The sequence below is a fragment of the Convolutriloba macropyga genome, chromosome 10 (genome assembly GCF_964194025.1).
Source record: "Convolutriloba macropyga chromosome 10, txConMacr16.3, whole genome shotgun sequence".
Lineage (NCBI taxonomy): Eukaryota > Metazoa > Xenacoelomorpha > Acoela > Convolutidae > Convolutriloba > Convolutriloba macropyga.
In genome coordinates, this window is record NC_134477.1 from 54,157,447 (window position 1) to 54,229,535 (window position 72,089).

A 72,089-nucleotide genomic window follows, 5' to 3' on the forward strand; every position below is an offset into this window, starting at 1 on the left:
CAGACTTTCGTGCGTTCAAAATTGCCTATGTCCAGATTTTCGTGCGTTCCAAAGGAAAATTCGTGCGCTCCAAAATTGATAATTTGTGCGTTTATGTCCAGACTATCGTGCGTTCGAAAGACTTTATGTCCAGACTTTCGTACGTTCAAAACTGCCTATGTCCAAACTTTCGTGCGTTCCAAAGGAAAATTAGTGCGCTCCAAAAATGATAATTTGTGCGTTCATGCCCAGAATATTGTGCGTTCGAAAGACCTTATGTCCAGACTTTCGTGCGTTCAAAATTGCCTGTGTCCAAACTTTCGTGCGTTCCACAGGAAAGTTAGTGCGTTCCAAAGTTGGTAATTTGTGCGTTTATGTCCAGACTATCGTGCGTTCAAGAGACCTTATATGCAGACTTTCGTGCGTTCAAAATTGCCTATGTCCAGATTTTCATGCGTTCCAAAGGAAAATTCGTGCGCTCCAAAATTGATATTTTGTGCGTTCATGTCCAGACTATCGTGCGTTCGAATGACCTTATATGCAGACTTTTGTGCGTTCAAAACTGCCTATGTCCAAACTTTCGTGCGTTCCAAGGGAAAATTAGTGAGCTTCAAAACTGATAATTTGTGCGTTTATGTCCAGACTATCGTGCGTTCAAGAGACCTTATATGCAGACATTCGTGCGTTCAAAATTGCCTATGTCCAGATTTTCATGCGTTCCAAAGGAAAATTCGTGCGCTCCAAAATTGATATTTTGTGCGTTCATGTCCAGACTATCGTGCGTTCGAATGACCTTATATGCAGACTTTTGTGCGTTCAAAACTGCCTATGTCCAAACTTTCGTGCGTTCCAAAGGAAAATTAGTGAGCTTCAAAACTGATAATTTGTGCGTTTATGTCCAGACTATTGTGCGTTCAAGAGACCTTATATGCAGACTTTCGTGCGTTCAAAATTGCCTATGTCCAGATTTTCGTGCGTTCCAAAGGAAAATTCGTGCGCTCCAAAATTGATAATTTGTGCGTTTATGTCCAGACTATCGTGCGTTCGAAAGACTTTATGTCCAGACTTTCGTACGTTCAAAACTGCCTATGTCCAAACTTTCGTGCGTTCCAAAGGAAAATTAGTGCGCTCCAAAAATGATAATTTGTGCGTTCATGCCCAGAATATTGTGCGTTCGAAAGACCTTATGTCCAGACTTTCGTGCGTTCAAAATTGCCTGTGTCCAAACTTTCGTGCGTTCCACAGGAAAGTTAGTGCGCTCCAAAGTTGGTAATTTGTGCGTTTATGTCCAGACTATCGTGCGTTCAAAAGTCCTCATGTCAAGACTTTCGTGCGTTCAAAATTGCCTATGTCCACATTTTCATGCGTTCCAAAGGAAAATTCGTGCGCTCCGAAATTGATATTTTGTGCGTTCATGTCCAGACTATCGTGCGTTCGAATGACCTTATATGCAGACTTTTGTGCGTTCAAAACTGCCTATGTCCAAACTTTCGTGCGTTCCAAAGGAAAATTAGTGAGCTTCAAAACTGATAATTTGTGCGTTTATGTCCAGACTATCGTGCGTTCAAGAGACCTTATATGCAGACTTTCGTGCGTTCAAAATTGCCTATGTCCAGATTTTCGTGCGTTCCAAAGGAAAATTCGTGCGCTCCAAAATTGATAATTTGTGCGTTTATGTCCAGACTATCGTGCGTTCGAAAGACTTTATGTCCAGACTTTCGAACGTTCAAAACTGCCTATGTCCAAACTTTCGTGCGTTCCAAAGGAAAATTAGTGCGCTCCAAAAATGATAATTTGTGCGTTCATGCCCAGAATATTGTGCGTTCGAAAGACCTTATGTCCAGACTTTCGTGCGTTCAAAATTGGCTGTGTCCAAACTTTCGTGCGTTCCACAGGAAAGTTAGTGCGCTCCAAAGTTGGTAATTTGTGCGTTTATATCCAGACTATTGCGCGTTCAAAAGTCCTCATGTCAAGACTTTCGTGCGTTCAAAGTTGCCTATGTCCAGATTTTAATGCGTTCCAAAGGAAAATTCGTGCGCTCCAAAACTGATATTTTGTGCGTTCATGTCCGACTATCGTGCGTTCGAATGACCTTATATGCAGACATTCGTGCGTTCAAATGTGCCTATGTCCAAACTCGTGCGTTCCAAAGGAAAATTAGTGCTCTCCAAAACTGATAATTTGTGCGTTCATGTCCAGACTATCGTGCGTTCGAATGACCTTATATGCAGACTTTCGTGCGTTCAAAACTGCCTATGTCCAAACTTTAGTGCGTTCCAAAGGAGAATTAGTGCGCTCCAAAACTGATAATTTGTGCGTTTATGTCCAGACTATCGTGCGTTCAAGAGACCTTATATGCAGACTTTCGTGCGTTCAAAATTGCCTATGTCCAGATTTTCGTGCGTTCCAAAGGAAAATTCGTGCGCTCCAAAATTGATAATTTGTGCGTTTATGTCCAGACTATCGTGCGTTCGAAAGACTTTATGTCCAGACTTTCGTACGTTCAAAACTGCCTATGTCCAAACTTTCGTGCGTTCCAAAGGAAAATTAGTGCGCTCCAAAAATGATAATTTGTGCGTTCATGCCCAGAATATTGTGCGTTCGAAAGACCTTATGTCCAGACTTTCGTGCGTTCAAAATTGGCTGTGTCCAAACTTTCGTGCGTTCCACAGGAAAGTTAGTGCGCTCCAAAGTTGGTAATTTGTGCGTTTATATCCAGACTATCGCGCGTTCAAAAGTCCTCATGTCAAGACTTTCGTGCGTTCAAAGTTGCCTATGTCCAGATTTTAATGCGTTCCAAAGGAAAATTCGTGCGCTCCAAAACTGATATTTTGTGCGTTCATGTCCGACTATCGTGCGTTCGAATGACCTTATATGCAGACATTCGTGCGTTCAAATGTGCCTATGTCCAAACTCGTGCGTTCCAAAGGAAAATTAGTGCTCTCCAAAACTGATAATTTGTGCGTTCATGTCCAGACTATCGTGCGTTCGAATGACCTTATATGCAGACTTTCGTGCGTTCAAAACTGCCTATGTCCAAACTTTAGTGCGTTCCAAAGGAGAATTAGTGCGCTCCAAAACTGATAATTTGTGCGTTTATGTCCAGACTATCGTGCGTTCAAAAGACCTTATATGCAGACTTTCGTGCGTTCAAAACTGCCTATGTCCAAACTTTCGTGCGTTCCAAAGGAAAATTAGTGAGCTTCAAAACTGATAATTTGTGCGTTTATGTCCAGACTATCGTGCGTTCAAGAGACCTTATATGCAGACTTTCGTGCGTTCAAAATTGCCTATGTCCAGATTTTCGTGCGTTCCAAAGGAAAATTCGTGCGCTCCAAAATTGATAATTTGTGCGTTTATGTCCAGACTATCGTGCGTTCGAAAGACTTTATGTCCAGACTTTCGTACGTTCAAAACTGCCTATGTCCAAACTTTCGTGCGTTCCAAAGGAAAATTAGTGCGCTCCAAAAATGATAATTTGTGCGTTCATGCCCAGAATATTGTGCGTTCGAAAGACCTTATGTCCAGACTTTCGTGCGTTCAAAATTGCCTGTGTCCAAACTTTCGTGCGTTCCACAGGAAAGTTAGTGCGCTCCAAAGTTGGTAATTTGTGCGTTTATATCCAGACTATCGTGCGTTCAAAAGTCCTCATGTCAAGACTTTCGTGCGTTCAAAGTTGCCTATGTCCAGATTTTAATGCGATCCAAAGGAAAATTCGTGCGCTCCAAAATTGATATTTTGTGCGTTCATGTCCAGACTATCGTGCGTTCGAATGACCTTATATGCAGACATTCGTGCGTTCAAATGTGCCTATGTCAAAACTCGTGCGTTCCAAAGGAAAATTAGTGCGCTCCAAAACTGATAATTTGTGCGTTCATGTCCAGACTATTGTGCGTTCGAATGACCTTATATGCAGACTTTCGTGCGTTCAAAATTGCCTATGTCCAGATTTTCATGCGTTCCAAAGGAAAATTCGTGCGCTCCAAAATTGATATTTTGTGCGTTCATGTCCAGACTATTGTGCGTTCGAATGACCTTATATGCAGAATTTTGTGCGTTCAAAACTGCCTATGTCCAAACTTTAGTGCGTTCCAAAGGAGAATTAGTGCGCTCCAAAACTGATAATTTGTGCGTTTATGTCCAGACTATCGTGCGTTCGAATGACCTTATATGCAGACTTTCGTGCGTTCAAAACTGCCTATGTCCAAACTTTAGTGCGTTCCAAAGGAGAATTAGTGCGCTCCAAAACTGATAATTTGTGCGTTTATGTCCAGACTATCGTGCGTTCAAAAGACCTTATATGCAGACTTTCGTGCGTTCAAAATTGCCTATGTCCAGATTTTCATGCGTTCCAAAGGAAAATTCGTGCGCTCCAAAATTGATATTTTGTGCGTTCATGTCCAGACTATCGTGCGTTCGAATGACCTTATATGCAGACATTCGTGCGTTCAAATGTGCCTATGTCAAAACTCGTGCGTTCCAAAGGAACATTAGTGCGCTCCAAAACTGATAATTTGTGCGTTCATGTCCAGACTATCGTGCGTTCGAATGACCTTATATGCAGACTTTCGTGCGTTCAAAACTGCCTATGTCCAAACTTTAGTGCGTTCCAAAGGAGAATTAGTGCGCTCCAAAACTGATAATTTGTGCGTTTATGTCCAGACTATCGTGCGTTCAAAAGACCTTATATGCAGACTTTCGTGCGTTCAAAATTGCCTATGTCCAGATTTTCATGCGTTCCAAAGGAAAATTCGTGCGCTCCAAAATTGATATTTTGTGCGTTCATGTCCAGACTATCGTGCGTTCGAATGACCTTATATGCAGACATTCGTGCGTTCAAATGTGCCTATGTCAAAACTCGTGCGTTCCAAAGGAAAATTAGTGCGCTCCAAAACTGATAATTTGTGCGTTCATGTCCAGACTATCGTGCGTTCGAATGACCTTATATGCAGACTTTCGTGCGTTCAAAACTGCCTATGTCCAAACTTTCGTGCGTTCCAAAGGAAAAATAGTGAGCTCCAAAACTGATAATTTGTGCGTTTATGTTCAGACTATCGTGCGTTCAAGAGACCTTATATGCAGACTTTCGTGCATTCAAAATTGCCTATGTCCAGATTTTCGTGCGTTCCAAAGGAAAATTCGTGCGCTCCAAAATTGATAATTTGTGCGTTTATGTCCAGACTATCGTGCGTTCGAAAGACTTTATGTCCAGACTTTCGTACGTTCAAAACTGCCTATGTCCAAACTTTCGTGCGTTCCAAAGGAAAATTAGTGCGCTCCAAAAATGATAATTTGTGCGTTCATGCCCAGAATATTGTGCGTTCGAAAGACCTTATGTCCAGACTTTCGTGCGTTCAAAATTGCCTGTGTCCAAACTTTCGTGCGTTCCACAGGAAAGTTAGTGCGCTCCAAAGTTGGTAATTTGTGCGTTTATGTCCAGACTATCGTGCGTTCAAAAGTCCTCATAACAAGACTTTCGTGCGTTCAAAGTTGCCTATGTCCAGATTTTCATGCGTTCCAAAGGAAAATTCGTGCGCTCCAAAATTGATATTTTGTGCGTTCATGTCCAGACTATCGTGCGTTCGAATGACCTTATGTGCAGACATTCGTGCGTTCAAATGTGCCTATGTCCAAACTCTCGTGCGTTCCAAAGGAAAATTAGTGCGCCCCAAAATTGATAATTTGTGCGTTTATGTCCAGACTATCGTGCGTTCAAAAGACCTTATATGCAGACTTTCGTGCGTTCAAAATTGCCTATGTCCAGATTTTCATGCGTTCCAAAGGAAAATTCGTGCGCTCCAAAATTGATATTTTGTGCTTTCATGCCCAGAATATCGTGCGTTCAAAAGATCTTATGTCCAGACTTTCGTGCGTTCAAAATTGCCTATGTCCAAACTTTCGTGCGTTCCACAGGAAAATTAGTGCGCTCCAAAACTGATAATTTGTGCGTTTATGTCCAGACTATCGTGCGTTCAAAAGACCTTATATGCAGACTTTCGTGCGTTCAAAATTGCCTATGTCTAGATTTTCGTGCGTTCCAAAGGAAAATTCGTGCGCTCCAAAATTGATAATTTGTGCTTTCATGCCCAGAATATCGTGCGTTCGAAAGATCTTATGTCCAGACTTTCGTGCGTTCAAAATTGCCTATGTCCAAACTTTCGTGCGTTCCACAGGAAAGTTAGTGCGCTCCAAAGTTGGTAGTATGTGCGTTTATGTCCAGACTATCGTGCGTTCAAAAGTCCTCATGTCCAGACTTTCGTGCGTTCAGAGTTGCCTATGTCCAGATTTTCATGCGATCCAAAGGAAAATTCTTGCGCTCCAAAATTGATATTTTGTGCGTTCATGTCCAGGCTATCGTGCGTTCGAATGACCTTATATGCAGACATTCGTGCGTTCAAATGTGCCTATCTCCAAACTTTCGTGCGTTCCAAAGGAAAATTAGTGCGCTCCAAAACTGATAATTTGTGCGTTTATGTCCAGACTATCGTGCGTCCAAAAGATCTTATATGCAGACTTTCGTGCGTTCAAAATTGCCTATGTCCAGATTTTCATGCGTTCCAAAGGAAAATTCGTGCGCTCCAAAATTGATATTTTGTGCTTTCATGCCCAGAATATCGTGCGTTCGAAAGATCTTATGTCCAGACTTTCTTGCGTTCAAAATTGCCTATGTCCAAACTTTCGTGCGTTCCACAGGAAAATTAGTGCGCTCCAAAACTGATAATTTGTGCGTTTATGTCCAGACTATCGTGCGTTCAAAAGACCTTATATGCAGACTTTCGTGCGTTCAAAATTGCCTATGTCCAGATTTTCGTGCGTTCCAAAGGAAAATTCGTGCGCTCCAAAATTGATAATTTGTGCTTTCATGCCCAGAATATCGTGCGTTCGAAAGATCTTATGTCCAGACTTTCGTGCGTTCAAAATTGCCTATGTCCAAATTTTCGTGCGTTCCACAGGAAAGTTAGTGCGCTCCAAAATTGGTAGTATGTGCGTTTATGTCCAGACTATCGTGCGTTCAAAAGTCCTCATGTCCAGACTTTCTTGCGTTCAGAGTTGCCTATGTACAGATTTTCATGCGATCCAAAGGAAAATTCTTGCGCTCCAAAACTGATATTTTGTGCGTTCATAGCCAGACTATCGTGCATTCGAATGATCTTATATGCAGACATTCGTGCGTTCAAATGTCCCTATGTCCAAACTTTCGTGAGTTCCAAAGGAAAATTAGTGCGCTCCAAAACTGATAATTTGTGCGTTTATGTCCAGACTATCGTGCGTTCAAAAGACCTTATATGCAGACTATCGTGCGTTCAAAATTGCCTATGTCCAGATTTTCATGCGTTCCAAAAAAAATTTCGTGCGCTCCAAAATTGATATTTTGTGCGTTCATGTCCAGACTATCGTGCGTTCGAATGACCTTATATGCAGACTTTCGTGCGTTCAAAACTGCCTATATCCAAACTTTTGTGCGTTCCAAAGGAAAATTAGTGCGCTCCAAAACTGATAATTTGTGCGTTTATGTCCAGACTGTCGTGCGTTCAAAAGACCTTATATGCAGACTTTCGTGCGTTCAAAATTGCCTATGTCCAGATTTTCGTGCGTTCCAAAGGAAAATTCGTGCGCTCCAAAATTGATAATTTGTGCTTTCATGTCCAGAATATCGTGCGTTCGAAAGACCTTATGTCCAGACTTTCGTGCGTTCAAAATTGCCTATGTCCAAACTTTCGTGCGTTCCACAGTAAAGTTAGTGCGCACCAAAGTTGGTAATATGTGCGTTTATGTCCAGACTATCGTGCGTTCAAAAGTCCTCATGTCCAGACTTTCGTGCGTTCAGAGTTGCCTATGTCCAGATTTTCATGCGTTCCAAAGAAAAATTCGTGCGCTCCAAAATTGACATTTTGTGCGTTCATGTACAGACAATCATGCGTTCGAATGACCTTATATGCAGACTTTCGTGCGTTCAAAACTGCCTATGTCCAAAATTTTGTGCGTTCCAAATGAAAATTAGTGCGCTCCAAAATTGATAATTTGTGCTTTCATGCCCAGAATATCGTGCGTTCGAAAGATCTTATGTCCAGACTTTCGTGCGTTCAAAATTGCCTATGTCCAAACTTTCGTGCGTTCCACAGGAAAGTTAGTGCGCTCCAAAGTTGGTAGTATGTGCGTTTATGTCCAGACTATCGTGCGTTCAAAAGACCTTATATGCAGACTTTCGTGCGTTCAAAATTGCCTATGTCTAGATTTTCGTGCGTTCCAAAGGAAAATTCGTGCGCTCCAAAATTGATAATTTGTGCTTTCATGCCCAGAATATCGTGCGTTCGAAAGATCTTATGTCCAGACTTTCGTGCGTTCAAAATTGCCTATGTCCAAACTTTTGTGCGTTCCACAGGAAAGTTAGTGCGCTCCAAAGTTGGTAGTATGTGCGTTTATGTCCAGACTATCGTGCGTTCAAAAGTCCTCATGTCCAGACTTTCGTGCGTTCAGAGTTGCCTATGTCCAGATTTTCATGCGATCCAAAGGAAAATTCTTGCGCTCCAAAATTGATATTTTGTGCGTTCATGTCCAGACTATCGTGCGTTCGAATGACCTTATATGCAGACTTTCGTGCGTTCAAAATTGCCTATGTCCAGATTTTCATGCGTTCCAAAGGAAAATTCGTGCGCTCCAAAATTGATATTTTGTGCTTTCATGCCCAGAATATCGTGCGTTCGAAAGATCTTATGGCCAGACTTTCGTGCGTTCAAAATTGCCTATGTCCAAACTTTCGTGCGTTCCACAGGAAAATTAGTGCGCTCCAAAACTGATAATTTGTGCGTTTATGTCCAGACTATCGTGCGTTCAAAAGACCTTATATGCAGACTTTCGTGCGTTCAAAATTGCCTATGTCCAGATTTTCGTGCGTTCCAAAGGAAAATTCGTGCGCTCCAAAATTGATAATTTGTGCTTTTATGCCCAGAATATCGTGCCTTCGAAAGATCTTATGTCCAGACTTTCGTGCGTTCAAAATTGCCTATGTCCAAACTTTCGTGCGTTCCACAGGAAAGTTAGTGCGCTCCAAAGTTGGTAGTATGTGCGTTTATGTCCAGACTATCGTGCGTTCAAAAGTCCTCATGTCCAGACTTTCGTGCGTTCAGAGTTGCCTATGTCCAGATTTTCATGCGATCCAAAGGAAAATTCTTGCGCTCCAAAATTGAAATTTTGTGCGTTCATAGCCAGACTATCGTGCGTTCGAATGACCTTATATGCAGACATTCGTGCGTTCAAATGTCCCTATGTCCAAACTTTCGTGCGTTCCAAAGGAAAATTAGTGCGCTCCAAAACTGATAATTTGTGCGTTTATGTCCAGACTATCGTGCGTTCAAAAGACCTTATATGCAGACTATCGTGCGTTCAAAATTGCCTATGTCCAGATTTTCATGCGTTCCAAAAGAAATTTCGTGCGCTCCAAAATTGATATTTTGTGCGTTCATGTCCAGACTATCGTGCGTTCGAATGACCTTATATGCAGACTTTCGTGCGTTCAAAACTGCCTATGTCCAAACTTTTGTGCGTTCCAAAGGAAAATTAGTGCGCTCCAAAACTGATAATTTGTGCGTTTATGTCCAGACTATCGTGCGTTCAAAAGACATTATATGCAGACTTTCGTGCGTTCAAAATTGCCTATGTCCAGATTTTCGTGCGTTCCAAAGGAAAATTCGTGCGCTCCAAAATTGATAATTTGTGCTTTCATGTCCAGAATATCGTGCGTTCGAAAGACCTTATGTCCAGACTTTCGTGCGTTCAAAATTGCCTATGTTCAAACTTTCGTGCGTTCCACAGGAAAGTTAGTGCGCACCAAAGTTGGTAATATGTGCGTTTATGTCCAGACTATCGTGCGTTCAAAAGTCCTCATGTCCAGACTTTCGTGCGTTCAGAGTTGCCCATGTCCAGATTTTCATGCGTTCCAAAGAAAAATTCGTGCGCTCCAAAATTGATATTTTGTGCGTTCATGTCCAGACTATCGTGCGTTCGAATGACCTTATATGCAGACTTTCGTGCGTTCAAAACTGCCTATGTCCAAAATTTTGTGCGTTCCAAATGAAAATTAGTGCGCTCCAAAACTGATAATCTGTGCGTTCATGTCCAGACTATTGTGCGTTCAAAAGACCTTATATGCAGACTTTCGTGCGTTCAAAATTGCCTATGTCCAGATTTTCGTGCGTTCCAAAGGAAAATTTGTGCGCTCCAAATTTGATATTTTATGCGTTCATGTCCAGACTATCGTGCGTTCAAAAGTCCTCAAGTCCAGACTTTCGTGCGTTCAAAATTGCCTATGTCCAGATTTTCATGCGTTCCAAAGGAAAATTCGTGCGCTCCAAAATTGATAATCTGTGCGTTTATGTCCAGACTATCGTGCGTTCGAAAGACTTTATATCCAGACTTTCGTGCGTTCAAAACTGCCTATGTCCAAACTTTCGTGCGTTCCAAAGGAAAATTAATGCGCTCCAAAAATGATAATTTGTGCGTTCATGCCCAGAATATCGTGCGTTCGAAAGACCTTATGTCCAGACTTTCGTGCGTTCAAAATTGCCTATGTTCAAACTTTCGTGCGTTCCAAAGGAAAGTTAGTGCGCTCCAAAGTTGGTATTTGTGCGTTTATATCCAGACTATCGTGCGATCAAAAGTCCTCATGTCCAGACTTTCGTGCGTTCAAAGTTGCCTATGTCGAGATTTTCATGCGTTCCAAAGGAAAATTCGTGCGCTCCAAAATTGATATTTTGTGCGTTCATGTCCAGACTATCGTGCGTTCGAATGACCTTATATGCAGACTTTCGTGCGTTCAAAACTGCCTATGTCCAAACTTTCGTGCGTTCCAAAGGAAAATTAGTGCGCTCTAAAACTGATAATTTGTGCGTTTATGTCCAGACTATGGTGCGTTCAAAAGACCTTATATGCAGACTTTCGTGCGTTTAAAATTGCCTATGTCCAGATTTTCGTGCGTTCCAAAGGAAAATTCGTGCGCTCCAAAATTGATATTTTGTGCGTTCATGTCCAGACTATCGTGCGTTCGAATGACCTTATATCCAGACTTTCGTACGTTCAAAACTGCATATGTCCAAACTTTCGTGCGTTCCAAAGGAAAATTAGTGCGCTCCAAAACTGATAAATTGTGCGTTCATGTCCAGACTATTGTGCGTTCGAAAGACCTTATGTCCAGAATTTCGGGCGGTCAAAACTGCCTATGTCCAAACTTTCGTGCGTTCCAAAGGAAAATTAGTGCGCTCCAAAATTGATAATTTGTGCGTTCATGTCCAGACTATTGTGCGTTCGAATGACCTTACATCCAGACTTTCATGCGTTCAAAACTGCCTATGTCGAAACTTTCGTGCGTTCCAAAGGAAAATTAGTGGGCTCCAAAATTGACAATTTGTGCGTTTATGTCCAGACTATCGTGCGTTCAAAAGTCCTCAAGTCCAGACTTTCGTTCGTTCAAAATTGCCTATGTCCAGATTTTCGTGCGTTCCAAAGGAAAAATTGTGCGCTCCAAAATTGATATTTTGTGCGTTCATGTCCAGACTATCGTGCGTTCGAATGACCTTATATCCAGACTTTCGTGCGTTCAAAACTGCATATGTCCAAACTTTCGTGCGTTCCAAAGGAGAATTAGTGCGCTCCAAAACTGATAATTTGTGCGTTCATGTCCAGACTATCGTGCGTTCGAAAGACCTTATGTCCAGAAATTCGTGCGTTCAAAACTGCCTATGTCCAAACTTTGGTGCGTTCCAAAGGAAAATTTGTGCGCTCCAAAATTGATAATTTGTGCGTTTATGTCCAGACTATCGTGCGTTCAAAAGACCTTATGTCCAGACTTTCGTGCGTTCAAAATTGCCTATGTCTAGACTTTTGTGTGTTCCGAACCAAAAATCGTCCGCTGCAAAATTGATATTCTGTGCGTTTTTATCGAGGCTATCCTGCTTTCAAAAGTCCTTATGTCCAGAATTTTGCGCGTTCAAAACCGCATAGGTCCAAACTTTCGTGCGTTCCAAAGGAAAATTAGTGCGCTCCAAAACTGATAGTTTGTGCGTTCATGTCCAGACTATCGTGCGTTCGAAAGACCTTATGTCCAGAATTTTGTGCGTTCAAAACTGCCAATGTCCAAACTTTCGTGCATTCCAAAGGAAAATTAGTGCGCTCCAAAATTTATAAATTGTGCGTTTATGTCCAGACTATCGTGCGTTCAAAAGACCTTATGTCCAGAATTTCGTGCGTTCAAAATTGCCTATGTCCAGACTTTTGTGTGTTCCAAACCAAAAATCGTCCGCTGCAAAATTGATATTCTGTGCGTTTTTGTCGAGGCTATCCTGCTTTCAAAAGACCTTATGTTGGGATTTTAGTGCATTCAAATTTGCCTATGTCCGGACTTTTGTGTGTTCCAAACCAAAAATCGTCCGATGCAAAATTGATATTCTGTGCGTTTTTGTCGAGGCTATTCTGCTTTCAAAAGTCCTCATGTCCAGACTTTTGTACGTTCAAAAATGCCTATATCCAGACTTTTGTGCGTTCCAAAGGAAAATTAGTGCGCTCCAAAATTGATAATTTGTGCGTTCATGTCCAGACTATCGTGCGTTCGAAAGACCTTATGTCCAGACTTTTGTGCATTCAAAACTGACTATGTCCAAACTTTCGTGCGTTCGAAAGGAAAGTTAGTGCGCTCCAAAATTGATAATTTGTGCGTTTATGTCCAGACTATCATGCGTTCAAAAGACCTTATGTCCAGACTTTCGTGCTTCCAAAATTGCCTATGTCCAGACTTTTGTGTGTTCCAAACTAAAAATCGTCCGCTGCAAAATTGATATTCTGTGCGTTTTTGTCAAGGCGATCCTGCTTTCAAAAGTCCTCATGTCAAGACTTTCGTGAGTTCAAAACTGCATATGTCCAAACTTTCGTGCGTTCCAAAGGAAAATTAGTGCGCTCCAAAACTGATAATTTGTGCGTTCATGTCCAGACTATCGTGCGTTCGAAAGACTTTATGTCCAGAAATTCGTGCGTTCAAAACTGCCTATGTCCAAACTTTGGTGCGTTCCAAAGGAAAATTAGTGCGCTCCAAAATTGATAATTTGTGCGTTTATGTCCAGACTATCGTGCGTTCAAAAGACCTTATGTCCAGACTTTCGTGCGTTCAAAATTGCCTATGTCTAGACTTTTGTGTGTTCCGAACCAAAAATCGTCCGCTACAAAATTGATATTCTGTGCGTTTTTGTCGAGGCTATCCTGCTTTCAAAAGTCCTTATGTCCAGAATTTCGCGCTTTCAAAACCGCATAGGTCCAAACTTTCGTGCGTTCCAAAGGAAAATTAGTGCGCTCCAAAACTGATAGTTTGTGCGTTCATGTCCAGACTATCGTGCGTTCGAAAGACCTTATGTCCAGAATTTTGTGCGTTCAAAACTGCCAATGTCCAAACTTTTGTGCATTCCAAAGGAAAATTAGTGCGCTCCAAAATTTATAAATTGTGCGTTTATGTCCAGACTATCGTGCGTTCGAAAGACCTTATGTCCAGACTTTTGTGCATTCAAAACTGACTATGTCCAAACTTTTGTGCGTTCGAAAGGAAAGTTAGTGCGCTCCAAAATTGATAATTTGTGCGTTTATGTCCAGACTATCATGCGTTCAAAAGACCTTATGTCCAATCTTTCGTGCTTCCAAAATTGCCTATGTCCAGACTTTTGTGTGTTCCAAACTAAAAATCGTCCGCTGCAAAATTGATATTCTGTGCGTTTTTGTCGAGGCGATCCTGCCTTCAAAAGTCCTCATGTCCAGACTTTCGTGCGTTCAAAATTGCCTATGTCCAGACTTTCGTGCGTTCCAAAGGAAAATTCGTGCGCTCCAAAATTGATATTTCGTGCGTTCATGTCCAGACTTTCGTGCGTTCAAAGTTGCATTTGTCCAAACTTTCGTGTGTTCCAAAGGAAAATTAGTGCGCTCCAAAACTGATAATTTGTGCGTTCATTTCCAGACTATCGTGCGTTCGAAAGACTTTATGTCCAGAATTTTGTGCGTTCAAAACTGCCAATGTCCAAACTTTCGTGCGTTCCAAAGGAAAATTAGTGCGCTCCAAAACTTATAATTTGTGCGTTTATGTCCAGACTATCGTGCGTTCAAAAGAATTTATTTCCAGAATTTCGTGCGTTCAAAATTGCCTATGTCCAGACTTTTGTGTGTTCCAAACCAAAAATCGTCCGCTGCAAAATTGATATTCTGTGCGTTTTTGTCGAGGCTATCCTGCTTTCAAAAGACCTTATGTCGGGATTTAATTGCATTCAAATTTGCCTATGTCCAGACTTTTGTGTGTTCCAAAGGAAAATTAGTGCGCTCCAAAATTGATAATTTGTGCGTTCATGTCCAGACTATCGTGCGTTCGAAAGACCTTATGTCCAGACTTTTGTGCATTCAAAACTGACTATGTCCAAATTTTCGTGCGTTCGAAAGGAAAGTTAGTGCGCTCCAAAATTGATAATTTGTGCGTTTATGTCCAGACTATCATGCGTTCAAAAGACCTTATGTCCAGACTTTCGTGCTTCCAAAATTGCCTATGTCCAGACTTTTGTGTGTTCCAAACTAAAAATCGTCCGCTGCAAAATTGATATTCTGTGCGTTTTTGTCGAGGCGATCCTGCTTTCAAAAGTCCTCATGTCCAGACTTTCGTGCGTTCAAAATTGCCTATGTCCAGACTTTCGTGCGTTCCAAAGAAAAATTCGTGCGCTCCAAAATTGATAATTTGTGCGTTCATGTCCAGACTATCGTGCGTTCGAAAGACCTTATGTCCAGACTTTCGTGCGTTCAAAACTGCCTATGTCCAAACTTTCGTGCGTTCTAAAGGAAAACTAGTGCGCTCCAAAATTGATAATTTTTGCGTTTATGTCCAGACTATCGTGGTGCGTTCAAAAGTCCTCATGTCCAGACTTTCGTGCGTTCAAAATTGCCTATGTCCAGACTTTCGTGCGTTCCGAAGGGAAAATCATGCGCTCCAAAACTGATAATTTGTGCGTTCATGTCCAGACTATCGGGCGTTCGAAAGAGTTTATGTCCAGAGTTTTTTGTGGGTTCAAAACTGCCTATGTCCAAACTTTCGTGCGTTCCAAAGGAAAATTAGTGCGCTCCAAAAATGATAATTTGTGCGTTTATGTCCAGAATATCGTGCGTTCGAAAGACCTTATGTCCAGACTTTCGTGCGTTCAAAACTGCCTATGTCCAAACTTTCGTGCGTTCTAAAGGAAAACTAGTGCGCTCCAAAATTGATAATTTTTGCGTTTATGTCCAGACTATCGTGGTGCGTTCAAAAGTCCTCATGTCCAGACTTTCGTGCTTTCAAAATTGCCTATGTCCAGACTTTCGTGCGTTCCGAAGGAAAAATCATGCCCTCCAAAACTGATATTTTGTGCGTTCATGTCCAGACTATCGGGCGTTCGAAAGACCTTATGTCCAGACTTTCGTGCGTTCAAAACTGCCTATGTCCAAACTTTCGTGCGTTCCAAAGGAAAATTAGTACGCTCCAAAAATTATAATTTGTGCGTTTAGGTCCAAAATATCGTGCGTTCGAAAGAGCTAATGTCCAGAATTTTGTGCGTTCAAAACTGCCTATGTCCAAACTTTCGTGCGTTCGAAAGAAAAATTAGTGCGCTCCAAAAATGATAATTTGTGCGTTTATGTCCAGACTATCGTGCGTTCAAAAGACTTTATGTCCAGACTTTCGTGCGTTCAAAATTGCCTATGTCCAGTCTTTTGTGTGTTCCAAACCAAAAATCGTCCGCTGCAAAATTGATATTCTGTGCGTTTTTGTCGAGGCGATCCTGCTTTCAAAAGTCCTCATGTCCAGAGTTTCCTGCGTTTAAAATTGCCTATGTCCAGACTTTCGTGCGTTCCAAAGGAAAATTCGTGCGCTCCAAAATTGACAATTTGTGCGTTCAAGTCCAGACTATCGTGCATTCGAAAGACCTTATGTCCAGAATTTCGTGCGTTCAAAACTGCCTATGTCCAAACTTTCGTGCGTTCCAAAGGAAAATTAGTGCGCTCCAAAATTGATAATTTGTGCGTTTATGTCCAGACTATCGTGCGTTCAAAAGACCTTATGTCCAGACTTTCGTGCGTTCAAAATTGCCTATGTCCAGACTTTTGTGTGTTCCAAACCAAAAATCGTCCGCGGCAAAATTGATATTCTGTGCGTTTTTTTCGAGGCTATCCTGCTTTCAAAAGACCTTATGTCGAGACTTTAGTGCGTTCAAAATTGCCTATGTCCTGATTTATGAGTGTTCCAAACCAAAAATTACTGTAAGATTTGACGTGTTTAGTTGCTCTTGATCAAAATTTGGATCTCGTATGTCCCGGCCCCCGTTGTTTTTATGACCTTCAATCACAAATCATTTGATGTTATATAGCATCTTACTATGTAACAAAGGTGTCATGACGTTTTACCCAATGCCATTATACCCAATGCCAATATACCCAATGCCATTATACTCAGGGTAGTTTGATATTTTCGTTCAATTATGCGACTACAAATTAGCAGTCGCTATTACCCGTATGTTTTGACATACTTAATGGCCATGGCCATGCCTCAGTGGCCCGTGGGACTTGATATGAAACTATCACAACCGAACATGGGATTAAATTATCCGCTTTTTTAATCATACGTGTAAGAGCTATTTTCTACTAATTAGTACTCGGATTATGGAACGAAAATATCAATGTGAATTGAGTATAATGGCATTGGATATTTTGGCATTGGGTATAATGGCATTGGGTATATTGGCATTGGGTATAATGGCATTGGGTAAATTGTAATGTAACCGTAACAAATAGCACGTTCGCCTTGAGGGCGTAAAAAGTATGACCAAAAAGCACAGCAGATTTGATCCTGAAGATTGAAGATTTTATTGTAAACGTGTGTTTTTTTTTCTGCAAGACTAGCATTGGTATTCTACGGGTTTTAATATTCATAGAGGAGTATCTGAGGAGTATTCCTACTCCCCTAAACCTACCTAACTACCCCTGCACCTAGATACTTACGTACTTCCCCATCCACACCGACCTACACCCCTCATGCCTATCCCCCCTCCTAGTTAACCCTCCCACTAATTCCATCTCTAACCCGCACCACTTCCCACCTGCCCCCATAAAATAAAAACTATGTTTGCATCTTTAAAAGCCCTTTTTAGTGCCCTAAATTTTCCTCTCATTCACAATTTTAAGTATTAGAAGTTATTTGCAGGTAGTTGAATACTGAAAGTCAACTGCGCTCAAATGGCGTTTTTTTTCGAATTTAATTTCCTAATAGTGATATACAATAACGTCTTATAACGTTCTGAACAACCACCTCCGCCCCCTACCCCCGAAAATTTTAGATTGTAACAAATTAAAGTTCTCACTAGATATCCCGGAGCATTACTTCCGATGTTAGTCGGCTATTTTAAAGGATTGCGTGACGCTCTAAGGGGGCATCACTCAATCGCAGAAAAACCGCAAACTTAGATTGACAGCAGCATACAAAAGTAATTTATAAGCTGATGTTTGCTCCCAGTTGAAAAAATACATAATGTATTTGTTGATTAAAAATGAAAACACACAATTTCTTTTGGCGCTGTTTGTAAAATTGGGCGCAAGACAATTTAGATTTCAAGAGCGAAAATCGATTTCGAAGGAATATTGTTTTTTAGAGCTGAGCATTTAATCCAACCATAGTCAAATGTATGAACAAATTATGGGAAGAGAAACCATTATCAAAAATGGAGTTTCAACTGCTCGGAATGGTAACTGTGCCTAGAATTCTGCCTTACTGTTTATTATTAGAGATTTGTTTGCCTAATTTTGGACATTCTGTCATTAGCAGAGTAATTTGATTAAAATTTGAAACCTTCTTAAACGACTACTCTAGTTAATACCAGGTTTTCACCTCCTCTTATAGAAAAACCCTTTTGACCAAGAAACGGATTGAAAGACCATGATCGCCTCAAATAGTCAAGAAAATGACTTAAGCTCAACTTTAGTGGTCACATCGACTTGAGGATGATCCAGGTTCTTGGAGCTTGACTTCAGTTGGACCCAAGTTTTTGTTGGTGCACTTCAGCTCGACCCAAATATTTTATGCTGGAACTAATAATTTTTCATGCGCTACAAGAGGCCGTGATTGCAACTTAGTAAACGGGCATAACCTTTCAAACTCTTCTGCAAACTTATTTCTGCGCGTGATGTAGATTCAGTTGGCTTTTTTTTTCATATCATTGACAGCTCTGGCCTTAAATGTAAGACGATTTATGATAAATTTAAATTTTGATACACTACTATGATATGATGGAATTGTACAATTATCTAAAGGAGATTGAAGGACTAATATTGAGTGTCAGCAATTTATTACTGAATAGAGAATACTGATTCTCTGAATGATGACTTTATTTAATTCATGGTACGCGTACCAAACTCTCAGCCACATTCAGTACCAAGTCGGAGTCTAATTCAGGTCAAATTTTGATCTGAATTTGTCTGATTCAGAGCTAATTCTGTGATTCATTCTGAATTATCTTCTGATTCAAGAGAGTACAGAATGCTTTCCCTGAATTTTGCTCTGATTCAGAGAACTTCAGATATCACTTCACAGTTGGTTCTGAAATCCGTCTGAATCAGTACTGAACTTAATCAGAACTGATTGTCACTGAACTTTAGGTACGGGTATAGATTTTTGTCTGCTGCGTTAATGTTTGCCAGTGAAGACAATCTTTTCAAAGTGCCCGGGTCGAGGTTTTTGGGTAAATTTATGTAAGAAATGCGCTGAATGCGGTGAATGCGCTGGCAATAAATATTTCACCGCATTTCTTACAAAAGTTCAACGCATTTCTTACAAAAATTCACCGCATCGACTGTTGTGGCAAATTAATGTAAGAAATGTGGTGAAAGCGCTGAATGCGATGAAAAAATAATTCACCGCATTTCACCGCATTTCTTACAAAAATTCACTGCAAAATTCACCGCATTTCTTACAAAAACTCACCGCATTGGCTTTCCAACCTTTATTCAATCTGATTTAAATTCACAAGAAAAACCGACGAAAGGCGCAGTAGAATAAGCAGTTGCAGAAAAGCAGAAGGGCAGATGTTCTAAACCGTGTCAGGAAGATTCCTTTTTGTAAGAATACCGAGATCGCGGTGAACATAAATAATTCACCACGATTCACCGCAAAAAGATGTAAGGAATACGTAGTGAAAATTATTTTTTTGTACCGCATTTCTTACGTAAACTCACCGCCATACATCGACCCGGGTGGGATAATGGGCAAACACTTTGGACTCATTTGGATAAGCGGTCCTGGAAAAAACTGATACCCTTCTAATGTTGTTTCAGTATTCGATTCCTTCTTGCCCTCGAAAACCATACTATCTTGTCCAAGAGTTAACTTCATATGCATTTCAAACAAGAAACGTTTACTTTTCAGTGAATATAAATATTTTCAGACAAATAATCTTTGGTAAGATTTGTTTTTGTTCAAATATTATCATATGGAAACTTTACCATTTTATGTTTATTTGTCATAAATCTACAGCAAAGAATCATGATGACATTATTGTTCTGGAGTTCACCATATTTCATTTTGTTCTGCTTCCAGCTTACAAACTTCGGTAAGTAATTAGCCTAACTTATTGCTCACTTTTCGAAGTTTTTTTATCCAATTTTGTTTAATAAGCGGTGAAATTACATATTTTGGCGGTGAATTTTGGTGAATTTTTGTAAGATCATTGCTCACTCTAGCGGCGAACTTACATAATTTCACCGCATTCACTGCATTTCACCGCAAAATTATGTAGGAAATTTGCGGTGAAAAAACTAACTTTTCACCGCTTATCTTACATACTTTTCCGATTTTTTCTAATAATAATAATAATAATAATAATAATTATTATTATTATTATTATTATTATTTTTGTCTATTTTGAGGTGCCGTTTTTTTTTTAAAAAATTGTTCGCTCTGTTTCTGCTTCTTATAACTTAAATTGTATCTCTCTACGTTAAAAAACCCACAATCTGGTTGGTAGCACAAAAATCTCGGACTTTCACAGTTTCTCTTCAATTTTTTTTAATCAAATTGTACTCAATATTTTTAATTTTTTAATACTATTTTAAGCCATTGAGAGTATTTTTTCTATTTTTGCTGATCTCTTCAATAGAGTTTATTTATTCTGATTTTAAAAAACAGTTTTAGTTTTGCATTTTTTCTTTGAACAGTTGAACAGCGATTACTCTCAATATTTTGACTTGCTTGTCAGGATCATATTTCATTTTTATTTTCGATTTTCATTTTTTTCGAATTTCATTATAACTCATTAGGAAAGCTGTAAGCGCAAGTTTTTATTGACGCAGCATCACAGATGAAAAATCAACGAAGAAAATGATTATTTTAATTGGTTCCGAGGAAATACAAATAATGACGCTTACAGGAGAAAAACTGCAACCTTTGGTAGTCGGCATTTTTTAGAAAGAAATCACCATCCATAACTAGGTTTTCTAAAACATTGTTTAAACATTAGCCGCTTCTATTAGAAAGTTGATACCATTTGTTTAATAAACCCACTAAGCTTGTGGGGGGGTGCACCAGCGGAAAAGATCCACAATTTATGAGTTTTGAGCTGCAAAAAGTCCCCCATTGCAAAGCCTCAATTTTCCACAATTTTGAGCTTGAAATTTTGACCCAGATCCATTTTAGAAGTGTTGGTTGCGTCAGCCGGGGACGATAGAGAATCGTTGGATTTCATTGTACCCTTCGACCTCGATAACGTGGGCAGGAAATGTCTGAGATACAGGTAAAGTTAAATCTATCCTACCAAGTTCCCGTGTACTTAACACAATAAATCAAGTTCTTCCCCTTTATAGCCCCCCCAACAAAATTATAGCCCCCCGTTACGGTATAATTACCATGATGGGGGGAGGGTTTATAGGTTATATGAACACCAAACTGGGGTCGGGGGGGGGGGGGGGGTGGGGGTATAATGGGAAATACCCATAAATCAGAACGTTTTTGATAATAGCATTGACAAAAAAATTTAAATCTTTAGAAGAAGTGCATGTCCACAATTTAAAAAAAAATAATTTTTTTGAATTCCAAGATTTGTCTTGAGGCCAGTGATTCAGAGTAAATCGGCGCTAGTGATGCTGTCAAACGAATCACAATATAGATTTTTCAGATTAGCCAATCAAATTTTGGGAACTATAATTTTTGTTTCTGATTGGCTGAATAGTTTGCTCACCATATATTTCATATTTTAAGATACGATTCGAAAATTACCTCAAAATCAATTCCAACCAGAAAACATCACCTTGAGATGTGTTCTAATCCCAAGTTTGGTTTTGATATAACCATGTGATGTCCCTTGGGCCACTGAATTATGGCCGCGGCCAGCATGGCAAATTATAACATTTGTTCTTACAAAAAAATTAAAACATATTGTGCGCCGGCTACATGGGCTCATAAAAAGTGCTGAAAATTCATCAGGCAACCAGATTGGTTCGCATTCTGCAGAGCCTGCATGCACATTTGGCACTTCTTCTTTTTGACACGACAACTGGATATAAAGACCTGAATAAACTCAGACTCTCTTTATTTTTTTTTCACAATGTTCAGTCCTTACTTACTCCGAATGTTAATAGTGTTGCTAATAAACGGCATCAGAGTTGGTATCGGGTGAAAATTTTCACTGATAAAGATATCAATCTTCCCTAGAGAAAACTAACACTTTGGATAAAAAGCAGTTCAAATTGTTTTTTCAAAAAGTCAAACAACGATTCGAGGGTAAAGTCAATTAGTGAAGAAACAAATAACGGTTTTTCTCTTTTAAAATTGTTACCTAGGCAGGAAAAGAAGTTTTTAGCAGAAAAAAATTTAATCAGATAAAAAATGTGCGCAAGAGTTATTGAGCAAAGTACCCAACAAATTTCACGTTTGCACAAAATTTTAAATGAACTGAACGCAATACTAACACCATACAATTAATTGTGATCATGTACTTGCATTAAGACAAAATCGATTTAAGAAGCTGTGATTTATTGACTTGTTGTCGGTTTCATCAGTAAATTATGTGAGAAAGGCTGATTATCATCAATTTTGTCGATTTCGTTGTTATTTTTGTAAGGAGCGTCTGTTCTCTTCGGTTTTGTTGATATTGGGCATTTTTCTTCCCTGGCTGCCACGACCTAATAAAAATACTAATTGATTTGTTTGAAACCCATTTCAAATCGCCGTACAATCATCGTACTGACAATCAAAAACTATATGATCTGGCAAAAAAAACAATCATTCATAAGCTGAAACATAACCTTTCTGCTTTGCATGTTTTTTCGGACGAAGTTTATGCAGAAACTAGTTAAGAAAAATGTGTATCCTCCAATACTTTTTCATTGTTGGAGCCGAGCTTGCAAAAATAGCAAATGCAAGCAAGGGCAAAATGATATAATCCATGAAAACCCAACAAATTTGCAAATAATTTGTCTACACAATTAGTTACTAATTTTGTGGTAGGTGAATAACATACTTGAATAGAAAAACAAGCCCGAACTACCACACGATCATCAAATCCATAATACCATGATTGCGCAATTTACAAAGTTATTCTCAGTTTTGCATCAGACTTTTTATGATTAGCTAGCCGCAATTTCTGTTGTTGATATAGAATATTCGAGAAAAGTTTCATGTGGTTAACATTTCTCCATGGACATTTCTAAAGTTTACACTGAAAAGACCACTCCTTGGAAAACCATTCTAGTTGAATTTTAGGTCTTAAAACAATCAAAATTGCGGTTTTGAAATGTGAAACCACGTGACTAACAGTATCAACAGAACTTAAAATGCTTAACAAGTTCAGTTGATTTTTGCATTTTGTTCCTTAAGATGACGCACGGTGTGCATGAAAAAGCAACTTCTAGATAGTTTAACATTATGTTAATGGGCAACGTGTCTGTAAATCATCTTACTGATTTTGCAATTTAACGTATCTTTGCTTGTTCAAAAAGAGTACATAATTAAAATTTCGCAATCCTGTCCTCTGAGAAATAAAGAATGAGAATAATTATGTACGAAACAGATTCTCCCACTGGCTTTGAAGAAGCATAGTCCAATTTCATATCGATATTAAAATCTATTTGAAGACGAGAACCCAGCCACTGAAACGAAATTAGAAATTCATTAAAAAATTCAATAAGGCCGGGCAATTTGGCTGCTCAATTAGTCTGGGCGAATAAAGTTGCAAATGACTGAAAAATGAAGAAATATCTTGAAAACATATTGAACTCTTGTTTTGTTTTCTGAGTCGATTGTTTGGACTTAAAAATTTGCTTTTTGATTTGTTATTTTGATTTCTGAACGCTTGGTCATTAGGACTTATTGTGAATCAAGTACGGTAAAAATTAGTTTCCAATAAAGCTAATACTACTGTTAACTGCACAAATGAAATATCAGTTGAAGTTTCAAAATGACATGAAAGCGCTAAAGCGAACTGAGCGGGGTAATGAATTCCGTGTCACTAATAAGAGTCGCCTTTTTGATCCAATTGCCGTGCAATTGCCAGTAAATTTGCTAGAAGGCTACAATATTATAGAGAACAAAGAACGGCCGAGCAAAATTGAAACAACTTTATCAAAAGAATCGAAAAGTTAAGCAAAATTCATAAAATTTATAAGCGAAATTCATAATCTTAAAATTTATATCGCAATCTTACAAGCAAATGGTGCTGTTAGCAGCCATCAAATAGAACAGAATTGGAGCAATTTGTTACAATACGTCCACAAAAAAAGCTAATATGCCTAATGAAAAAATGCAGTCTGCTGTACTGAAAAAAAAACAGACCTGGTTGGAAACGTTTCCAACCCTTAGAAGAAAGTACCCGCATTTCAATTTAAAAAGGGAATCGGAGCAAAGAGAAAGACTGAAACACCGAGGAAACTGAGCGGCTTGCTGTTTTAAAAAAGAACTTTTAACCAGTCTTCGGTTGAAGAAACTAGAGTTCAAATTTATTTTAAAGGAACCAGATATGGAGGTGCAGAGATCCCAGAGATCTGATGAGCAAAGTACAGGAGTAGCATTCCAGTGCCGTGATAAAATTGACATCTTTCAAAGATAACCGTCCTGAATGGCTAGAGTGGTCAAGCATGTTTGATGCTACCCTAAGTTCACGTTATGCAGCCGACTGAAAATACCCAGTTGAAAACGCTGTTGCCTGAAAAGCAAAATCAGTTATACAAAGAATGGTGTATTCTGCAGAATTTCTACACAAAAGTCGGTGCGAATTTAATGCGCAAATGTTTGCTCAAATCAGATCATCGATTTCTAACTCGAAACACTGCGCAGACAACAAAGCGTATAAAGAGTCTGAATATTTAACAAAAATGAACTTTGTGTTTGTCTCGAAGAATTAAAAAATGAAAGAGAATTGCGCCCAAATGCAAAAGTTTTTCCGCGCTAGAATAATTACCCGGGCCGAGGATTTTGCCCAAAAATAACGGGGAAAAGAGTGTAAAGAGTGTAAAAATAATATTTTTACACCGTTAGTGCCCCCCTTTATTAAGGGTGGAATTGCATACTAAAGTGTAATTTTAATGGTGTAACTTTAAGATTTAACGGTGGAAAAAGAGTGGAATAAATTTGTTTTATTCAGTGGTAACAAGGACATTGAAACAAACAGATTGCAACCGGCGGCGTTGAAAAGGTGCATTTGAATCTCATTATGCGATGAATCATACATGCCATTAACCTGCAAAAGTCTCTTCTACTGCAGAAAGAAGAACAAAAACAAGCTAAACCAAAAAAACTAACAAAAAAAGCTTCATTGTCATCTGTATCCTCCTCCTCTTCATTCTGTGTTGAAGACGTAGATCAAATTTTTATTAATGCAGCACAAATTTCTGTAATTTTTTTCCTTGTGCGGAGCCTGGATAAGATCTACACCCGTTGAAAAGAAGGAAATAAGTGGACAAAACAGTGTAATTGTAGTGTATTTCTAAGAGTGTAATTTCTTAAAAATTGCGGTGTATTTCTAAGAGTGTAATCACTTCAAAATTACACTTTTCACTCTTTTACCCACTAAAAATTGAACAAAAGAGTGTAATTTTTAAGAGTGTAAAAAGAGTGGAATGAAGAGTGTAAAGAGTGTAAAAAGAGTGTATTTTTCTTAAAATTACACTCTTACACTCTTTTCCCTGCTATTTAAGAGTGGAAAACGCTTTACACCCTAATCTCGCTTAATAACGGTGTATTAGGGGTGGACACCTCGGCCCGGGTACCTCCAACCCGCTATGAGAAATGATGATTCTATGAAGACTAGCAAAAATGGCACAAAGCAATTTCAGCGTTCAAAGGAGAAGAAAAGGAGGAATAAATGAGAACCATGAATAGAGAAGTGGTTCTCGGAAAAAATCGGATCACGAAACATTGATGGAACGGTCAAATTTGAAAGAAAAGAATCCAGCCTAAAATGATGACTGTCCAAAGCTGTTAGAGTTGAAAGTTTTTGGAGCTGTGTTTTATTCAGAAACATATGTGTGATTGATCGGTAGGCAGCATTGAGAAATCGACGCTTATATTGGGATCGCCTGGGCAAAGGAAATACAGTCAAAAAATGTAAAGCCACAAAAATGCTTGCCGTATAGATGAATATACGAAGAGTCAAAACCAATTTCTACAGTCAGAAAACCAAACAGACAAGCAGAAATCCGAACTCGACGTAAGTGAGCAAAAAACCAAAAAAAGAAGTTGCGAATTTTTCCAGACAGTTACTGTCTCAATGCAGAGTGGTTGCATTAAGCTGAACACATGTGTTTTTATCAATAGTGGAGCACCAGTGTTTTTCCTCTACTAATAATTTCCTCAATTATTCTAACAGCTCGCAGCTCTGACGCTACACTCAAATTAGCTGACATATATGGACCGAGGGATCTGAAAACACGGAAATTTCCTCCCAAAATAAACAGGCTACATTAAAATTACTCAAAAAGTATTTACAACAACTCTGATGTTCTCCACCAAAAAGCATTGACATGACGAAGTTTTGCATCATTCATGTTTAAGATGATTTCGAACTACAACGCTTATTGGAAAACAATATTGGAACGGAATGCCCGCTGAGTTTTTCCAGTGGAAATATGATGCTTTTCATAGAACACACGAGGGCAAAACATGACAGAATTCTTCTCATTTTGCCGACACAGAAGATAAGTAAATGGACGATAATATCCACACGTGGTCGGATATGGAAGCCCTTGCCTCAAAATTCAAACTAGTTAGTTAGTCAGAGAGCGAACCTAATGCACAAAAGAAAATAAGAGTACGACAAACTTGCAAGTAAGCAGTGCAAAATTTACGGTCGAAATGCTCTGAAGTGATCCCACATCAAGCTGATAACAGGGTCAATTTAAAGGTTCTTAAGGCACCTATCTCTGAGATGTTATTCTTAACAAATCGACACTTAAAGATGCTAAAAATGTAGTAATTCGGATACTTGACGTATCAGATATTGAAAAAAATCTGCCTGAAAGAGAGGTATTCATCGAGCCATCTAGTGGTAAACCCAAATAATCCCGCCAACTGCGAAGTGTTTTCAATGCCGTATCAAAGTAAAATGTGTGTGAATATAGGACAAGCCTACTATCAGGACCCTGTCTGCTACATTGTAGATCTATTGGATATAGGTTATTAAGTTTTTTCCAACGGACATCTGGGCCTTAAGAGCTCATATGGAGACTACAATTCTTCAAATGAAAGGTGTTGAACAGGGTGGATATTGCTTGAGAATTCTATTCTGCCAGAACTAGCATACTATTTTAAAATACGATGCCGGTTTCTAGTATTCAGATCTCTCCATCTCTCTAATTTATGCATTTTACGCCCCCGGTTAAGTGGTACTCGATAGTGGAGAAACATATCGAATTGCAGAAATATGTATGCATAAAAAAACTTCCAGCAGGAGTGCTTCATCAAATTGGTAGATACCCCAGAAGTATCCAGTCACCGAAGTCTTCGGTCAGTTACAATCACTTCTATCCATACATGGATTTGAATCCATGAAGTGCGTATAAAACAATGACAATCTTGCTAAACAAAATCCGGAAGACCGGGAAAAAAGGTCTCTATTAGAGAGAATTGAGGCATAGAGAGAATTGGGGCTCTTGCGGCATAAACCTTCAAAAAATTGGAATCATGGAGGTCATTGCAGCCCTGCTCTGTTTCACTTGGCCTGGAATAAATTTCTTCAAAGCTTTTTAGACAAATATGCATGAAATTTCTGCCAACAGTGAGGTGCACTGGAAGACCTTAAGTCAGTCTCCGATATAGAAAAAGTCGAGATTGAGGCCGATAAGGAGCGCCATTCAAGTTGTGGACAACGTGTAGGTAACGTGTAGGTGTTAACTGTTTGTAACGATCTTGGTTAAGGCTGGAGAAGTGACAGCAAAGAGTGGGAACTTCGGTAGCTCACAAGACGGTCCTTTCACTGATTTCGTTAGTTTTGATCTCACGGGGTTTTTGGTCAGGTCAGTGTTTAGTTCAGACCACTTTTGAACGAATTTTGGACTAGTGAGCGACAACATTGGCACAACAAAATGGATACTAGTTATAGAGCTGAGTTTCCGAAATAGGGAACAAATTCCTCTGTCAGTTGACTCAAGCATCGATAGAAGGTAGCTCAAAACACTGATAAAGAAATTTCAATTTTTTGTTTGCACGTAGTCTTCTGACATTCAGTGTGCATACATGTATCAAATTAAATAAATGCTAAGTTCACTTGATATTCGTCAACAGAGAATGTATAGTGGCAAACATGGCAAATTTTTCAACGCAACTTTGTGAAAAGCAAATTTTAGTCGTTCCAATCAGGTTAGAAGAAGAAATAGTCAAAATTGTCAAGTAAAGACGTGTTGTTTTTGTTCGGACTCAACTAATGTGTCGCTGACAACTTGTGTTTCACAGTGCAAACTCGTGAGCGGATTTTAATACCTTGCAGTAACAAGAGCACTCCACAAATAGAGAAATTCAGGAGAATTGACAGAGTGTTTAGACCAGTATGGTTGACTATAATAAATTACCAGCAAATGTGAACCCAATGTTTGTTTGAGATGAATGGAATATAACGCATCAGTCGTTATAACACATGCTGAAGAAGTGAAAACTGTTATTCATCAGAAATGAAAAAGTTTTCAACATTCGATTGGTAACAATGGCGTAAGTATCGGAAGCATTTATCAAACACAGACCCAAACCACTTACACTGTGTGTTAAAGAATGAAAAAATGAAAAGCCGATCTGGTGAGGTACTGCTGGTAGAATAATTCGCCTAAGACATAAAATCACTCATTATTGACGACAAAATTTCAAAACTAATGGTGAAATCATACAATTCCCTTTCTTTCGGGAAGAACCGAAACTTATCTGCGCCAATTTTCAAATAGGCAAAAATGAACTAAAAACCAAAGCATACAAAATATTTACCAAAAAATCACCCAGTTCCTTTGTTCTTGAGCACGAAATCATTTAAAAAGATGGCTTTTTCACTGTGAAGATTAAGTGAAGAACAAAAAATACTGATGCTTGGCTTACCGCAAAAGCAGTGGGTTTAAAAGTGAGGTATAAGCCCAACAACACAGAGGATTGAATGAAGTCAATTAAGCGATTCATAAGAAGAGCGAGGAACCCTTTAATTTTTTAGTTGCTATAAGTGTCTTGCATTGTTATGGAAAAAATTCGAAGGCAATTTTTTTACAACAACTAGAGATCACTAATTTATTCCCTTTCCGTTTTGAGAAATAAATTATTTTCATAAAAGTTTGATGTACTCATGTATCATATTTTCACTTTAAGCTCCATTACAAGATTTTACATCAAAAGTATGCGTTTTCTTTTCTGCTGGGCATAAAAATAACTTTTGAAGTAACTTGTGCTTCTTTCGATCATTGTAAACTGCTGAAGCAAATGCTGTTTTAACATTTCTAAAAGTTTGATTTGAGATTTTACTCTTCTTACTTGAAGCGGAAGTTCATTCCATCATTTCAGAAATCTTTTTTGAAAGAAGGGTTGCTTGCTTTGCATATGCTTAATTGTTCTGTTCTTCAATTTTTCGCACAGATAACTTGCTCCTCCTTAGGACAAAGATATCTGTGTGAAATACATTTCCTGAAATAATATCACTTCTTAACTTCGAAACGCTCATTTGAGGTATTAGCAATTCTACTGGTTGGCAACTATCATTAGCAATTATGAGACATTGCCTTAAGGAAATTTAAAAAAGACATACTTATACAATTAACTCTTTCCGTACACAGTTAGCAAACCGTTCATTTTAACTTAAAAATATCCAAATTTTAACAACCAAAAAATGTTGGACGTTCTAGCCGCTATTTTTGCTGTGATGGCTACCGAATGAGCAGGAAACAAAAAGACCGCGAGCCAGAGCAGAATGACAAAGAATTGTTCGAAGCGATAGTGAGGCACAGCTTTGGGTCAATCAATTGGTTCTCTCTCCGAGATCAGGACATGGCCAACGGTAAATTTCGCTCCTCAACTGTTTGCAAAAAATTAAAAGTGAAGACAGTTTGCATTACAATTCTTCCAACACTAAGCATAATTTAATCATAAAGAATTGCTCATCTAAGTTTCGGTTTCTGTTTTGGTATTACATGGATAGACATCTGAAAAAAATCCAAATTTTCTACAAATCCTTGTTTTGAAATTAGTTTTGTTCAAGCTGTTTTTCTGTCTCGATTAGATTTTTTCAAATCAAAAATTGATATAAACTATTGCATCAAATTTGATTAGCAGATTTTGTTGAGCGCCGGAATTTTTTTTTAGATTGAATGTATAGCCCTAGTTTGGAGAAAAAGTTTGGATTTTGGTCTTTAAATTACCCCTTGTATCACATAATTGCCGCATATTATAATTAATTGTCGTTTCTGAAAATTTGTTCCTGAAAGTTGTATAAAGCAGTTGCAGAGTTTTTTCTGCAGTAAGTCATCCGTAAAATTGGTACAATTTTGGTTGACAGAGCTCCAAATAAGCCAAGAAAAATGATTTCGAATTGAGTTTGAAACTTATAATAGTATTGCAAACTTTTTTAAATTTGTTAAAAATGCAGCCTGCTCAGTCATTGTTAACAAAATCGGAAATCGGTGAAATCAATCTGTCTGTGAAATCAATCTGTCTGTGAGTTTTATCCACCAAAACCAGGGGTAATTAAATTTTTAAACTATTGAAATTAATAATATTTTTGCTTGCGTAAAGATTGTTCCTTGTCAAGCCATTTTCACGACAACAATTTTTTGAAAAAATATAATGAGGATTTTTTGCCTCTTTTTAATTAAAATGAGGCAAAAATTGGCGTGAAACAATTACCATTTTGGGGTTTAATTTTTGCAAATTTAATGATTAATTCAGCATAACGCATGAAAGGAACTGTTCAAAAATTGATTAAAAAGTTGCAAAATTTTGAATACACTTGAGGACAATGCTGTTTATTATTAATAGTGACTGAATGACATTTAATTATTTATGTTTGAAAAAGCAATGCAATCGTTTTTAGTTGTACTAAACATATTTACATATTCAGTTATCCAATGAACAACGATTTATCTCGACATCTTCACTTATGTTTGGGAGCCGAAACGAATTGAAGCAGAACTATCGTTGTCGAGATGAATTTGTCTTTCTCATCTAATTTTGTTTGTTTTGAGTGCTAGTCACAAACATTTTGTATACGAGAAGTGAATATCAGAAAAACTGACATCAGGGCATCTTTCTAATAGATCTTAATTTTCCCTTGATCAACAGCAAAAAGTCAAAAATCTTTAACAGAAGTTTTTTCTAGATGTTCTAGATTGATCTTAATATGTTTTTTCTTTTTCCTTTACAGAAAATGGTTTATGGTAGCAGCCAAAATGCTGTGCAAGCCAAGGTTGACCTGGGCTTGTTTAAACCATGATGGAACTTTTTATTATGGTCCAGCTATGCTGAAGTGCTAGTATAAACAAAATTAAGATTTTTCTCGTATGTGATCCCCAGTACGTTATGCGACCCCCCCCCCCAGTTAAAGAGCACATGTCATTACGTAGTAAATCATTATCTATAAATATGTGCACCCACTCATTATGCAAAAATAATATGCACTCACTAAACTGGGGGGGGGGGCACATAGGGAAAAAACCCCGAAAGTCGTGGTGAAAGTGGTTCAATTACTTCCGCATCTTCTCGACTTCACTCCACTGCAATCAATCTAATTTCAGTCAATTTCTTTCACAAATTATTTCAAAGCTCAAAAAAATGTCCGTGGAAAAAAGCATGAAGCAAAAAAAAGTGCTTGCCCTATTAGCCATAGGGAGATAAGTAAGCCACAAAACTGAAGAACTTCTAAAAAAATTTTTTTACCTCTAAAAGAGTGATATGTTAAACAAATCAATGCTCAGTGCTTTCTTGGACTTTGAGAGCCGTTTAATAGTGAAAGAGAACAAAAATTTGATTGCTGCTGTTAATAGAAAAACTACGAAACAATGAGATATGCTGAACTTTAAAATTTTGAATGTGGCTGTTTCCAGGATTAAAAAAATACAAAATTGGTTGGATTCTCAAAAATGCTGAAGAATTAAGCTTCTTTCTATTGTAGAAAAACCCTCAAAGGAAAAAAGAAAGTTCCAGATTGTTTAATTGCAATCTATTGGATTGTTAAGTGTTCTTCTGAAAAAAAAATAGTTGTATTTTTTCAACATCAAATATGGAATGAAATATGTCATGCTACTATAGTCTCCGCCTTTGAAAAAAACACTCGCAGTAAGTTTCGAATAAAAGAAATTCAACAATGGATATAAGTTTTTTTGGTAAGTTAAACCATTTAATTTGAACAGTTAACGTTTTTCTTAATGATAAAGTTGGGAACGGCATAGCCAATGTTAAGTTTAAAAAAGTTGACTCAAAATGCTATTTAACTTTTCAGAAATTTTTCGGGGATGTTTGTTTAAAATCAAGTTAAGCGCAACAAGGCGAAGTTAGATAATATTTCAGCTGAGTTATTATGGTTTTTAGGTACTGTTACATGAAAATTTTGTATTGAAAGTCCACACTGTTCATACCTTCTTTTGTAGAAAATTATTTTCCATACATTAAGTGTGGAAAATTTTTTACACATTATTCATTATATTGAGAGATTTTATAGGTGATATCTACTTTTCGTCTTTTTTCTGGTTTTTCTAAATGTAGAATGTTGAGAAAAATTCATGAAAACAAATTTTCTACAAAAGAGGGCAAGTTTTGAACTCTGAAGAAAGTGATCAATAACTTTTTTTAATAAAATTACTATCATACGAGATTATAACTTTTCTTAAAAAAATTATTTGACAACATGACCAAATCGTTAATGGTCAAACTAATAACCTCAAAACTTTTGAAATACGCAACGCTAAGACAGCAAATTAAATTTACACCCCCCTTATTGATATGATAACTGATCTCCTGTAACTTGCTGAAATTCATTTGATGTGTTCTTTAAATGTTATTTTTTGTCCAGGTGGATGTTGTTCTCATCAAGTTGGAATGTACGTAGAGTACGGGCAGAAATTGGGTTTGGACCCCGTCGAATACTTCAACAAAATCTCTAACTACAATGAGCTCAGGGGGAGGGATCTTGTGTACGTCAAGGTAGGTTTTCTTTTAAAAAAATGAACCAAAATGCTTGTCTTGTGAATTATCAAGAATTTATGAGAATTTATCAAGAATGCTTTTAACGTGTAAAACTCTGCAGTATTAAAAATTTGGTAAATTTAGCCATTTCAGTGCCTAGAAATCACAATTTTGCGGTTGTAAAATTGTTTGTTGCCTAACAACTGTGAAACTGTTCCGAAAAAGGTATGTAATAATTGTAAGAAAATAAATTCTAAAAATTGTTACGCATAAATAAAAATTAAATTATTTAAATATCTTTAAATCAGACGTCGGGGCTTCTTGCCATTGTAACTCAAGAGACAAAAGCGTATGATAAATAAGCGCAAAATTTATTGAGATGAAAACGTAATTGAAAGTTTTTGTTTTAAAAACTATTCAAATTTTTTAGCATGGTACTTTATAGAGTTGAAAGTTCTCACAAAAGCCTAAACATCAAAAAAATATCAACCAAGCTGTTTTCCAAAAAAGTCATTCATTCGTGAAATGTATTGTTGAAGCTCAAGCTTCAATATTTCGCAAGTTTCTTAATTTGACTTTTGCATGATTTGATTTCTAACTTTAGCCCATATGTTTCCATGCTAATTTACCGCTGAAACCAAAGTTTGTGAATTTACTATTGTCAAATCGATCTTATAAGCAAGTTGGTCAACATTGGTGAATTTTGTCAAAAATTCCAATTAGCTTTTAGATGTCAAGCCACCGCGAGATAGCGAATTGCAACTCATAACAACATCGGAAGCCAAATAGATCAAACCGGTCCATTCCAAATCAAGTAACCAGCAGCTCACAAGATTGCCTATCATACAATGCAGCTTACAATGCAAAGAGAAGATCAACAACTTCGAAAGAGATTACAAGTCACAAACTCAATATGTTTTATATTAGTTTTAAATTAGTACCAGAGTATTCAGGTTTAGCCCTTATTTTAAAGCGCGCCCTCCTCTCCTCGCGGAGTGTTGAAGCTCAAGCTTCAATATTTCGCAAGTTTCTTAATTTGACTTTTGCATGATTTGATTTCTAACTTTAGCCCATATGTTTCCATGCTAATTTACCGCTGAAACCAAAATTCGTGAATTTACTATTGTCAAATCGATCTTATAAGCAAGTTGGTCAACCGAAATTGATCTAAAAAAACACCACGGCGTATAGTTCCCGCATTTTTTGCTTCTTTATTGTTTTGCTGTTTGTTAAGACGCATTGCTATATTTGTAGCTTTGATTATTAGTCATGTTGTTCTTCTGTACTTGAGCATGACACGATTGATAAAATTACTATGCGAGTTTAGTCTGCGTATGCTTAGATTTTATAGGAACAAGAAAAAAACTTATTTGCATTTCTATTTTGACTCAGTTGCCATTTATCTTTACGGGAAGTAGATTTGATTAAAACTTTTTTAATTTTTTGTACAAATGGTAAAAATGTAAACCAACGAGAAACAATTACGAAAAACAAAGTAGTCAAGTTTGAGAAAAATTTTTAAGTTATGGATCACTTTGTTTGGAAGATGGAAAAAGGATCAAAACAATTTACAAAAACTCTTAATTAACGTAATTAAGCAGTAATCGACTTTTTAACGAAATAAACAAGATTTCAGAATTTCCAAAGCCAGATTATAACACAACTTTAGCCGAGAACGACAATCCGAAAAACTTAATAATTAAAAATTTGAAAAAATTTAAATTTCTTTTTGAGCGACTATTCTAATGGCGCCACTCAGTTGTTTAAAAGTGAAATTTATTGATTGGCCAATTTTGATTAAAGAAATCCCCAGAATTCAATTTTGAAACAACATTTTGTTCAAAAAATTTTCAAATGGGAATGAAGAGAAAAGTCTTGTAATCTAATGATTTCATTAGTCTTAATTGTTGATAACAGTGAGATAAGCACAAAATGAAGCACCGCTTTTTCACCCCAGAGTACCGAACATTTTGTTCCTTTTGATCACCTTTGTTTAAAACTTTATTGAGATCTCATGACATTCAACCATTTGTTAGCTTTTTTCTACGATAAATTACATCTTTCAGAAATTAAGTATGTTTAATTTACAGGCAGCACATTGAATAGTTGGGGACAAAGTTGGCATAAATAGCACAAGTTATCTTCTTGACATATCACTCAATCAATAAATAACCAAGATGTTAATCAGCACCTGGATTGAGGTACGTAAAATTTTTCATACTACAAACAATTTCATTATACTTTCAATAATCCTCCTTTTGTGTTAAGAGCTTTTCTGACAAACACATCACAAAAAAGTGATACATTGCTCCTTCCTAATAATTTTTTTAGAAAAATGACTGCCGGTGAGCGATAGGTAGGCAAGTAGTTAACCTCTTAACGCGTACTTTCAGCTAAATACAGGAGGAATAGCATTTTTAGTACAATGCACTTCGTTTTTCCGTGGTTCACGGAAAATCTACTATGAGCCATACATGTTTGGTTGTTTACAAAGACAGTTAAGGGTCACTGAATTTCCATAATTATTTCCCGTATGAGGTTTACTTTATGTAGCAGTTTTTTACTCGCCTGTTTTATTTTTTTTGCCCAAAGAATCATTTTCCCTGGTTTTCAACATCTTTAAATTAAACATCTTTTGCCGCATTTAAATGTCGATTTTCAGAGTTTTGAACAAAAGAACTCAAGAAACTAGCCGATTGGTTTATAACTGATCTACTTGTTAATGCCAGATAGTTGAATCATCCCATTATACCCCTAGTTTCACCTGATTGTTATTCTCTATATTCAATGCTACCTAATCCTCGTGTATAGACTTGTGACAATTTCAGGCTAAACCTGAATGGTGTTTCTAGTGTTTTTGACTCGCTCATGTTGTTTTTCGCTGGAAAGGTTTCCACACAAGTTTTTTGAATTGACATGATTTCTTTTTTCGTTCGCTAGATTTTTACATAGGAACCAATTAAGATCTCCGAAACTGCTTTTTTAGACGTGCTTGATAAATTTATTTTTTACGCAATCATTTAGGCTTTGGCGTAAACTTTTTATTGGTCAATGTCTGGGTTTAGTTTTGTTGTTTTGATATCCATTTGTTTCATGTCGGCGTCTTTAAATACTGCATAACTCATTAATACTCTGAAAGTTTAGAGGCGTGTTGTTGGTGGGTATGTTTTGCTGTAATCCCGACACAATACTTCGTTTACTCCATTCGCAACACAATCTAATTCATGTGTGGATATCTCCCCACTAGAACTAAAAGCAAGCAATAAAGGCCAATGGCTACCAATGGGTTTAATCCTTTTGATGTCTATCAGTACTATTGGGTAGTTGTTCCTTATTCAGAGTTTTCTCATTAAATGCTACACTATATAATACTGCATCTCCATCGGACTGGTGTTTATTTACTAACAGTTCTTTGATTTTCCGGTTTTTAGCCAACATTTTATTTGTCAAAGGTTATACAAAGGTTATATTCTGAAAATTACAATCTTAATGATAACGTTGCCTTTTGAAAAAGCTAGTACTTAAGTGTAACTCTTATCTGAAAATTCCGAAAACATTCTTTCTGAAAATTTCCTAAATATTTCCTCAATTTTTCTTCAAAAGGTTTTTTCAAAATGAGCAACATTTGAACAACTTAAAGTCTTATAGACTCTAAATTAGGTTTTATATTGTTCTTATTCCTAAAAGGTGGCCCCTTAGTGGTTGAAGCGAAGGAAAAGATTTTTTTGTCTGGCTCAAGATTTTGAGTGCTTAGTCGTCACTGCTCTAAAAGCTGTCTTGCTGTTGCCCGATGGCTTTCTTTTCCGTTTATTTTGTGTGTTTTACGGTGCTGAGTATCCTCGCCCCTCACTTTTTTGTTTATATAGTTTTTTTATGTCGTTTAATATACAATTTAATCACCCATTGAATCCTTTATACACGATCCCTATTGCAAACCTGTAGCCATCGACCAAATCCGGGTGGATGGGCCCTAATATTTCTGCGCGTACAGTTTTAGGGATATCGCTGGCTCTTGTTCTTGAGTCTTTCAATACTGGAAGTATATTTAATTTTCTTATCTGACATTTGCCACAGTCCGTTAAATTGTTCTCACTTTCTTTTCCTCCTGTGCAATTTTTCATTTTGTAAAGGTGCTCAGCAAAAAAATGGCCCAAGCACTTATGCCACAAACTAAGGTTAAGAGGATCTGATCTCCACCAACTAAGAAATAGTGCTCTGATGTTCCTCCATAGTCAATCTATTTACAGATTAAAAAATTTTTCTTTCTCAAAAGGAAAAAATTGTCGTTTTTTGAATTCAAGTTTTTGAAGGCATTTAAAAAAACTCGTTGGCTGTTGCCATGTGTTTTGACAGTGACGCTAAAATCAATGTCTTCTCGGGCAAAAGCCATGCATAAAATAGCCTTTTTTTACTCCGTTACAATTATGAGATCTGATTTCAACCTGCCTCTTCCGCTAATAAAGATGTACTGCTGATTGAATTATTGATAACACTAGAGTACTCACATTCTATGTCTATGAATAGTCTCGGATCTGTTATCGCTTGACTTCTAACCCATGAGTGGAGATAAAGCTTATATGAGAGGTTGCTTTCTATAACTTAAAAGAAGGAAAAATATTCTTGTTCAAAATTCTGCTCATCGACTTTATTAATGAGTCTCTCTGAGTTGTTCTTCTGCCTTGAATGAAGATCTTTGTCAAAAGGTTTTTTGCTTTCTACAAAATTTAGCCATCAATCGTTGCTCACAATACCATTGAAACTTCAACGAAAAAGCTTTGGATTGTTCCTGAACTGTTTTCTATAGCCTACAGTTTTCTGCAATATATTCCCCTTTTTTGATAGTTATTTTTTTGTTGAAGAAAACGCTCTGTTTCATTTGTAACTTTTCATTATCGGGTCTCGTTTAATTTCTAGAAGAAATTTCTTGTTTTTGCTATACTTAAAGAGCTTTGTTAAATTTTTGTATTTCTTTAGGAGGAATTTCAGAATTATTGAACCTTACACATATTCACTGACCTTTTCATTTACGAGTTTTAAATCGTATTGCATGTTATCTGCAGGAGTTATTTAAGTTGCTATACTCTCCTTTTAGGATTTTTTTGTGTTCCTCGTCAATTCTGGAATTGAAATTGAAGTCTCTCAAAAATTTGGAAGCGTTGACCCGTACATCGCAAGCTCTAGTGCCATCACCCTCATGTTGTCTTAGGAAGAAAACTGACTTTTGTATAAAACCTGTACTAACTCATCACATAAGGCCGCTTTTCATATTTTCCAGTTCTCCCTGTCCTTTTTTGGCTGGCTCGCGTTGCATCATCAAAGCATTAGTTCTAACAACTGGCATATAAAATAGAAAATGATTTCTCCAATAAGAATATTGCCAAATTATAGCAAGTGCAAACAAGCGTCAAATTGTCCAGCTAATAGGAGAAATTATCCTAACGCCCATTAAATACTATTTCCCTTTCTTTAATTGAGCTGATTTTTCAGGATTGTCCTTTTAAATAATTTTTTCTGTCTGGTATGACTAGGACTCAAAACTAGTCGTTAGTCTTGAAATTTTTTTGACACTGGAAAAGATTGACCGCCTACCAAAGACTGACCCTTTATTGTTTTCACTGACCCATTCTGTTACTCTTTACTCTTTTTGTGTTTCCAAAATCTTGTTTTGGTCAAGTTAACTCTTTTTTTGTACAAAAGGTTGGGATCGAAAACAAAATTTTGTACTTATTTACAGCAGAACTTTTTTCAATTCTACAGCCTGCCGTCTTGAATCAGTTGCCTGTTACCAATTGTTTATCAGAGCGCTTAAGTGTCGTGACGGTGTGTGTGTGTCAAAACATCTTCCATAGCACTTGATTAGCACTTGCTGAATTTTTTGGTACTGCGAGGAAAAGTTTAAAAACACTAAGCTCAAGAGGTTTAGACAGTTTACTTAATCTGGAAATTGGTTTTGTGTTCGAGTCCTATAATATCTGACAAAATCAAATACAAGGCGTTCACATTGAGCCAGGGTTTATTTGCCGCGATTATGCACGATGAGGACACCAACACTTTTCGAGGAACGAATCTTAACCTGAACTCTTTTTGGAAATGTTTTACCAACAATTTATATGCTTTTTGACCCAACTTGCGTCTTAAAGAAGCACAGGAATCACATTTAGAAGGGAAAAGATTTTGAGATTGATTTGTTCCCGGCTAAACTAACCAATCCTCGTTCCTCAACATCTCTGGCACACGGTTGGAACCTCTCCGCACTCCTTAATAGTTTCACATAACAGATCCACTAGCTCTTGACTAAACAGAAGAAGTTCTGCATACAACTACACAAGCTTCTGAGCTACAAATGAGGTCTTGCAACCACGCACACAAAGCTTCTCTCTCTCTTGCTCAATCACGAGCTGTACGTTCTTTTGTTTTGGCCAACTCTTGACAACAAGGTTTGTCATTCCTTGTCTTCTTTGTCTTTCTCGTCTGTGATTCCATCAACGCTATGATGTGGCGCAGAAGGAAATCAACTTTTTTTTCGACACAGGGTTGATTACTTTGCTTAAAATTGCTGTGGAATCATAATGTATTGGCTAATGGGAACGCAGATACAAATTTTGCAATCAATTTTTATAACTACAATTGACTATTGACAACAGTGACGACAAGCACAAAGTTACACCAAAGGACCGCACTTTATTATTCCCAGCGATTATGTTTATTTAGAAGTTCTCAAGACATCCAAATTTTAGTAGCGTTTCCTTATGAAAAACTACATCATTCAGAGATCAGGGATCATTAATTCACACATAACAAAACGAATATATGGGGACAAATTGAGTATAAAAAGCACGTGTTCGCTTTTTGTTATGTTCGCTGTTTTCATGAATAACCATGATCTACATTACAACGTCGATTGAGGTACGTATAGTTTTTATACTACAAACAATTAACATTATACTTGTAATAGATATATTATATAATTCAGTCGAGCTTATATCAACCAAATAATATCGAGTTCCAAATCCATCAAAGTGATAGAACCATACAATTGACCATTAAAGGATCAAATCTAAAAAACCAGACCAATTAAAGAACCAAAACCTGATAAATATACCTGGACTCTAGCTCACATTAAATGTCTGCTGAAAGTGAAACAGGAGCGTTCAGAGGATTTTGGAAATCATATAGAAAACTATGGTAAATAAAGGACCAGAAATGTCAATTATTGAAAACAATCATAAGTGGAAAGAGGAGCTCAAGAAGCAGCTACCCTCTACAAACATCTGAAAATCTATTTTGAAAGGAAACACGCCGAGTGTTTCTTGGTAGCCGTGTATAAAACCGTGCTTGCCTATAACGTTAAAGGCTATCTGGGAAAAATATTTGGGCTGAAGGATTGAATTAGTCAGGCATTGCCTCTTTTCAGCTTAAGTCGAGAAGATGAAAAAACCGGAAATTTTTTTTGGAATGTTTATATGCAAGAAAACGCTTGATCGGTCGTGTTGGCGTCATCTATGTTTGGTTTACAATGTAAAAATTATCAATTTTTTCTGTAGGAAAATTCCAGTTTGTATGCATAATATAGTCAAACATCATATTTGCGGTTTGTTCTAGCAACATCAGCTAGCTATACATGCCAAAATTTTCAATCTAAAAAGGTATTCATTGCTCTAATTTATACGACTTTCTTAGCTCATTGAAAAATGAAGCTGAGAAACGCTTCCATTGAATTTTAATTCTAAAATGCAAGAGGCTAAGAGGCATGTTGAACATTGGAAAAGAATTAGATCATTATTTCGGTATCACAGAGTTTTGACTTGAGCCAAACAACATAAATAATATATGATGATTTTACCGCCAATTTGTTGTTTGACTATATTATGCATACAAACTGGAATTTTCCTAAAGAAAAAGTTGATATATATATATATATATATATATATATATATATATATATATATATATACACATATATAGATATATATATATATATATATATATATATATATATATATATATATATATATGTATATATATATATATATATATATATATATATATATATATGTGTGTGTGTGTGTGTATGTATGTATGTATATAATTAATATTTGTGCATTATGTTTATATATGTATGTGTATGTACATACATTTCAGGTGCGTTGGTACAGTAAAGCTTGCATCAACATGATTAGCCAGGTGGGCTTTGGAAGAGGGAAGCTCAAAGTGGTAGGGGGTCGAGGGTTGACAACAAATTTTGGCATGCCTCCTGTGGGAAACCAAACACACGTTCCATTTTTCAAAGGTAATCCAGTTTGAGATCCAAGACGGAATCGATTATGTCCTCACTGAAGACGAACGCGCGACTGGGTACTCAGCCTTGTTACAAAAACTATTATCTATAAGAAAAGCTATAGCACTCGTACTCCAGCGTACCCACTCAAATGGCAGCCTTCAAGGCTGACAGCTGAAAGTTCAAAATCAACAGCAAAATTTCGATTGCGAATTCAAAACTTTCAAAACTCTTCTAATAAGTTAATGACTTCAAAAACGTCTGTACGATATGAATAAAGAATGCTAATTAGAAGTATATAAGTTATGTGTAGTTATTGGAGTTTGTCTGGCTTCGAACTCACGAAAGTTTGAAGATGAAACGCACGAAAGTATGGTAAACGTTTGAAAATCTGAAAACAAAAACATAAAAGTCTTGTCAGCGCACGAAAGCCTGAACATAACATCTTTATGTTGGAGACGTTCGGAACATAACAATTTCCGTCTGGCACCACAAACTGAGAATATTTTTTACAAATGAGGTTTTCTCAGTTTTTTTAATCGGTTAATACTCGCAAATATTTTTCTGTATGATATATATAAAAGTTATGATAGAGTTTTCAAAACTTATGATATTTTTTGAGAACGATTCTTCTAATTGGGGTTTAGGTTTATCTAGAATTTTTTATTAGCTGAATGAGAAGTAATTGACTGGCGAAGAATTCGACTAGTTAAAACAATATAAAGTTTTCGACTATTGTTTAGAAGTTAGTCACTCATGTTTAACAGTGGCAGCTAAGCAGCTAATTTCTTCACACGCACGGAATCTTTATAAGATCTGAAGAAAATAAGTATATCAAGACACTTAAGTACGATTTTTTTGCTCCTCTAATTCCAGCCGCAACCAGGGTTTCTAATGCTTCAAACCAATGACACTCTCTGCAATTGAAAACAAAGCATAACGAAGTTCTCATACGTATAAAAGGATAAACAGACGGACATTTTGTTCAGTTTGAAACCCGTTTATGTCCATCTGAAAAAGAGCACAAAAACAACCAGTTTGAACATGCCCCGATAGCCTACGTTCAAAATCAAAATTATCCGAACAAAGGTAGTTTATTCAAAGTTGCCAAAAAATGTTCCGACCTCGACTCAAAATGACAGGAACTATATGCTGATCTGGGTGGTTTTTTGTTCAGTCTGTTTTTGCCGCAAGATATGTTCATGGGAGAAAGTTGTGAGTTGCAATCGAAGATTTCGGTTTTTTTTCGATTTTGTTTTTTTTTCGAAGAGTAAATGTGTTTTATATTTGTGGGGGCATTTCACATTACAACGATAATTTTTAGTCAATTTCTTTGTAATTTTCGCAAAAGTATGTCAAAGTTAGATGCTAATAGGAAATGAAACTTACTTATTCTCTTTTTTTAAACTACAGATACCAACTCTATTGTATGACCTTTTTTACCCTTCTGAACCAATGTTTTGCCATTAATTGCAATAAATTTTGCCAAATTTCCTTATTAACCTAAACTTGCGTGCCTTATCTCAATTTTCGGTCCAGAAGAAACAACAATTGAAAAAAAGGTTTGTTTTTTATCCATGGACATTTCATATTGAGGGCTCGCGCTTACAAATGGCTGCATATCAAGAACAGGGCGGTGCTTTATCAAGAACGTGGTATCCTGGAACTGTTGATATTTTATACCAGGATGATTTTCAGTTTGACAAGTTATATCAATTGGTATGCGAACTCGCCGACCAATCAATTTCGTTGCAAATGATTTTTTTCATTTCTGTGAAATTGTGGTTTTAAAATTGCACAGAATAAACGTTTTTAACGAATGATTAGAAACGAAATATTTACCGCCAAATAAATTGATGATAACTATAAAATTAGTTAATAATTATGCCCATAAGGCAAATAAAAGCGTGGCAGCTGTTGTAAACCTTATTGATGCTTGAATTTTTGTTTAAGCAACAGGAATTCAGTTTAATTTATCAATATGGGTTCGCACCCCTATGTGGAAAATGAACAGTTTGTTTCATTTTACCTCTTTAGTTCGACGAAGCGTCACTCGGAAGCAAAGGAATGATTATTGTTCCGACCCTCTTGAGGGGGGAGGAACTATATACTCAACTGGGTTTTTTTTTTTTTTGTTCAGTGAATTTTCGCCGCTCGATATATTCATCGTAGAGAGTTGAGACTGGTATCATTAGAAAGCTCGTTCAGCGTAGAATATGGAAATAAAAAGATTTTTTTAATTTTGGTTTTCTACAGGGAGTTATCGAGGCTTAAACTTCTGAGAAAAGAAGAGTGAATTCACGTTGTTTTTATTCACATTTTCCGGAATTTTTGCCTAAATTTTCGTCAATTTTGCTAAAATTTGTTATAATTTTTAAGAATAGTGTCGTTGATTTCATTTTTGAAGACGAACAAGCATTTTTGATTGTTTTGATTTAATTTTTTGGTCAAAAAATCTGGATAAACATTTCAAAATTTAGCCTTTTTCATCAACAACAGCACGAAATAAGCTACTTTAGTCCACTTTGATTAAATTTGCCTACAGTACACCCCCAAACAACACTCATACAATCTTTGTAGACTCAGAGGGGGGCTATTTCTACTTCAGAGTCCGCAGAGAGTGCCTTGTAGTTAAAACTTTGCCGTTTTTTGCTAACTTTACTCGTTGATTATCAAAAATGCAAAATTTATTTTGAGTTTCAACTCAGAAATTATCTATATCTACAACATTTGAAAAATCAATTGTTCTTAACGGACAATAAGTATTAACAGGGGTAGTTTGGGCCATTCTTGGACTGTTACAATCCAAAAAAAAATCGGGTTGTAATCAGTCGGTCTTTTTTTTTTTAAAAAAAGACTTTTTTTTAATAATAAAGAACAGAACATATCAAATCAAAGCTCAGGAGTGATAGGTCCAACCAATTCGCTTGCGAAACAGCTCCAGGCTAATTCATTTAGTTTTTTAATTGAAAGTTTATGGTGGTTTTTTTTTAAAAATAATTGACTTTTCAATAAATAATGGCTTAATTAACTTTTCCTCTATTTTTTTCTTAATTTGTTCAACTTCCAGCTTAGTGTCAGCAAAAAAAGACTGCTTCTTCTTTCTACTGAGTTAACATTTATTCTCGGTTGCAGTTTTAAGCCTGAAATTATTGTTTTCTGGCTTTGATACTACAAGATTTTAGATTTTTGTTTGTTTTGATATTTGCCAGTTTTTCATGTTTTCTAATTTTGTCACATTATCACATTATTGACAGTTCTCATGTCACCTTATTAGCATTCAAATTAAAACACAATTGAACATATTAAAATCTTGAAAGATATAAATCATCGTTTTAATGGCCTCGACGCCTCTTTCTTGAAGAAATCAATTGAATTTTTTAATTTTGTCTTAACTGTCATTTATACTTTGTCGTTTCGGTCGTATGAAATTTCCTGTTTAGTGATAGCTTTCATTGGCTTTTCATGGAAGAATAGAAAAACCGATATTCTGATATTAGCAGATAGCTGATGGCTTTTATGACTTTCAAACCCATCGTTTTCCAAAATTAAAAAATAATTTTTTAACTTCGCAATTTTGTTCTTTTTATGTTTCTTTTTGTTACCTAATCTCGTTAGTTGATTACAGGTCAAATATGACATTATGGGTGTCAAGGGAATAAAAGGGATTAGTGTCCAAAAATCTTTTTTTTAAAGATTTTGTTATGACCTTACTGGCTTCGACACCGCTTTTTCACAAAAAAAAATTAAATTAATTTGATTTTTGTCATATTTGACGTTCTTTTTGTAGATGCAAGAAATATTCAGGATAATTACAGGTCTCGAGGGTTTCTTTTTCATGAAAAAACGACGATATTTAAATAGTTCTTTTTGTAATTAATGCCTTTCATGACATTGAATGTAATTTTGTTTCGAAAAAAAAATTAAAAGTATTACATACTTTAGCACTCCGCTTTTTTGTCTACTTGTTACCTAGTCTCACTAATGAATGGCCACGTACTACATTATAACTGTTTGAAGAAGGCGCAATCAAATATATTTTGAGTGCCAAAATTTGGCTTGACGGTTTTGACAGCGTTTTCTGGCAAGTTTCAATTTAAATTTTGTTTGTTCTTTGTTGTTCTTTTTAGCCGCTCTAAAAAATGAATAAGGTCAGGTCCTAATGCCCTTCTATAGAAGCAGTGGTAATCGCAAATTTGTGGTAATATTAATTTATTCCTAATGGTATTTATTACTTTGAAGTTAATTGTTTCAAAAAAAAAAGTTAATTTTTTTTACTTTTCTGTTTTTGTTCTTTTTTGTATAACTATTACCCAACCTTTCTATGGACTGGTCGCATATGTTTTGTGGTGATTTTTAAGTTATTTTTGTTTAGTTTCAGGTTTATCTGACGGTATGTTGACTTTGTTATTAAAATTAGTTTTTAAGAGGGACATAAATTTTTTGATATAATTAATGTTTGTTGTTGTTGTTGTTTGATTTTGCTGTTCGTTTTGACTCGCTCTCTTAATATTGACATATTACAGCAATCTAATGCATCAATTTTTACTCCACTGAGTTATTTGTTTTGGAGGTTATCTTATCGTTCATACGGAATTTTTTGAAAAAGACTTGGGCTTTTTTGGGATTCGCAAAAAATAATTTTTGGGTTTTTCTATCTGTTCCTCATTTGGTCGCCCATCCACAAAATTGTGGATGGGCGGGGTCGGAACCTTATGTGCCATTGCACATTACCGAGCCGCCTTGTTCTAGTTAGTGCATCAAACGATTGTACTAATTAGTGCATCAAACATATTATAGTAAATTGCACATTAAAACCGGACTCACGAAGAGCGAAAAAATCGGTATAAGAAATGATTAGTATATGTGATTTTCCACGATAAATTTTGCCAGTATGATCAGTTTGTACGATATGTTTGTCTTCAAACGTAAGAAATTTTTGGTTTATTTGGCGTCGGATGTCAGAGAGCGGTCAGTATGTTTGGATACTTAGCTCAGGCAAGTTCGCTTAAAACGTAAGAAATCGTCGGTATGTTCAGCTTCCTAGATTTAGTATGCTGGGCTTTAAACATCAGAAATGTTTGCATTCAAAACTTCAGAAATTGTGGATATGCTCTGTATCGTAAATTTGGTATGTTTAGTTTGAAACTACACATTTTATGTGCTTTTTTACAACAGTTAGAGTTTTCTGTTTATAATGTAGCCGAACATTACGATAGCTATACAACCACAGGAGTTTCAACAAACTTACTGCTGGATACAATTTCTTCTTTCTTTTTTAGATTTAGATCACTCATAATATTAATAATAAAATAGTATAAAATTTTAGTTTTGTTTTCAAGTAAAACACTTGTTAAACATTGATGTGAATTCAATTCTCTTGATCACGAGATATCGAGTTACATATAAGTAATTAGAATCTATTGATGGGGGCGCGTGCTCAATGAAAGATCGCGGCAGCAATTTTCTTGGGAAATGAGACATTTTTCAGGCGCCGAACTGAGGCAGCGATTGACTTTTCCCTGGTTCATGAGGAACAACATATGCGGTGACTACCCCTATCTGTGCGATGGCTGGGAAGATGAAGACACGCCTTCAACAAGTGGAAACAGAGCATTATAGGCTGGATAAAAATGGAGAAAGAAGCAAAACCAATTGCTAACATACTACTGGGATGAAGAATAAATATTTGATGTACAGTTACATACTAATAGTAAATATACAAAGATTATAGCCGTTTTGTGATCAATAGTTTCCGTAAAAACAAAGTAAGTGAGATATTGCTGTCTGATCTATACAATGCAAGATCAATGTAACGGCTGCTCTCCTATCAAAGTCAAAGAAAACTTTACAACGCCCAGTTCGTTTCAGCGGTCTCAAATCTGTGTTTTCCGGATATTGTGTTTTGCAGTTAACTTTTGTGAACTGTATTATCCGCTATACTGTAGCTTACCGTTGCATTACTTGTTGCTCAATTAGTGTTGCCAACTAATTGCTCAGCTTTGCTGTATAACAAATTTTTGTTGAGTTTTTGTTAATAAATAGCAAGATCGGCTCCTTAATAATGGTCAGGGACGACTTCAGGTAACTGTCAAACAAATTTCAAATTTTTAGCGAACTTCCTTGTTAAATGGGGCGCTTTCAATGTAACTCAGACACTACAAATATGATTCAATTTGATAAACAATTTTCTGTTTCTCAATTGGCTTCAATAACCACCAATATCCAAGCTATGCTAAAATTTGTTACAGCCAGGAAGAGAAACTGACTCTAAGCTTTGCAAAAAAATTCTCTTTCTCAGGACTTTTGTTCCTCAGAAGGAAAGTTTTGAGAATATCAAAGTTAGTTCTCTTTTCAACAAGTCAAAGTTAAACTAAAACTGTACAATCACTAATATGATCAAAAGAAACAGGACACAATAACAAGTAACTTATTGCTCAAGAAAGTGTGCTGCAATACGCACTGTATGTAACTTTAATATAACCAAAATTATAAATTCCAACTGACTTTTTGTAGGTTTTCAAGCTCTATTTGTACTGCCCTACTTGTCAATATTGCATCTCTGATTGGTTGTAGATCACTATGTTGTAAGATTCTCTGAATAAACTGAGTTTGGGGTTCGGGATTCTCCATACGGTGCACCACTCTCTCTGATTTGGTATGAAAAATGCAAAATTCATGGAATCTGGGATACTAAATTGAACATCTCTTGCTTCTTTTGAGCTAAATTTGTGTGATTGTGAACACTTGAATACGACGCAGTAACGGCGTAGTTCAAGTCTGAGTTTCAGATTAGCTTCATGTATGACCATTGCGTACTAATAAAAATTGCTAAATGTTGAACAAAGTGAACAAATCCGGGTGGCTTTGACAGAATGTAGCATTAAATATGGCTCCTCATGCTATTCTAGATTATTGCTTAAATGGCCTTGAAGCGCTATTCAATTTGGTTAATGAGTTAGTAAGCTCAGCTGCCACATCGCCGGCCATGTTTTCCATCTTAAAAACATCTCTTCCAGGTAGTACTGGGGCAAGCCTCAATACTGGTCTCTTGTACACTCCGTCGTTGGTTCAATTTTTCTCTGATCGAATCACGCCGTCAGACCCATCGATGGTCTCCGAAACTCGACATAGTTTATAATATCCACGCTTATTGCTGTCTTCGATCAACCAAACGAAATTGCCTTCTCTAAGGGTTTCGTTCGCCGTAGATAGCCACTTTTGCGGGTTGTTCAGAGTTGGTAGAGATTTTTTACGGAATCTGTCCCCATAAGAGATTTGCATAAGCTTGTGCTTTCGATTATGCACAAATTCTTCTACGCATGGTAGATAGGGTAAGCAAATATTCCTGTTGCCAAGCAAGAGAGGGTTGGGAGTCAATGCTTCTAAGCCATTAACGTCTGAACTTACTGGAGTCAACGTTCTTGCGTTGAGTATCTGCTCAACAATACACATGTTCGTTGACGTCCTCAGTGACTGATCTGATCCCCAACACTGCACACATTGCTGTTTTGCAACTTCTCACCAACCATTCCCATACTCCTCCAAAGTGAGGTGCTGTGGGTGGGTTGAATTTCCATCTGTGTCCTCGTTGAATTAGATGTTCTTCGATCCCTTCTTTGTTCCATGCCGCAACGTACTCTTTAAGCATTCTTTCAGAACCAGAAAAATTTGTCGCGTTGTCGCTGATGATTGTACTCGGTTTGCTTCGTCGTGCAAAAAACCTCACTATTGCATTGAGAAAACTATCTGTGTCTAACTTGGGTGCAACTTCTTTGTGAACCACTCTCATAGTTAGACATGTGAAAGACAACACCATCGCTTTTCATTTTTTTGCACATTCTTCACAATGAAAAAGACAAAATAGTCAACTCCAACATTTGTAAAAGCTGTTGAAGTATCTAACCGCTCTTCAGTTGGATCTGCCATTACGGAGGCTATCGTTTGTGCTCTGCCTTTTCGGCAAGTAACACACTTGTTCTTGATTGATCTTAAGGTGTTTCCTAAGCCTAGGAACCACATCTTCTGTTGAACAATGTTTCTTACAAGCTCAGTGCTTTCATGTTGAATGTCGTTGTGCTAGTTTCGCAAGAATAATTCAAAAGCATGATGTTTCCAATGTAGCAAAATTGGATTCTTTGCATTGAAGTCCAATTGACTTTTGCCTATTCTGCCTATGGCTTGAATAAGTCCTTCTTCATCTAGGAAGGGTGAGAATTGTAGGATTTTGCTGCCTTTTGGAAATTCCATTTCAGATTTCAGAGAATCTTCACCAAACTGTTCTTGCTGTAGTAACTTGAAGGTTGTTGTTGCTTTTGCTTTTCCTCTTTCTTCAATGGTGACTACGAGGGCTGCTGTTTTGTGTTTGCTCAACGCTCGCTGTACGTATGCCACTGTATTCACTAGTATGTCGAAGTCTCTGAATCAATCCCACTGAATAACAGCTTTCTTTTCTTCAGCCTGTATCATGAAGACTGATGAGGGTATATCCTCTTCATCAGAGGCAAATATTAGGTTCACTTGCTCTGGCCATTCACTTTCTTGTCGCCTCAACCAGGCAAACCCAGCGAGCCACTCACTTCTCTTGAGTCTCCCAATGTTGATTGCTCTGCTGGGTTGTTGATACCGCTCACATTTTTCCACTGTGAAACATCAGTTGTATCTAGTATCTCCGCTACTCGATTGGCCACAAACACTTGTTGCTTACGATGGGAACTGTGTACCCACTGCAATACTGTAGTTGGGTCTGACCAAAACTTATCTTCTTATCATGTTCCTTGACTATCTGTTCCTTCAACCTCACTGCATTGGCGGCGCCTTCAATTCCAATCGAGGTACTGAAAGATGCCTCATTGGTGCCACTCTGCATTTTCCAATGACAAAAGCTAAGTCAGCTGAGTGTTCTTTTGATTGTGAACTTAGATAGGCCACTGCACACATCGGGTCTTCAGATGCGTCAGCAAACACATGAAGTTCGGTTTTATCCCTCTCTCTGTTGAAGTATCTTCTATCGATGCTTGTGTAAGCTACAGCTTGAAGTTGTTTCATCCATCTCAGGAATTCTGCTGTGTTACGAAGCTGCAATTCGTTTTCCCATTGTTGTCCATTCTAAGTCCAGATGCCTTTCAGAAGTCGTCTCATGTGAACACTGAACGGAGCAAACAGTCCGATCGGTTCGAATTCTGAAGAGGCCAGAGACAGAATCTTCCTCTGGGTTACAGGTATTTCAATTTCCTTGTTCGTATCTCTGCACACTTGAAGTCTATCATCAGTAACAGTCTATTGTAGTCCTAGCACTAAGGATCCCTCCGTATTGGGTTCCACTTCGACTTGTTTCGTGTTGCTGATTGACTTCAAGTCTTCTGGGATGGCTTCGGTAACTGCATCGTCATTGCTTATCCACTCCTTCAATTCAAATCCATGCTGTGAGAGAAGAGGTTGTAGTTGATTGAAGATCTTAATTGCTTCTTCAGGGGTTTGTACTGATTTGATGAAATCGTCCATGTAGAGGTTGCTGTGTATTGCCTTTGATGCTATCGGATACTCTTCTTTGTTGTCTAGTCCAACTCGCTTGAGAACATGGTTTGCACAAGTTGGAGATCTCTTAGCTCCAAGTATGTGAAGCTGATATTCGTATATCTGAACAGGTTCATTAGTCCTTGGGCGCCATAAGAACCTCAATCAGATTCTATCCTGTTTGGGAACTTGCACTTGTAGAAACATCGAATCGATGTCAGTTGTTAGGGCTATTGGTCGTCTGCGAAATCTGAAGGTTTATCCAATCAAACCATGTAGCAGATGAGGGCCTGCTAGTAGCTTGTCATTTAGGCATATTTCTTTGTACTTTGATGCGGCATTGCAAACACGTATTATTTTGACAGGCTGATGCGGTTTTAGTACTGGATGGTGCGGCAAATACAATTCTTTCCCGAAGGTGCCTTTCACTTCCGACCCTTTCAATATCTTTACTAATCCTTTTCTGCATCTGTATCTATTGACTGTTGATACAAAATTTTCAGGTTTGCGTCCCTTTGGAATCTTCGCTCCAGTGAGTAAAGCTGACCCAAAGCTGAGATGTAGTTGATCGGTAGGTTGAACTCTGGTTCACTCATCACCATTCCCACTTCGTACCACTCACCTGTGAACTTCGTCAAACTCTCTGGCATCTTCTGTGCCTGCATTTCTTCCTTTGACTGACTGACGACGTTGATTTTGGAGGCATAGGTTGGGATATTCTCAGGCAATTTTAGGTCCTCTGTGAAGGCGAAAAGACAAAGATTTTGTCTAATTTTGCCTGTCATGCGTCCACTGACTAACCATCCTAGCTCTGTTAGAACGACGAAAGGTTCACTTCGTGTTCCTATCTTGTAGTCCAATGGGCGTTGTAGCTCATAAACATCTTGACGAAGGATGATGCCAACTTCCCTCAAGTTGAAGCTTTTGTTGGGTAAAACACTCACGTGATTAAACCTTTGCTTCAGCTTGTTGTAGCTGTAGTTTGTATTTCCCAAGGAGATTGATGGGTGTGCAAACGCTTCGATTGAATGTACCTTAGAATGCAGTCCCTTTATTTTGAGAGAAACCTTTTTTTTTGTCTTCAGATCTTTTGTTCCGTGTATGCCAACTATGTTGAGCGTCACATCGTTGCCTTGGGCTCGTAACTTCTCACGAACTTTTTGATTGATCAATGAAACTGTTGACCCACTGTCGAGGAAAGCATATGTGTTCAGCCTGTTGCAACCGCTCTGTATTGAGACAGGAGCTATCTGAAGAAAGCTCGTAACTTGGTTACTCTGGTTGGATTTTGCTGCGCTTACGTTGACTGCGTTTTTGCCCACGTACATTTGGTTTTCTGAGTGTAGCAAGTTGTTGTGCTTCTTGATGCATCCATTGATACCGCACGCATTGACTGTACAACCTTTGGTTGCCTGTCCTTTGCCTAGACATCCTTAACTTAAGCGTTTCTTCCTCACTGCTGCTTACCGATCATTAACACTTATGTTCTTGAAAAGTGGACAATTCCAAATTTCATGAGTGCCATCAGCTAGCGGACAGTGATTACTTTGCATTTGCTTGGGATCTTTCACATTCGAACTAGCACTGAAGTTCGATGTTTTTGAGAACCGTTTGTCTATATTTGTGCTTTTTTGGTTCTTCTTTTTATCGCTATCCCTTGAAAACCCTTTGTACACGAATGTTGTTCTAGATAGCGTTTTTTTCAAACATGAGCAGATCAGGCGAATCTTCATCTTTTGAATCAACATAGAACCAAAACTTCTCCTTGGGAACTTGAGGCAGTTTATCTACTGCCAAATACAGTGTCGATTTTGATCAAAAATCACCAATCTGCTTGAGTCGTGAAGTTTCACCTGACATGCTTTGCGAAGACTCCAGTTGTGCATCAATGATTACATGAGGCCTTCCAAACTTCCCCTCAAGAATGCTCCATGCAGCACCATAGAACTGTAGAGAATATCCCATTCCAGAGACTGCTGACCTTGCCTTGCCTGTCAGTAGAGTATTCAGATGGCTCATCTTCTCGGAGTCTGATATTAGGCGTTGATCCACTGTAGCAATGAACATACTAGACCACTCCGTCCATTCGAGGGGGTTTCCATCGAAGTTGTTCAACTTCAGATTTGGTAGGCAACTGCTATCTGCGTACCTACTGTTGTATCGTAGTAGACCAGCTCTGGGGGAAACGTTCAGGTCTTGAGCACTCGAGGAATGGTCTCGTGAACTGCGATATAGTGTGAAATCTCAATGCCTGTTCACTTCAGTGGTTACTTTGAAGCGAGGTGTTGATCGATCTGATGATAGAAGGTTGACAATTCTACTGGCCCAGTCTGAGATATCTATCTTGTTTGGGGTCCAGTTGAAGGGAAACTTGTCTCGAGCACTAGTTGATTGGGAACGAACATCCTCATTCTCTAACGCTGTATCTTGACTTTGCGCTTTGGCTCACGCTCTTCCTCCAGTAATTGATGATTGCTTTCCAGTTCCTTCATTTGCCTCTCCAGCTCTAGCCTCCTCCGCTCGAACCGTGCCTTTTCTAGTCTCATCTTTGTTTCGTATTCGATATCGAATTTCTCCATCATTTCCTCGCGCCCTTGCTTTGCTGAAGATGTTTCCGAAACTTGGCCGCTTGTATTTGCTCCATTATGCACTGTTTGAGCAACTGGGTCGGCCGTTGGATAGTTGTTGTTACTCTCGCCGAATTTTACTGCTTGAGTTGTGTTGCTTTGCTCTGCATTCTTTGCTGGCTCCGAATCTTTGCGTATATATGCAAGCCAATGATAGTCCAAACTTGCCTTGCACTTCCTTGCCTCTTTCAGATGTTCTTCAACGAAACTTGTTGGGTAAGGTGGAATTTTGTTTCAACATAGCGGTTGCTTGGGTATTTCTCTAGAAGGTGAACAGTCTGCTGATAGGGGACCTCCATTTTGTTAAGTCGATCCGAGTATTCAAATATTTTGTAACCAAGCCTTCTTTTAGTGTTAACTTCTTCCACTAAATCTTGGAAATTCTTGTTGTAACTCTGAGCTCTTGATTGGAGCTCCTCTCTACAGGTTGTGCTAGAATTGCCTGGTTCCTTTTTGCTTTGTTGTTTTCCTTTGAGCAGGGTTCGCACGTCAATTTTTTTCTGAATTGAAGTATTCTGTTCGCCTCACTGGCCGGTTGCTGTTGATTTGTTTGATTCTTTTTGGGGGTGGGGGGTTGGCTTCGTCATTCTCTTCATCAGATTGGACAGCAGCTTGCCTTCAACTGTCCAGGTCTGGACCAAAAGTAACGGCTGCTCTCCTATCAAAGTCAAGGAAAACTTTACACCGCCCAGTTCGTTTCAGCGGTTTCAAAGCTGTCCGGATATTGTGTTTTTGCAGCTAGCTGGGAAGATGAAGACACGCCTTCAACAAGTCGAAACAGAGCTTTTGTTTAGTGTTAACTTCTTCCACTAAATATTGGAACTTCTTGTTGTATCTGTGAGCTGTTGATTGAAGCTCCTTTCTACTATGTTGAGCGTCACATCGTTGCCTTGGGCTCGTAACTTCTCACGAACTTTTTGATTGATCAATGAAATTGTTGACCCACTGTCGAGGAAAGCATATGTGTTCAGCCTGTTGCAACCGCTCTGTATTGAGACAGGAGCTATCTGAAGAAAGCTCGTAACTTGGTTACTCTGGTTGGATTTTGCTGCGCTTACGTTGACTGCGTTTTTGCCCACGTACATTTGGTTTTCTGAGTGTAGCAAGTTGTTGTGCTTCTTGATGCATCCATTGATACCGCACGCATTGACTGTACAACCTTTGGTTGCCTGTCCTTTGCCTAGACATCCTTAACTTAAGCGTTTCTTGCTCACTGCTGCTTACCGATCATTAACACTTATGTTCTTGAAAAGTGGACAATTCCAAATTTCATGAGTGCCATCAGCTAGCGGACAGTGATTCCTTTGCATTTGCTTGGGATCTTTCACATTCGAACTAGCACTGAAGTTCGATGTTTTTGAGAACCGTTTGTCTATATTTGTGCTTTTTTGGGTCTTCTTTTTATCGCTATCCCTTGAAAACCCTTTGTACACGAATGTTGTGCTAGATAGCGTTTTTTTTTCAAACATGAGCAGATCAGGCGAATCTTCATCTTTTGAATCAACATAGAACCAAAACTTCTCCTTGGGAACTTGAGACAGTTTATCTACTGCCAAATACAGTGTCAATTTTGATCAAAAATCACCAATCTGCTTGAGTCGTGAGGTTTCACCTGACATGCTTTGCGAAGACTCCAGTTGTGCATCAATGATTACATGAGGCCTTCCAAACTTCCCCTCAAGAATGCTCCATGCAGCACCATAGAACTGTAGAGAATATCCCATTCCAGAGACTGCTGACCTTGCCTTGCCTGTCAGTAGAGTATTCAGATGGCTCATCTTCTCGGAGTCTGATATTAGGCGTTGATCCACTGTAGCAATGAACATACTAGACCACTCCGTCCATTCGAGGGGGTTTCCATCGAAGTTGTTCAACTTCAGATTTGGTAGGCAACTGCTATCTGCGTACCTACTGTTGTATCGTAGTAGACCAGCTCTGGGGGAAACGTTCCGGTCTTGAGCACTCGAGGAATGGTCTCGTGAACTGCGACATAGTGTGAAATCTCAATGCCTGTTCACTTCAGTGGTTACTTTGAAGCGAGGTGTTGATCGATCTGATGATAGAAGGTTGACAATTCTACCGGCCCAGTCTGAGATATCTATCTTGTTTGGGGTCCAGTTGAAGGGAAACTTGTCTCGAGCACTAGTGGATTGGGAACGAACATCCTCATTCTCTAACGCTGTATCTTGACTTTGCGCTTTAGCTCACGCTCTTCCTCCAGTAATTGATGATTGCTTTCCAGTTCCTTCATTTGCCTTTCCAGCTCTAGCCTCCTCCGCTCGAACCGTGCCTGTTCTAGTCTCATCTTTGTTTCGTATTCGATATCGAATTTCTCCATCCTTTCCTCGCGCCCTTGCTTTGCTGAAGATGTTTCCGAAACTTGGCCGCTTGTATTTGCTCCATTATGCACTGTTTGAGCAACTGGGTCGGCCGTTGGATAGTTGTTGTTACTCTCGCCTAATTTTACTGCTTGAATTGTGTTGCTTTGCTCTGCATTCTTTGCCGGCTCGGAATCTTTGCGTATATATGCAAGCCAATGATAGTCCAAACTTGCCTTGCACTTCCTTGCCTCTTTCAGATGTTCTTCAACGAAACTTGTTGGGTAAGGTGGAATTTTGTTTCAACATAGCGGTTGCTTGGGTATTTCTCTAGAAGGTGAACAGTCTGCTGATAGGGGACCTCCATTTTGTTAAGTCGATCCGAGTATTCAAATATTTTGTAACCAAGCCTTCTTTTAGTGTTAACTTCTTCCACTAAATCTTGGAAATTCTTGTTGTAACTCTGAGCTCTTGATTGGAGCTCCTCTCTACAGGTTGTGCTAGAATTGCCTGGTTGCTTTTTGCTTTGTTGGTTTCCTTTGAGCAGGGTTCGCACGTCAATTTTTTTCTGAATTGAAGTATTCTGTTCGCCTCACTGGCCGGTTGCTGTTGATTTGTTTGATTCTCTTTGGGGGTGGGGGGTTGGCTTCGTCATTCTCTTCATCAGATTGGACAGCAGCTTGCCTTCCACTGTCCAGGTCCGGACCAAAAGTAACAGCTGCTCTCCTATCAAAGTCAAGGAAAACTTTACACCGCCCAGTTCGTTTCAGCGGTTTCAAATCTGTCCGGATATTGTGTTTTTGCAGCTAGCTGGGAAGATGAAGACACGCCTTCAACAAATCGAAACAGAGCTTTTGTTTAGTGTTAACTTCTTCCACTAAATATTGGAACTTCTTGTTGTATCTGTGAGCTGTTGATTGAAGCTCCTTTCTACTGGTTGTGCTTGAATTGCCTGGTTGGTGTTTGCTTTGTTGATTTCCTTTGAGCAGGGTTCGCACTTCAATTTCTTTTTTGAATTAAAGTATTCTGTTCAACTCACTGGCCGGTTGCTGTTGCTTTGTTTGATTCTATTGGGGGGGGGGGGTGCCTTCGGCATTCTGTTCATCAGATTCGACAGCAGCTTGCCTTCCACGGTCCAGGCCGGTGACCAAATGTAACGGCTGCTCTCCTATCAAAGTCAAGAAAAACTTTACATCGCCCAGTTCGTTTCATCGATTTCAAATCTGTCCGGATATTTTGTTTTTGCAGTTAGCTGGGAAGATGAAGACACACCTTCAACAAGTTGAAACAAAGCCTTATAGACTGGATAAAAATGGAGAAAGAAACAAAAATAATTGCTAAAATACTACTGGGATGAAGAATAAATATTTGATGTACAGTTACATACTAATAGTAAATATACAAAGACCATAGCCGTTTCGTGATCAATAGTTTCCGTAGAAACAAAGTAAGTGAGATATTGCAGTCTGATCTATGCAATGCAAGATCAATGTAACGGCTGCTCTCCTATCAAAGTCAAGGAAAAGTTTACGATGCCCAGTTCGTTTCAGTGGTTTCAAATCTGTCCAGATATTGTGTTTTGGCTGTTAACTGTTGTGATCTTTATCATCCGTTATATTGTAGCTTATCGTTGCATTACTTGTTGCTCAGTTAGTCTTGATAACTAATTGCTCAGCTTTGCTGTATAACAAAATTGTTTCTCTCAGAATAACAAAGCAACTCAACGTATCTATCGAAATCGCAAATTCGGCTCCTAACAGTTTGTCAAGGATGACTTCAAGTAACCGTCAACCAAATTTCAACTTTGTAGCGAACCTCCTTGTTAAACGGGGCGCCTTCAATGTTATTCAGATAATATAAATCTGATTCAATATAATAAACAACTTTCTGTTTCTCAATTGGCTTCAATAACCACCAATATCCAAGCTATGCTACAATTTGTTACAGCCAGGAAAAGAAACTGACTCTATGCTTTGCAAAAAGTTTCTCTTACTAAGGAATTTCGTTCCTCAGAATGTAAGTTTTGAGAATATCAAAGTTAGTTCTCTTTTCAACAAGTCAAATTTAAGCTAAAAATGTACAATAACTAATATGATCGACAGACACAGGACACAATAACAGGTAACTTACCGCTCAAGAAAGTTTGCTGCAATACGCACTGTATGTAACTTCAATATAACCAAAATTACAAAATCCAACTGATTTTTAGTAGTTTTTCAAGCTCTATTTTTATTGCCCTACATGTCAATATTGCATCTTTGATTGGTTGTAGATCACCACGTCGTAAAATTCTCTGATTATACTGAGTTTGTGGTTCGGGATTCTTCATACGGTGCCCCGCACTCTCTGAATTGGTATGAAAATTGCAAAATTCATTGAGTCTGGGATACCAAATCGGGCATCTCTTGCTCCTTTTGAGCTAAATTTGTGTGATTGTGAACACTTGAATACGACGCCGTAACGGCGTAGTTTGAGTCTGAGTTTCAGTTCAGCTTCATGTATGACAATTGCGTACTAAAAATAGTTGCTAAATATAAATGTTGAACAAAATGAACAAATTCGTATGGCTTCGAGAGGATATAGCATTAAATTTTGCTCTTCATGCTATTCTAGTCTAAATGCTTGAAATGGCCTTGAAGCGCTATTCAATTTGGTTATTGAGTTATAAAGTTAGTAAGCTCAGCCGCCACAAGCAACTCACTTCAGTTTTTCGCTTTCCTTAATTTCGATTTCATTTTTTAAATCTTACGGCGGTTTCATTCAAATTATGTTGAGAAATTTACATTGTTTACATTGACTTTGCAAAAAATGGGCCTGAGGAAAAAATGCATGATGCAATATAGTATCCCAAAGTGTTGAAATACATTACCTTTATCTTGCATAGACGCTTACTTTTTGTAATTAGTATTCACGGACAGACTGAACCCATTTCCAACATTTCCACAATTTTGGGCATGCTATTAGCCCAAAATTTTAACAAACTTGGGACGAGTTTTTTTTTAAAATCATTGAGACCCATTTTAACGGCCTATTTTTTCCTATGGGCAATGATATGTGTAATTGCAAAACTGCTTATTGTGTATTTCATACTCAATTAGTGACGAGAAGGAATTTCCCAAATTATTCTTCATTTGGCTTTCTTTTAATTGGCCTATATGACAGTTTCTTAGTTATGTTAAAATGAAATACTTTAAGTACGGAAAATTGTGATTTTTGACACAGAAAAGAATTACAAAGTTTTTTCACTATTTTTCACGCTAGCCAGTTGTGGATATATATATATATATATATATATATATATATATATATATATATATATATGTATATGTATATATATATATATATATATATATATATATATATATATATATACCCAGGATGAATTCCGCGACCCAAGACAGGTATTGGCCAGACCGACTTGGGTCGCGGACAGGGGGGTCCGGTGCGACCGTCCACAATGTTCTGGAAAAAATTTGGGTCGCGCCTTCCGTCTGGCCAATGGCAATTTTAGTCTGTTCGGTCTGGCGAATACCCATATTTCGGTCTGTTCGGTCTGGCCAATACCCATATTTCGGTCTGTTCGGTCTGGCCAATATCCAAATTTCGGCATGTTCGGTCTGGCCAATACCCAAATTTCGGTCAGTTCGGTCTGGCCAATACCCATATTTTGGTCTGTTCGGTTTGGCTAATACCCATATTTCGGTCTGTTCGGTCTGGCCAATACCCAAATTTCGGCATGTTCGGTCTGGCCAATACCCAAATTTCGGTCTGTTCGGTCTGGCCAATACCCATATTTTGGTCTGTTCGGTATGGCTAATACCCATATTTCGGTCTGTTCGGTCTGGCCAATACCCATGTTTCGGTCTGTTCGGTCTGGCCGATACCTAATTTCAAGGCCTGGAGGTCCAGCCAAATAAGAGCCAAATTGTATAAATGCGTGCTGTATTGACTGTTTTTCAAAATAGCAGCCCATAAACGGTAAACGAGGTCTACTTCTAGATGATTAGAATATTTCATTAACCTTCTTTTGAAATTTGCATTTGTCTTTAAATTGACGGTTTTTTTTAATAATTTCTTTTTAAAATCTCATATTCATTTGTCATTCAAAAATATGAAATGAATAAATTATATTTTTTTTTGGATGCTTATACACGTTTAGTGAGTCTGGCTATTAGTCTGGCCTCGGATCTGTTCGGTCTGGCCAATGGTCTGGCCTACGGTCTTGACAATGGTCTGGCCTAAGGTCTGTTCGGTCTGGCCATTAATCTTGACAACGGTCTGGCGGATGGTCTGGCCTGCGGCCTGGACAATGGTCTGGCCTAAGGTCTGTTCGGTCTGGCCATTAATCTTGACAACGGTCTGCTGGATGGTCTGGCCTACGGTCTGGACAATGGTCTGGCCTATGGTCTGTTCGGTCTGGCCATCAATCTTGACAACGATCTGGTGGATGGTCTGGCCTACGGTCTGGACAATGGTCTGGCCTAGGATCTGTTCGGTCTGGCCAATGGTCTGGACAACGGTCTGGCGGATGGTCTGGCCTACTGTCTTGACAATGATCTGGACTAAGGTCTGTTCGGTCTGGCCATTAATCTTGACAACGGTCTGGCAGATGGTCTGGCCTACGGTCTGGGCAATGGTCTGGCCTAGGGTCTGTTCGGTCTGGCCATTAATCTTGACAACCGTCTGGCGGATAGTCTGGCCTGCGGTCTGGACAATGGTCTGGCCTAAGGTCTGTTCGGTCTGGCCATTAATCTTGACAACGGTCTGATGGATGGTCTGGCCTACGGCCTGGACAATGTCTGGCCTATGGTCTGTTTGGTCTGGCCAATGGTCTGGACAACGGTCTGGTGGATGGTCTGGCCTACGGTCTTGACAATGGTCTGGCCTAAGGTCTGTTCGGTCTGGCCATTAATCTTGACAACGGTCTGGCGGATGGTCTGGCCTGCGGTCTGGACAATGGTCTGGCCTAGGGTCTGTTCGGTCTGGCCATTGGTCTGGACAACGGTCTGGCCGATGGTCTGGACAGCGGCCTGGCCTAAGGTCTGTTTGGTCTGCCCAACGGTCTGGACAATGTCTGGTTAGTCTACCCAATGGTGTCCAAAGTCTGTTCAGTCTGGACAATGGTGGCCAAAGTCTGCTCGGTCTGGCCAATAACTATCTTTGGGTATTGTGGGTCTGGCCAATGTCTGTTTTGAGTATGGTGGGTCTGGCCAATACCTGTCTTGGGTCGCGGACTTCATATATATATATATATATAAATATATATATATATATATATATATATATATATATCAATTTTTGAAGCAAACTTAAAATAAATTTGTTATCTGTAACTAATTTTCACACCAACTTATAAATCTAGCGAAATAACTCCTGAAATATAGTAAAAAAATATCGTGTAATTTAGTAAACTAGAAACGACCATCAAAAATTACATTCAAAATCAAATAACAACAACGGGGATACATTTTTTAGCATATTCAAAAAGTTCTTTAGAATTCTGTAGAATTCTTTACTATCATAGAAATTTGGTTATTTTTTTTGTCTCATTCCAATCTAATGTTGTAATGGTGGCATGTTTAGCGATTGAGAGAAATTTATTATTTTTTCAAAAAAAAATTGTTTGAGAAATATCTTTAATAATGATAAACTTCATCCCCAAATACATATTCTGAGAATTCAATGAGATAAAGAAGCAAACAATACAAGTACCTTTAGATGAAATAAAATGTCCTCGATGCGTTGTTGATGAATTGTTTGTTTGGAAAGACAATTTTTTTCGTCGTAAACATGCACAACTTGCTATTTTTCCTTGGGTTTCTTATGGCTTTTTTCCGAAACCGCTTCATTTTGTTAGCGGTCACAAAAAACTACTCAAGTTTAAGTGTTGAAGTGTCTGCTTAGAGCCAAGGGGTCCACACAAAAAATAAAGTTGAGGTAATTTTACCTTAAATACATCCTAATTCACCTTAACTGTTAATCCCAGGCCTAGGCTTCGACTCATGAAAAGACTTCAAAAGCCTAGTGGGAGGGGGCGTGGTCAAAATTGATTATAATTACAAGTTCGAGCTTCCTAAATAAAGTCGATCTAATTTCTTTGCATATCCAAGTTTCGGCTTGTTCGGTCTGGCCAATACCCAAATTTCGATCTGTTCGGTCTGGCCAATACACATATTTTGGTCTGTTCGGTATGGCTAATACCCATATTTCGGTCTGTTCGGTCTGGCCAATACCCAAATTTTGGCATGTTCGGTCTGGCCAATACCCAAATTTCGGTCTGTTCGGTCTGGCCAATACCCATATTTTGGTCTGTTCGGTATGGCTAATACCCATATTTCGGTCTGTTCGGTCTGGCCAATACCCATGTTTCGGTCTGTTCGATCTGGCCGATACCTAATTTCAAGGCCTGGAGGTCCAGACAAATAAGAGCCAAATTGTATAAATGCGTGCTGTATTGACTGTTTTTCAAAATAGCAGCCCATGAACGGTAAACGAGGTCTACTTCTAGATGATTAGAATATTTCATTAACCTTCTTTTGAAATTTGCATTTGTCTTTAAATTGACGGTTTTTTTCAATAATTTCTTTTTAAAATCTCATATTCATTTGTCATTCAAAAATATGAAATGAATAAATTATATTTTTTTTGGATTCTTATACACGTTTAGTGAGTCTGGCTATTAGTCTGGCCTAGGATCTGTTCGGTCTGGCCAATGGTCTGGCCTACGGTCTTGACAATGGTCTGGCCTAAGGTCTGTTCGGTCTGGCCATTAATCTTGACAACGGTCTGGCGGATGGTCTGGCCTGCGGCCTGGACAATGGTCTGGCCTAAGGTCTGTTCGGTCTGGCCATTAATCTTGACAACGGTCTGGCGGATGGTCTGGCCTGCGGCCTGGACAATGGTCTGGCCTAAGGTCTGTTCGGTCTGGCCATCAATCTTGACAACGATCTGGTGGATGGTCTGGTCTACGGTCTGGACAATGGTCTGGCCTAGGATCTGTTCGGTCTGGCCAATGGTCTGGACAACGGTCTGGCGGATGGTCTGGCCTACTGTCTTGACAATGATCTGGACTAAGGTCTGTTCGGTCTGGCCATTAATCTTGACAACGGTCTGGCATATGGTCTGGCCTACGGTCTGGACAATGGTCTGGCCTAGGGTCTGTTCGGTCTGGCCATTAATCTTGACAACCGTCTGGCGGATAGTCTGGCCTGCGGTCTGGACAATGGTCTGGTCTAAGGTCTGTTCGGTCTGGCCATTAATCTTGACAACGGTCTGATGGATGGTCTGGCCTAGGGCCTGGACAATGGTCTGGCCTATGGTCTGTTTGGTCTGGCCAATGGTCTGGACAACGGTCTGGTGGATGGTCTGGCCTACGGTCTTGACAATGGTCTGGCCTAAGGTCTGTTCGGTCTGGCCATTAATCTTGACAACGGTCTGGCGGATGGTCTGGCCTGCGGTCTGGACAATGGTCTGGCCTAGGGTCTGTTCGGTCTGGCCATTGGTCTGGACAACGGTCTGGCCGATGGTCTGGACAACGGCCTGGCCTAAGGTCTGTTTGGTCTGCCCAACGGTCTGGACAATGTCTGGTCAGTCTGCCCAATGGTGTCCAAAGTCTGTTCAGTCTGGACAATGGTGGCCAAAGTCTGCTCGGTCTGGCCCATAACTATCTTTGGGTATTGTGGGTCTGGCCAATGCCTGTTTTGGGTGTGGTCGGTCTGGCCAATACCTGTCTTGGGTCGCGGACTTCATATATATATATATATATATATATATATATATATATATATCAATTTTTGAAGCAAACTTAAAATAAATTTGTTATCTGTAACTAATTTTCACACCAACTTATAAATCTAACGAAATAACTCCTGAAATATAGTAAAAAATATCGTGTAATTTAGTAAACTAGAAACGACCATCAAAAATTACATTCAAAATCAAATAACAACAACGGGGATACATTTTTTAGCATATTCAAAAAGTTCTTTAGAATTCTGTAGAATTCTTTACTATCATAGAAATTTGGTTATTTTTTTGTCTCATTCCAATCTAATGTTGTAATGGTGGCATGTTTAGCGATTGAGAGAAATTTATTTTTTTTTCAAAAAAAATTGTTTGAGAAATATCTTTAATAATGATAAACTTCATCCCCAAATACATATTCTGAGAATTCAATGAGATAAAGAAGCAAACAATACAAGTACCTTTAGATGAAATAAAATGTCCTCGATGCGTTGTTGATGAATTGTTTGTTTGGAAAGACAATTTTTTTTGTCGTAAACATGCACAACTTGCTATTTTTCCTTGGGTTTCTTATGGCTTTTTTCCGAAACCGCTTCATTTTGTTAGCGGTCACAACAAAACTACTCAAGTTTAAGTGTTGAAGTGTCTGCTTAGAGCCAAGGGGTCCACACAAAAAATAAAGTTGAGGTAATTTTACCTTAAATACATCCTAATTCACCTTAACTGTTAATCCCAGGCCTAGGCTTCGACTCATGAAAAGACTTCAAAAGCCTAGTGGGAGGGGGCGTGGTCAAAATTGATTATAATTACAAGTTCGAGCTTCCTAAATAAAGTCGATCTAATTTCTTTGCATATCCAAGTTTCGGCTTGTTCGGTCTGGCCAATACCCAAATTTCGATCTGTTCGGTCTGGCCAATACACATATTTTGGTCTGTTCGGTATGGCTAATACCCATATTTCGGTCTGTTCGGTCTGGCCAATACCCAAATTTTGGCATGTTCGGTCTGGCCAATACCCAAATTTCGGTCTGTTCGGTCTGGCCAATACCCATATTTTGGTCTGTTCGGTATGGCTAATACCCATATTTCGGTCTGTTCGGTCTGGCCAATACCCATGTTTCGGTCTGTTCGGTCTGGCCGATACCTAATTTCAAGGCCTGGAGGTCCAGACAAATAAGAGCCAAATTGTATAAATGCGTGCTGTATTGACTGTTTTTCAAAATAGCAGCCCATGAACGGTAAACGAGGTCTACTTCTAGATGATTAGAATATTTCATTAACCTTCTTTTGAAATTTGCATTTGTCTTTAAATTGACGGTTTTTTTCAATAATTTCTTTTTAAAATCTCATATTCATTTGTCATTCAAAAATATGAAATGAATAAATTATATTTTTTTTGGATGCTTATACACGTTTAGTGAGTCTGGCTATTAGTCTGGCCTAGGATCTGTTCGGTCTGGCCAATGGTCTGGCCTACGGTCTTGACAATGGTCTGGCCTAAGGTCTGTTCGGTCTGGCCATTAATCTTGACAACGGTCTGGCGGATGGTCTGGCCTGCGGCCTGGACAATGGTCTGGCCTAAGGTCTGTTCGGTCTGGCCATTAATCTTGACAACGGTCTGGCGGATGGTCTGGCCTGCGGCCTGGACAATGGTCTGGCCTAAGGTCTGTTCGGTCTGGCCATCAATCTTGACAACGATCTGGTGGATGGTCTGGTCTACGGTCTGGACAATGGTCTGGCCTAGGATCTGTTCGGTCTGGCCAATGGTCTGGACAACGGTCTGGCGGATGGTCTGGCCTACTGTCTTGACAATGATCTGGACTAAGGTCTGTTCGGTCTGGCCATTAATCTTGACAACGGTCTGGCATATGGTCTGGCCTACGGTCTGGACAATGGTCTGGCCTAGGGTCTGTTCGGTCTGGCCATTAATCTTGACAACCGTCTGGCGGATAGTCTGGCCTGCGGTCTGGACAATGGTCTGGTCTAAGGTCTGTTCGGTCTGGCCATTAATCTTGACAACGGTCTGATGGATGGTCTGGCCTAGGGCCTGGACAATGGTCTGGCCTATGGTCTGTTTGGTCTGGCCAATGGTCTGGACAACGGTCTGGTGGATGGTCTGGCCTACGGTCTTGACAATGGTCTGGCCTAAGGTCTGTTCGGTCTGGCCATTAATCTTGACAACGGTCTGGCGGATGGTCTGGCCTGCGGTCTGGACAATGGTCTGGCCTAGGGTCTGTTCGGTCTGGCCATTGGTCTGGACAACGGTCTGGCCGATGGTCTGGACAACGGCCTGGCCTAAGGTCTGTTTGGTCTGCCCAACGGTCTGGACAATGTCTGGTCAGTCTGCCCAATGGTGTCCAAAGTCTGTTCAGTCTGGACAATGGTGGCCAAAGTCTGCTCGGTCTGGCCCATAACTATCTTTGGGTATTGTGGGTCTGGCCAATGCCTGTTTTGGGTGTGGTCGGTCTGGCCAATACCTGTCTTGGGTCGCGGACTTCATATATATATATATATATATATATATATATATATATATATATATATATATCAATTTTTGAAGCAAACTTAAAATAAATTTGTTATCTGTAACTAATTTTCACACCAACTTATAAATCTAACGAAATAACTCCTGAAATATAGTAAAAAATATCGTGTAATTTAGTAAACTAGAAACGACCATCAAAAATTACATTCAAAATCAAATAACAACAACGGGGATACATTTTTTAGCATATTCAAAAAGTTCTTTAGAATTCTGTAGAATTCTTTACTATCATAGAAATTTGGTTATTTTTTTGTCTCATTCCAATCTAATGTTGTAATGGTGGCATGTTTAGCGATTGAGAGAAATTTATTTTTTTTTTCAAAAAAAAATTGTTTGAGAAATATCTTTAATAATGATAAACTTCATCCCCAAATACATATTCTGAGAATTCAATGAGATAAAGAAGCAAACAATACAAGTACCTTTAGATGAAATAAAATGTCCTCGATGCGTTGTTGATGAATTGTTTGTTTGGAAAGACAATTTTTTTTCTCGTAAACATGCACAACTTGCTATTTTTCCTTGGGTTTCTTATGGCTTTTTTCCGAAACCGCTTCATTTTGTTAGCGGTCACAACAAAACTACTCAAGTTTAAGTGTTGAAGTGTCTGCTTAGAGCCAAGGGGTCCACACAAAAAATAAAGTTGAGGTAATTTTACCTTAAATACATCCTAATTCACCTTAACTGTTAATCCCAGGCCTAGGCTTCGACTCATGAAAAGACTTCTGGGAGGGGGGCGTGGTCAAAATTGATTATAATTACAAGTTCGAGCTTCCTAAATAAAGTCGATCTAATTTCTTTGCATCGAACAAGCTAAAGTCTTTTCATAACGAAGAAAGTTAAGCTAATGTATTTTCATGCGTCGTACTCTATTTACTTAGAGTACCTATTTGCGGTGCGGGTACACTTCAAATTACTTAACTCGTGATTCGCGAAGCTGAATCCTAACTCGAGTTTCTACTGCTTACTCGCGGAGCGGGATTTACGAAAAGAATTGTTAAACTGAATTTGAATTGCAAAGTTAGGAGAATAAAAAGAAATGAATTGAAGTGCTTGTCAGCAAAATTTGATTGTTTGATCAGACATGTCTGATCCGGAGGCGGGAAACCCAGAAGGAAATCATTAACAGATAACAAGACGAAAACTGAATAAATATGAACAGGATTACCGAGGGCAAATAAAATGAACTACTTTACAACATCATATATGATGATGTCCTTAGGTATCACATACCCCTCACATCGACAAAGAAAACTGTTATAAGACAATTTTCGAATGTATAAATAAGAACAATATTTACAAATTATACTTGGTCCCCGGTTAAATAAATAATAACAATATATTTACTGGTTATCATAGCTAAAAATAAATACTATTAAATTATGGAATGTTTCAATTGTCACAGTTTGAATAAATTCAGTATCAATTGTCCCATTCTTCCCAATTGTGTTTTCTGCCTCGAATTCCGTCAAGGACTGAACTAGTGTTGGGGTGTCCTTATCGAGTAGAGAAATATTTCGCGAGGCGGGTGGTGAAACGTCTCCGATTTGTGGCGAGATATTACTCTCTTCAGGCTGACTTTCCGCGATGTGTTGAACCGGCTCTACAATAGACTCGAGTGGGGGTTGGAACTTCTTCACGTCACCCGCTTGTCGAGGTCGTTTCGGTGGTGGCAAAATTGTCGAATCTGGAGATGGACTTTCAAATCCGTAATACGAGGGACTTCGCCGATTGCGATCCGACGATCTCTTTGGTTGGGTCACTGTAGCAGGCGTATTCGTGGAAGAGGTTGTTGGTTTCTCACTATGCAAAGCTGTGCCGGCGTCTGGTTGTTGATTTCGGATAGCGAGAAAGTTGGGAACTTTTGGGATTTGTCCTCGCATCGCGCGTGAGATGTTAGATTTTGATGAAGATACCCCGCTGCCCGGGTCATGTTTTCGGTGCTTCATCTTCTTGTCCCCTTTTTGTTTTCTTGTGAACTCTTTCACGTGGCTTTGGATGAGTTCCTCTACCAATTTTTCGCCCGATTGTGTTCCCCTGCGATCCGCATACGCTTTTAATGGAGTTTGCCGCTCCAGTTGTGTTCCAAATTTCGCAATGTCACTATTGCGTACCGTGACTATGGGTTGGCCGGGTTCCTTAATCGTTGAAGTCGTCGGGCTAACCTTCAGAAAGTGTGAGCCCGGCGCGAGTACTTCATAAAACCCTCCAAATTCTTCTTTGATCTTCTCTTCCCATGAATTTTCCGGGCTAGATTGAGCTCTACTGCGCGTTCTTTGAGGAGAATCGGGCGAATTGCCTTCGTTCGTAAGAAGCGTGACTCGCCGTCCGTACTGGCCCTTTCTCGTTCCTTTGCCTCGTGCGTTGCCCGTGACATCCCAACTTCAACTTCGATGTCACTGCGGTACCCGTTCACCCACTTGTCGTCTGGAAGAATTTCTTCCGGCATCACTGTGTCTTCATCTAAATAGTGGTTTACAATGTTTTCATATGTGAGATTTGACATTTCAGGCTTTGTCCATATCACGCTCATCGGGTAGTAGGTTTTCTTCCAAAGTGTGCTTCGAAGGGCGAGATCTTTTTTGTTCTTTGTTTACTTATTCGCAATTGTTGTTTTATTATCTTTAATGCGTGTTTTATATGAAAGGCCTTAATAGACGATTTCTCCTCTTTTATACATGCGAGTCTATACTTAATTGTTTGGATAAGACTTTCTACCAGTCAGTCCAATAGCACGATGATCGTTCACAGGAGCTTCAATTATATCGATTTTATTTTTTATTACAAAAGGTCTTTACTTGATTGCCAACCAGACACTTTGCTTGATCTAGACGAATAGATCGTGGAATCCCGTGGTTTTCAATATACATGTCCAAGAACTTTAGAACGTTTGGTCCGTAAGCCTTGTCATAAATAAATGCAGTAGGGTAATTAGAAAAACGGTCAATTGCTGCTAGAAAGTAAACTTCGTTAACCTTTTCATCAAAAATTAGACCTCCACATTCAATTTGAATTTCTTGATTTGGTTCAACACACGGTATGTGGGGATTAAATTGCTTAGCCGGAAAAACAGATTTAAGGTTCTTACCAATCACCGTGCAGGGCTTGCACTCGGTAGTTTTAACAATGAGCTCGCGATGCATGTATGGCCACCAGCAATGCGTGGCCATACATATCATACCCCATGTACCCGGGTGGCAGGAGTGTATGTCATCGATCATCGCCTCTCGCAGTACGTTCGGTATAGCGACCTTTTTGTCAATACATACACAGCCGGAACGTTCATGGAGGTCCCTCCGATAGGAGTGTATGTAAGGGTTTAGGGCTTTGAGGCGACTCTCGTTGTTTGTCAGGATACAATCCCGGACCTCTTCCAATACTGCATCCTTGCTAGTTAGTGATGCAATTAATGACTTGTTGAAGATTTTTGATACGATGTGTTCAAATTTTGGAACATATGGGCTGGGTGTGAGAGGGGTACTTGCGTTAGACGAGTGAGCCGGAGATGTCGGTGTCGTTATTGGTGGGGAACTTGCTGCACGGATGTCGTTTGAAGGTTCGTTGCGTTGATTTGTGGCGCGGGAATCTTTTGGCGAATTAGATCGCTGACTCGTGGGGCGAGTTGTGTTTTGGCTGGATGACGGTTGATTCGCCGTGTGAGATGCGTCGTTAAAGCGAACGCGAGTGATACGCTTTTTAGAAGGAATTATGTTACTGTTTTTGTTTATATAATTTTTTTCTGACAATGATTTAGGTGAAATTGAATTTGTTGAATTGATAGTACGCGACTTAGTTGTAGAATGACTAGAGGCAAAAAGCACTGACTTTTATTTGGGTGGTGACTTTTTACAGATATTTGAGGAATGTGTCCTACTTGGCGGGATTTTAGATTGAATAATTTGAGGCTCGCGCGGCGCGAGAGCTAATCCATTCCGAATTGGGAATAATTGTTTACCCTTACTTGTATTTTGCTGTGCGAGAGAAGTGTTAAGTGGATTTTGCGACGCGGCACCTACATATTTTAAATTGTTTAAATTACTAGAATAATTTCAGGCTAGCTTTCGCCGAGCAGGGGAATTATGATAAACATATTTGCATACTCGTGCCGCATGTGTGCTATTTAAGTTTATTGCCTTATTATTAGCCTCATTTTTAGGTGTGATCTGCGATGCGGGAATGTGTGTCTCAATTTTAAGTGTGATTCGTAATGCGGGATTGTGTGCTAGTAACAACTGATGTAAATGAGATGCAGATTTCGTGTTATTTAATTCTATTGCATTGATAGATGTAGAAATTAACTTTAACTTTGCTACAATGAATTCCTCATCATATGCTGAGACATTTTTAGCTTTTTGAGACGGGTGTCTAAAAATGTAGTCAACCAAACCCATTTTCGCCCCAGTAAGACGTTCAATATCAAATTGAAATGGGAGTAAACGATCGACCCAGCGGCTCAATCTGCTGCTATGAGATTTGTTCGATCTATTTTCTTTCATGATTGATAGAAGGGCACGATGATCCGTAATCACTGTAAAAGTTTTCCCGTACAAATAATTTTTAAAATATTCGATTGACCAAACTACGCCCAGAAGTTCAATTTCATTTACTCTTTAGCGTTCTTCACATCAATTTCTAACTTTCCAAAATGACATTTAGGAAGATTTATCCTAAGATTTTCATCATCTAAACGTTTAAGGCAATTCATTACATAACTTTTATGCTCTTTCAGAGATCCTTTACTAACAATCAAAATATCATCAAAGAAACAATATGTAATTTGGGAATTCTGCTGGCATATCTGTGAGCCCGGAAAATCCTGTTTGAAATCTGTAAGTGTTGGTTATATCACCAATAATGATGTTAAAGTTAGAGTGATTAGCCGTGTTAGTGTCTAAATTTAATTGACTATATGCGTATTTCGAATCAATCGTAGAGAAGTACGTTGTGCTTTGCGACGCGGGAGCACTTATTTGTTGAGATATGGATTCGATTAGCGTATCGATATTTGGCATCTGATATTTGTTCTTGTGATTGGCTTTATTCAATACTTTTGAATCCAGTGCTAGCTTGATCTTTTGATCTTTTTTTACAGTGACCACTATTGGTGATATGAAATATTTATCGGCACAGCTTGAAAGTTTTATGATATGTTTTTGTCTAGCAATTTTTTAAGTTCAATACTAACTTTTTCTTGTAAATTAATTGGAATACGTGTACCTTTTTGATGTCTAAGTTGGAAATCTTTGTGAAACTTAGATCTTGCCACATGATTTTTTGATCTTCCAATACGCGAAATCAATTCAGGAAAAGTTTTTGCGATTTGTTCTTTGAATTCTGGAGATGAAATGTTGTTGACCCGATTACCTTTTTGAGATGAAGATTGAGTCACTGCTAGTCCAATTTTGTCAAACAACTCGTCCGTCAGCTACAACTGTGAATGTCGCTACCTCACAAGTCCAACCCTTGCTCGTTATTGGTGATTGTATCTTTCCCTCGACCTGAATTGGTTCATTCGAAAATATAGTCAAAATTTTTTCGAACATAATTCGAGAAACTAGTCCGTCAGCTACAACTGTGAATGTCGCTACCTCACAAGTCCAACCCTTGCTCGTTATTGGTGATTGTATCTTTCCCTCGACCTGAATTGTTTCATTCGAAAATATCCAAAGTTGTGGAGACACCGTTTTGTTGATCCAGAACGCGCGAGGACTGCTTTGTACCACTTGCGAAGCGATTGAACGATTGAGAATAAAACATGCGCTCCCAGAGTCCTCCAGTAGAGTAGTGTTAATATTGCCAATTTGACGGGCATGTTGAGGGGTTCTACTTCCTTTACCGCAATTTCGATCACTGCGACCGTTTTATCGTCTCCACTACTGTAATCCGATTCGTAGAGCTTGGCTTGATGTAGGAAGTTCACTGAGTCCTCAGGATGCGGTTCTTCTTCCACGACACTCACCATCTTTTTCTTTGATTTTTGTAGCTTTGTATTCACATTTTTTTGTTCTCTGCAAATTTTCGCGAAACGGTTTAGAAGTCCACAATTGTTACAAGTTTTGCCTTTTGCGATGCATTTTTCGCGATGATTCGGGAGCCAAATTCCTCCGCAAATTGAGCAGTAGAGTGTCGAACGGTTGTTTTGTCTCGAGGCGTTATTTGTATTTTGCCAATACAGGGTTCGAGAATTATTGGTGAATTGGACCGCGTTGACGTTTGCTGGGACAACAATTTTGTTATGCTGCTGAATTTGATGTTGGTTTCGCATCCCGAATTCCATGTTGATTGCTAACTCTATTGCCTGACGCGGTTCGACAGTTTGTGTAAGGAGCTCCTTTTAAATCTCGGGATCCATCAGATTAGAGATGAAGACGTCGCGTATCAGTGTTTCTTCCTTGCTCTCGAAATCGCAATTCTCCGCTAATTCCGTTAAT

General features: G+C 38.4%; 1 protein-coding gene across 1 annotated transcript; it reads left to right on the forward strand.

Moving 5' to 3' along the window:
• The first annotated feature begins 19,507 nt into the window (after positions 1 to 19,507).
• LOC142348709 (uncharacterized) lies at positions 19,508 to 46,642 on the forward strand. Its single transcript, XM_075400164.1, has 6 exons — positions 19,508 to 19,616; positions 20,699 to 20,795; positions 29,362 to 29,513; positions 32,520 to 32,650; positions 40,775 to 40,922; positions 46,402 to 46,642. The coding sequence occupies exons 1-6, from the start codon at positions 19,550 to 19,552 to the stop codon at positions 46,530 to 46,532; spliced, it is 726 nt and encodes a 241-aa protein (XP_075256279.1). The 5' UTR covers positions 19,508 to 19,549; the 3' UTR covers positions 46,533 to 46,642.
• Positions 46,643 to 72,089: the final 25,447 nt, after the last annotated feature.

What these genes read in the sequence shown, in the direction of transcription:
- LOC142348709 (XM_075400164.1), top strand. Translation starts at nt 19,550, where the DNA reads ATGATGACATTATTGTTCTGGAGTTCACCATATTTCATTTTGTTCTGC. An exon ending in CTTCCAGCTTACAAACTTCG is followed by an intron (nt 19,617 to 20,698) that starts GTAAGTAATTAG and finishes GATCCATTTTAG; the next exon opens with AAGTGTTGGTTGCGTCAGCC. An exon ending in AGGAAATGTCTGAGATACAG is followed by an intron (nt 20,796 to 29,361) that starts GTAAAGTTAAAT and finishes TGGACGTTCTAG; the next exon opens with CCGCTATTTTTGCTGTGATG.